This window comes from Miscanthus floridulus, chromosome 1 (assembly GCF_019320115.1).
Source record: "Miscanthus floridulus cultivar M001 chromosome 1, ASM1932011v1, whole genome shotgun sequence".
Taxonomy (NCBI): Eukaryota; Viridiplantae; Streptophyta; class Magnoliopsida; order Poales; family Poaceae; genus Miscanthus; species Miscanthus floridulus.
In genome coordinates this window covers 77,841,393-77,913,481 of record NC_089580.1, presented here as the reverse complement: position 1 = coordinate 77,913,481, position 72,089 = coordinate 77,841,393, and the positions used below count along the sequence as shown (strand labels likewise).

General features: G+C 48.1%; 2 protein-coding genes and 2 pseudogenes across 2 annotated transcripts; all 4 read right to left on the bottom strand.

Moving 5' to 3' along the window:
* Positions 1 to 22,201: 22,201 nt before the first annotated feature.
* Positions 22,202 to 24,995, bottom strand: LOC136536552 (hypersensitive-induced response protein 1-like; annotated as a pseudogene).
* A 644-nt stretch (positions 24,996 to 25,639) lies between these two features.
* Positions 25,640 to 27,501, bottom strand: LOC136536543 (uncharacterized). The gene has a single exon (XM_066528801.1). The coding sequence runs from the start codon at positions 27,379 to 27,381 to the stop codon at positions 25,879 to 25,881; it is 1,503 nt and encodes a 500-aa protein (XP_066384898.1). The 5' UTR covers positions 27,382 to 27,501; the 3' UTR covers positions 25,640 to 25,878.
* Positions 27,502 to 28,169: 668 nt separating this feature from the next.
* On the bottom strand, positions 28,170 to 33,028 carry LOC136487657 (uncharacterized). The gene is made up of 8 exons (XM_066484758.1): positions 32,423 to 33,028; positions 30,779 to 30,991; positions 30,491 to 30,691; positions 30,189 to 30,296; positions 29,950 to 30,087; positions 29,247 to 29,498; positions 28,839 to 29,159; positions 28,170 to 28,689 (listed from the first exon to the last, which is right to left on the bottom strand). Exons 1-8 carry the CDS (start codon positions 32,897 to 32,899, stop codon positions 28,522 to 28,524), a joined length of 1,878 nt encoding a protein of 625 aa, XP_066340855.1. The 5' UTR covers positions 32,900 to 33,028; the 3' UTR covers positions 28,170 to 28,521.
* Positions 33,029 to 37,508: 4,480 nt separating this feature from the next.
* LOC136536534 (bifunctional riboflavin kinase/FMN phosphatase-like) lies at positions 37,509 to 60,725 on the bottom strand (annotated as a pseudogene).
* Positions 60,726 to 72,089: the final 11,364 nt, after the last annotated feature.

Here is a 72,089-nt window from a genome sequence, read left to right as displayed (position 1 = left end):
CCTCTCAAGTTAGGAGCAACATACTTAGGCATAGCCTTAGTATGAGTAGCGGGATGTTTTACAATGGCAATCATAGAGGTACCATTTTCATCCTTTCTAAGCATATCATGATCATCAATTGAAATAGGCTTAGAAATTTTACCTAGGGGACATGAATGTGCCATGTGTCCCCTTTCCCGGCATGAGTAGCACTTTCTCTTTGATTGAGCCTTCTCTTCCTTGCTCATGTGGTGCTTCTCATTGCCTTGCCTCTCATGGATTGCTTGAGCCTTCTTCTCAAGCTTGTTAGAACACTTAGAGGCAAAGTGTCCCATACTTCCACACTTGAGGCACTTGATGTGAGCAAAATCTTTCTTCTCATTGTCATTCTTGCTCATCATATTGGCATCTTGAATTCTCATTGGATGCCTTGCCTTTCCACCCCTTCTTGTTTTCTTCTTCTTGATCATCAAATCACCACCATCTTCATGGTTGATCTTGATTTGAACTTGGGGTGTCTTCTCTTGCTCAACTTGTGGCTTTGGTTGAGGCTTCACCAATTGCTTGGTTGGGCACATTGAGGTGAGATGACCCCAAGTGCGGCACTTGAAGCATTTGACATGCCTTAGCCTCTCTTCTTCTTTCTTCAACTTGAGCTTTTCTTCATTGGGGCAACCATTTGCAAGATGTCCCACTTCATGGCATTTGAAGCACATGAAATGAGAGAGCTTCTCTTGTTCTTGCTTCTTCATCTCTCTTTCATATCTTCTCTTGCCCCATCTTTTGCCCTTGATCTTGCTCTTGTTGAAGCCAAGGCCACACTTGTCACCATAGATTCTTTGAGTCTTCAATATGTGCTCAAAGGTGACTTTTGAGTTGTAGCACCTCTCTAACTTGTTGCTCAATTTCTTCACTTCATTTTTGGGCTCATTGTTCTCCTTCAAAATGTTAGTCTCACAAGACATAGAGGTAGAACAAGCATCTATATGTGAAGAGCATGGCATATCTAATAAATCATCACAAGAGGTGGATACATGCTTCTTGCCTACATCACAAGGGTTAGCAACAACATGTGATTGATCATTTGACCCATGTGATGAGCTCTCATTATTTTTAAGTTTCTTTGTAAATATTTTAATGAGAGAAGCTTGTTTTTCTAATAATTCATCATGAGATGCAAGTAGTGTCTCATGATTCAATTTAAGCTCATCAAGTGAAGATTTATAAGCATTATTTAATTTCTTATGTTCTTCACAAGAGTTCTTTAGAAATGAGTTTTCATTTTCTAATTTCAATGTTTTAGCTTTCTCATTTTCTAAAGACATGGTCATGCTAGCAAGTCTACTAACAAGCTCATCATATGAATCAACATGATCAACCACATTATCATTTGATACCTTAGTGTCACCTTGTGACATGAAGCAATGTGGTGTAGTGGATGGGCTTGTAGTAGCATCATCATGGTTTGAGCATGAACCATCATCACCATCAAGTGTGCATGGGGTAGCATCATCACTTGCAACACTTGTGGCATCATTATCAACCTTGTCAAGTGAACTTGTAGTAGATTGATCATCATCATCCTCACTTGACAATGAGGTGGAGCAATCTTCCACAATCACCAAATTGTGGTTATGCTCAACACACTCATGTGTCTCCTTCTTGGGCTCATCCTCCTTCTTGAATTTTCCATCATCCCATGTGGAGGAATCACCGAAGGTGTCCTTAATGGAGTCCCATATCTCACGAGCGGTCCCCTTGTAGTTTACTTGCTTCATCAAATCAAAATGTAAAGCATCCAATAGAAAACAACAAGCATTTGCATCAAGTTCATAGAGGACTCTTTGAGCTTTGGTTAGAGTTCTATGATCCAAGACATGGGAGAGACCACTAGTGACAACCCACCAAAATTTAGGTCCCTTTGCACGAAAATGATCAAGCATATGATTTTTCCAAAGTGCAAAGTTTGTGCCATTAAAAATGTGATTCTCACAACCATCTAGCCCATTAGACGCCATCCTCTCGGGTCGGTGAAGACCACAAATGAGAGACCGGGCTCTGATACCACTTGAAGGGTCGAGATGGCGACTAGAGGGGGGGTGAATAGTCTTTTCTATGACTTAATCTCGTCGGCTAACCGATACAAATGCGGAATTAAAACTATCGGTCTAGCCAAGACTACACCCCACTATATATGTTCACTAGCACCTTGCAAAGATAACAAATATGCAACAAAGGTGCCGGGCTAGCTAGAGCTCTCCTAAACAATTCTAGGAGCAAGGTCACACAAACCTATGCCACTAGTACTTTAAACAACAAGGGAGCTCCTACACATGCTAGTAAGCAAAAGCACAAAGCTAACTAAGCTCACTAACAATGCTCAATAACAAGGCAACCAATGCCTAATTAGAGAGCGTAAATACTTAGTTACACAAACTAAGCAATGTGACTAACAAGGTTACTAAAACCAAATTAGCCACGCAAGGGAGCTACTTCTATGCTACACAAGCAAGAAGGTAATTAGCAAGCTACACAAGCTATCTAATTACTAGAGCAACTACACAAGCTTAATATGTATAAAAGTAATTGCAAGCTTGTGTAATGGGGATGCAAACCAACGGGAAGAATAAGGTTGACACGATGATTTTTCTCCCGAGGTTCACGTGTTTGCCAACACGCTAGTCCCCGTTGTGTCGACCGCTCACTTGGTGGTTCGGCGGCTAATTAGCATCACCCGCTAAGCCCGCACGTCGGGCGCCGCAAGAACCTACCCCTTGAGTGAGGGTAGCTCAATGACACACTTTACTAGAGTTGCTCTTCGCGGCTCCCGCGGGGCGAGCACAAGTACCCCTCACAAGCTCTTCTCCAGAGCTCCGCACAATCTTCTTGCGGGCTTCGACGGAGACCACCACCAAGCCGTCTAGGAGGTGGCAACCTCCAAGAGTAACAAGCACCACCGGCTTGCAACACGATCACCTAGTGCCACTCGATGCAACCTCACGATGCAATCGCACTAGAATCGCTCTCTCACACTATCGGATGAACACTATCATGTATGTGTGAGATGGAGGGCTCCCAAGCACTACTACACAAGCCACCAAGGCTCTAGTGTGCTCAGCTACCGGCCCAAGGCCGGCCATGGCCTCTATTTATAACCCCATGGGCAAATAGAGCCGTTACCCCTTCACTGGGCAAAACTCGGGCCGACCGGACGCTCCGGTCCGATCGACCGGACGCTGGACCTCAGCGTCCGGTCACGCGATACACGCCACGTGTCCCCTGCGTTCAACGGTCATCTTCCGATCCCAACGGTCATCTGCCGACCGGACGCAGCACTTCAACTGACCGGACGCTGGACCCTCAGCGTCCGGTCGTTTCCAGTAAGCTCCCGAGCATGACCGGACGCGTCCGGTCAACACGACCGGACACAGCCCAGCGTCCGGTGCTTAACCCTAAGCACTGTGCCGACCGACAGCCTGACCGGACACACCACCTCAGCGTCCGGTCGTTTTGGACTCAGCGTCCGGTCACTGTTAAACAGTGAGACCGAATTCCTTTCTCCTCTATCTTCTTCACCCTTGGTCCAATGTGCTAACCACCAAGAGTTTGCATCCGGCATAATAGAAAATAGGCATTCCATTTTCTCGAAAGCGTCGAATCCCGCCTCGCAAGCTCGGCGGGAGGGAGAGAGGGACCCAAAACCTATCTCACCCCTGCAAACACCACCTCCTTTGTAAATGTGCCAACACCATCAAGTGTACACCATCATGTGTATGTGTGTTAGCATTTTCACAATCATTTCCCAAAGGATGTTAGCCACTCAACTTGCCACGCCACTCGATCCTAGCGACAATGCAAAGTTAGATCACTCGAGTGGCACTAGATGACCGATATGCAAACAAGTTTGCCCCTCTTGATAGTACGGCCATCTATCCTAAACCCGGTCATAAACTTCTCTACACACCTATGACCGGTGAAATGAAATGCCCTAGGTTATACCTTTGCCTTGCGCATTCTATTCCATCTCCTCCAATGTCGATGCAACACATGCACCAACACGATCAACAATGATATGATCCACTTCATATCATCACGTGATCATATTGGTTCATCGATCTTGACTTTACTTGCTCTTCACCATTGCCATCGTCCATCGGCGCCAAGTCTTGCTCAAGCTTCACCGCCACGTGGTCCATCACTCCAAAGCCTTCGACTTGCCCTTCACGCTTGCAACCGGTCCATCAAGCCAAGTCTTGTCTTGATCTTCTCCACCTTGATCACATGACTCAATGTCATGTCTCATGTGCATTTAAGCTCCTTCATCATCACATGTGTGAGCTTTGCAATATCTCCAAGCCATTTTCACCTTCATGGCATATGTTGCTCACACATATGTACCTGTGGACTAATCACCTGTGTATCTCACATAAACACAATTAGTCCACCTAGGTTGTCACTCAATTACCAAAACCAACAAGGACCTTTCACCGATATAGCTCTGTAATTAGCAATTTTAGAGATATATCACTAAACAACTTAGCCTGCTATTTAAAATATTAGATTGTCTGCAGCTCTTTGTGATGACACATGCGTTTGCTTTGCATAAAATTGGTGTTTGCCTCGGGAAGGCGTCAGGCTATGATCCTCAAAGATGTGGTTCCCGCAAGGCCGAGGATAAGTAGATTTCTAGTGTTTGTTTAGAGCCATACACGTAAGATGCTAGCAATTACCGAGATAATATTATTGTTAGTGTAAGATTAACAAATATTAATTGATATATTGCTATATTTCAATAATATTGAGATAAATTAAGAGCTAATCCCTATGTTTCAATTTATAGATCGTCTTGACTTTTCACATAACTTTATATCTCGATATATCATATATCTAGGTACTATATGCCTAGAAAAGTCAAAATGACTTATAATTTGAACAGAAGGTGGTATAAAACATATCTGCATGTAATTAATAAATAGAAATATCGCTATGGTGGTAAGAGCATAAGAGTTTCCAAAATCCACTCTCAATCTAGATTTTTGACAAGATTGGAAAAGCTGCTTTCAATAACTTTCTATCTCAACTCCCAATCTTTCCACACTTGGGAAAAAACAATCCAATCGCGTGGAAATATCCGCGTGCCTATGGATCCGCCAATCTAGAGGTGGAAGAACGTTGAAAGAATAAAGAGCAAGATAGGGTTGCTAATGCAAATGAACAAGACAAAGAAAATATAGAAATGGATGAGGCGATTTATAAATAGTCTAGGAGTCCTGATGCGAAATTATCTTCTACATTTTAGAATGAGATTTTGAAAACAGTTGTAGGAACCCAACAAATAAGCTCCCAACATTTTAGCCACCTAAAAACTCATTGATTTACTGGCCCTGTTCGTTTTGTTGAAATTTAGCTTATGTTGTTCGTCCACTGAAAAGTACTGCTGAAATAGTGCTAAAGAATAGGACGACTAATTATATATATATATATATATATATATATATATATATATATATATATATATATATATATATATATTTACCAAATTACCATCTCAGCTTAGCTAGGCTTCTAGACCAGTGGACGGGGGATATTTAACTTTTTGCCATTTGTCAGTGTTTTGTAAACCAAACTAGTAAATTTATATGATTGTTGTGCTGCTCTAGGAAGATGATGATAGCATCCAATAGACACGAGGATTTCAACTGGTTCAGGCTGGAGCCCTATGTCCAGTCTTAAAGATGATCGAGTGTGTGTTCCTCGCTTGAACGCTCTGAAGTTCTTACAATGAGGGGTGCAAGAATGGTGAAAGAGGTGGTAGAACCTATGCTAGACTAGGGGTAGCTCGAAGAGAAGCTCCAGGAGCCCTACTGCTATGGTGGATGGATGAAATGGTAGAGGATGAAGAATGAGACTGTGTCCCGAGATGGGTGCCCTGGCTGCCCTTACGAGTTTGGGGCCAGGGCTTCATACAAAGAGGAGGTTCCCACGACTGAAGGGTCATGAGCCTGAGGAAGGTCCTAACTAACTTGGCTTGCAAGCTACGCTGTCTTCTGGTGTTCGTCTAGGCATGGCCATCGTCATGGTCTTGTGGCCACGTTGCGACAGAGCATGACGTGGTGCTACTGTGCCAGTCATGGCAGGCACTGTAGGCACATTGGTGGTTCATCAGCCGTCCTATGCAATACGGTGTCCATCATGGTCTTCGTCGTTGTCTCCAGGTTCCCTGGGGCGTCGTACCCATAGTAGGTAACTGCCTCGGGTCATCGTTCGTCTGGTTGCTTCATAGGGCTGAGGGCCATGACCCCGAATGCTGGGGTCGAGGCACTCCGCTAGCCAGGGAGGTCTCTAGGTCGAGACCCTTGTCATGGATCACATCCCATAGTGGGTGGGATCGTACGCGTGTTTTGTCAGTCCGTATTCGGACGGTGGGTTTCGTACCCGTTGCCATCGTCGTGCGGTGTTGTCTCATTGGTGCAGCATGGCACAGAGATGGTGTCTGACCGGTCCGAGGTGACCGCTGTCACATTAGTCTTTGCGAGGTCAGCATGGCATACTTGCCTTCATCAGAACGGGCATGTCGTGCGAGGCTCGATCTCTCCCTATCTCTCCCAGAGGTCATGATGGGGAAGAGGTCGTGTATTCAAGCATTACATGGCCAATGTTGGAGGAAGGGATCATGATAGCCCCTGGCCTGCTCTGCTCTATTTTTGTTGGGCCTCGGTTGTTTGGGCCTTTGCTAGCTATTATGTTGCGGTCTATGTGGTTCACTAACTAATCAGCACTGTTCGCCTAAACGGCCGTTTAGCCCGTTTACACACCATTTAAACGCTACATGGCGGTACACTGTTTTCATTTAATCGGTTGTTTTTACCGTTTAAATGGTCATTTTTCCCGTTTAAACACCTGTTTTGCCCAAATAATGGGCTAAACGGTAGGTGATCGACTGTTTACCGTTTAGCGTTTAGGATAACACTGCTAATTGGTGCCCTGAGACACCCGGAGTTATGACCCCGACACCATTATAACGGATGGCACCTCTTCATATACCATTCTTTGAATTGCTCATACATATTTGCCACTGGAGAGAGCAGATTTCATAGCTTTGAGCCATTTTTGCATACGTGGCAGGACACATAGGCATGCCGACATGTCTTTGTGACGCTGTCGGTGCAAAAATGCATCGATGCGCTTGGCACACAACAAGTCGAAAGGATCTGCTTGATGGAGCAAGGCTGGAGATCCGCTTGGCTTCAACATAGGACCAGTCGACCCTGCAAATTCCCAAAGGCGTGCTAGTCGATTTGACCTGCAATTGACAAGGAGAGAAAGTTTATTAGTAATTTAGGGTGGAACATGCTGGTTTTGCCCAAACAGTTCCAAGTGTGCCACTTCGGGAGCAGCCAGATGGAAAAATCGACTAAATAGCCGAGACACGAAGAAATTGGCTGTTAAGGACTGTAAAGCTCATGGGTTGCAATTAATTTTATGATGACAAGTATAATGCACGCGGATATAAGTAAAAATCATTATTACCAGTGTAAAGTATTGAGCCGATGAATCTAACGAAAAAGGGTATAACATGGACATATCTATGAATCTAACGAGAAAGGGTATAACATGGGTATAACGAGAAAGCATCAAGTGAATCGGCTAAAATAGCCAATTCAGGTAGAAAAGAACTACAGCATGTGAACAATCGACTATTTAACATGGACAGATCTATGAACTCATCAGACCTAACCTGTTATCTTTAATAGTGGGGTTCGACCGGATCGATGGTAGCTATGATAAAGACAACAAATCAAAGCTTTAAAATAAACAGATCTATTCACATTTAATAGAATCATGAAAACACATTGTAGGTGTTAAAAGCACAGACGATCGGTTATTTAGCCGATGCATGCATAGCAAACAGTCAGGGTCATGCCTGGTCGAAAGCAAATCTATCAACTAGCATCCACCGATCTAAAGTACTAACAGTGGGGATCGACCGGATCGTTACATCTATAATAGCGAGCTATAGACCAAATTCAACTAGCTAGTAAATCTTCTCAAGATCAGACGTGCCCTAATCGCGTACTATGCACAATCAAGATCGAAGTAGAATAGCCGGTGAAACATAATCCGTCGTTTAAAGCAAGAACCATTACAATGTAACAAAATAAAACGATGGACTAAAAAGGATGTGAGGCCAATCTAGATCGATCTCGATCGGGCATGTTGATATTGCTGAAACTAATGACAATAAAAACATCAGCAAGATCAGTAACTTAATGAATCTACCCGAAGGACACCACACTTGGGTAGAGTTGATTACTTGACCTTAATCTAATTCGAGCAGTGGAGGTCGAACTTAACCGATGCAGCCGTACTTGAACTAGATAACGATCAATAACTAGCTTATACTAGAGCTCGCAAGAGGTCGGTTGAACCGATGCAGCCTCACCAACAGAAGTATAAGCCATGACGGTACTTACAGATAAGCCGGAGGTCGGCTGGACTGATGTAGCTCTGCTTGTTGAATAACTCGTCGAGATCTACACTACTCCTACTCCTAAGGGTTGGCGTAAAGCCGAAAAAAATAATTGGTATTGATTGATTGGATGTCCTTCACAATAGCCGGGGTCCAGTATTTATACCTAGAATCTAAACATGAATTCTACTCAAGTATAACTTATTACAAACTTCGGTATAAGAGAAAACATCCCTAACTTAAGATAATTTGGACCCTAATATTTTTCTTTTTGTAGAGTCCGACATTTTTCTCGATGCCAACCGTAGGTCATTGACGTTATCTGTTGATGTTATCCGAAGAGAACCGATCCCAATATCGTATCTGAATTAGCTGATATCAATCCTTATGCAATTGATTCCTTGATGTCTCAATCTTTGAAGTTTCGAGTTCCCACGTATTCCTTTCCAAATTTTGGTGTAAGCAGACGTGAAATTACCTTCTGTCCTCGAGTCATCTTCTTCCTCGCGTCGCTCTCGTGGGCGGTCTGTTGCTCGACACCTCTGCACGCGCGGCCGCATCCCGTGCTTCCGGCGCCAGGCGTCCCTACCCGCTACGGCCGGCCTGAGCTTCTCCTAGCGCTGCTGTGGCCAGGAGCCCGGCACCCTGCACGCCTAAGTGCCATAGCCGGCGCCTGGCGTCCCATGGGCGAACGCCGCAGCTTGTTGTCCGGCGGCCCTGCGTGCCCCCGCAGCCAAAGCTCCCGGTGTCTCCACGGCCGAAGCCACCGAGGCCAGGTCCCGAAAAGTCCGTATTCGCTCTCGCCCCTACTCCGCATTTCTCGCTGCCCTTGCACGCGCCTCCGCCATTGACCGCGCGCACCGACGAGCCCGCCCACGGCCGCCGTCCACACGCCTCCGCGGTTACCGCCCACGCGCATCGACGAGCCCGCCCACGCCTCCGGAGGCAGCTCGAGCGCAACGTCCGCACCACGTTCGACCATGGGACGGTGATGGCAACGGCGACAACCGAGGTCGACGTCCTGGAGGACAAGCGCAACTCCCTCGACTACACCATCGACGGCGTGCTTGGCTCCCTACGCATCGGGTGCATTGGGCTCGACATCGGCTGTGGGTCCGGGACGTTCGCAGCGCGGATCCGGGAGCGCGGCGTCACGGTGGTGACCACGTCCAAGAACTTGGACGGGTGCACTCCATGGCTCCATGCACGTGCTCCATTGACGGCGTGCTCAGCAGCTAGATCCCCGACGCCATGCTGGAGCGTCTACCAGGTGCTGTGCCGCGGTGGTGTGTTCCGGCCGACGCCATCGCGGACTACAACTGCCCGCCCTCTGTGACGACAAGCTTCCGGGGTCGTATGGGCAAGCTTCCGGAGGCAAGCTTCCGGTGACAAGCAGGGCAGCTTGCGGTACCGCGAGATCGCCGGCGCGCACCGCAAACTGACGGCCTGCATTCAGGGGCTCCGCAACTGCATCGCCGCCGACGAGGCATGCAACATCGACTACTACCTGCTGCTGGATGTGCGACGCAGGAGCACGCGTTCTGAACTGGAACGCTGGCCGTCGGCTCTGCCGCGGGAGCGTGCAGGGGCACTGGCCCGGTCACAGGCCACGGTGGCGCTGGGCGGAGTTCAGGCTGGCCTTAGTGGCTTTGCTTGCGGGGGCGCTGGGCGCTGGGCGCTAGGAGCTCCGGCTACGGGTGCACGCAGGGGCGTCGTGCAACATGCCGCGGCCCGGAACTTCACCCACGGAAACAACACGAGGAAGAAGATGACCCGAGGGCAAGAAAAGTCATTTCACATCACACGGGCCAGGCTGGCATGCCTATGTGTCCCGCCACGTATACAAAAATGGCTCAAAATTATGAAATCTGCTCAATCTAGTGGCAAATATATAAGAGTAATTCTAAGAGTGATGTATGAAGAGGTGCTATTCGTTATAATGACAAAAAAAAATTAAATATCCCATCTAGCCTAATCTCCCTCTTCTCATGCCCGCCGCAGTTCGCACCTGCACGCTTGCACGAGTTCACCAGGCCCCCGAGCTGCCCACCCACGGGATCCCTACCTCTGCCCGCCATCCCCCTCTCTCTGCCCCTCAGTTGGATCGTTTGCGGAATTGGCGGAGGGGCAGCCGGATATGTCGTCGTCGGTTGGGGGCGGCTGCACGGGCGGCGGAGGAGCGAACATCGCCAGCCTACTGGAGAAGGCCAAGAGCTGGACCAGCTGAAGAAGGACCAGGACGACATCATTGTCGAGATCAACAAGATTCACAAGAAGGTCCTCGCATGTAAGAGCATCTCCAAGAGACTCTCCATATTCTTTCTAATTGCTAGGAATAGATATTTTAGTGAAAAATTAACCTCCAATAGCTTTTCTAAATGGTCATCCAAATATAGCCATCTTATATTTCGGATTTTTCGCTAGCTAAAAATAAAATACGAGAATGGCTCTCTAGAGTGCACATGAGATATAGAAAAACTGTTGGAGACTGAAAAGATATAGAAAGCAATTTTTTATAAATGGCTCTCCAAGCGATGATTTAGAGAGTGATATTTAGAAAGGCTCTTGGAGATACTCTAAGCTACTCTCGAGCTGCTGTTAACCGCCACCCCGGGTTCTTGTTCCGCCTCTCAAGGCTGACTTATTCGTTCGTTGTTTGATCTGCTGCCTGGATTCGTAGGCTAATTACCCAATGAGTTTGGTAGCTTCATTGTCAGGTTAGGGCGGTCGAGAAGGAACTCTAGCTCTTGCTGTGTTTAATTACATTACTTTTGCCGGAATGTCCACTGGAAAAGCTTGTTAGGGAATGTTGTTGGAGAGTATGCACCTATGTGTGTAGCTCCTGGATTGCGTGTTGATTGAAGAACTCATAGGTTTGTGCATTGGCGTAAGGGTGGTTTTCCTCACTCCAGGACGCTGTAAAGAGGTCTTTTGTCTTTCAGTATTAGACATCCATTTTATTTTTTTGTACTTTTGTTGATTGGAAAGCCATTCGGCTTGCTTGTGAGCCATGTGGCAAAACATAAATGCAAATAGAACCAAATTAATGTGAGTCTTTTAACCGTGTACCATTATAAAAGTTTATAATTATCTACGAGCCATTAAAAAATTTGAACAGTCACAAATGCCACTGATCCAAACTTATTTGTCCTTCATGTCGTTCCATCGATATTCCGTTAGCATTTAACGGTTTGGCAGCCCTGACATATGGACCCAGTGTATCTAAATGTCCAGAATACCCCCTCACTCCAAATCCTATCCTTCACAAGTCCTCACCGCCCAGCGCCTCACGCTGCTCCGGGGCCGAGCTCGCCTCGCGTGCCTGCTGGCCACCGGGGACCGGCTGCGGCAGCTCCGCGCGCGCCGCCGCGAGGACGCCTGTGCCGCTTGGATGGAGGCGGGAGGTCAGTTAGTCAGGGGCGCGTCACCGACTGCGCGAGCTGCTCGACCTTGACGGCGTTCTCCGGCGGTGCCTGCACCGGCGGAGGTCCAGCCCGAGCGCGTCCGACACGTCCTCGGAGCTCCATCCAGCCCGCCGGAGCAGCATGAGGCCTAGTTGCGTCTAAGTTCACTGTGGGGGCCACCGCCTCCTCGCCGTCGAACACTCCGGAGGCATGCTACTACGACGGTGCCACTGAGGACGGCGGCGCCAGTGGGTCCAGAGGCTGGAAGCAGGGGTCGCGGGGTGAAGTGCTAGGATCGATGTGTGTACCTCTGTGACCGTAGGATCGGGTAAGCTCCTCTCCTTTTGGGCTTCTCTACTCGCCCTGGCTCAGTAGCACCGCAGCAACGTAGGACGCCGGTACCACGGCGTTGTAGGCGTCGTGGTGGCGATGCCGCGAAGTCCAGTGGCTCTGTGGAGACCTTGCAGAGGCGACGGTGTCGTCGGTGGGCTCATCCTGTCGCTGGCAGCACTCTTTAGGATCGGATTAGGGTTTCTCTGTAGGTGGGTGGTGGCTCCGTTCAACCTCGTGATCCGAGCCCTCACCCCCACCTTCCTTTTATGTGTGTTGTGCGACAGGGGCCCACCAACCGGATTAGGGTTGGGCTCCCCCGATCAGGGAGCAGAGATAAGGGCCCAATAGGCCGTTGGGCCTATTGGTGGAGATCAACTAACATTCTCCCCCTTGATCTCATTCCATCTTTCACTTTCATATCATTTACTTTTGTTCATTCCATTACAGATTAGCTCATAGAGCATGTCTCATCGTCATGGTCTATTGCCGATAGACTTAACAGCTACAACTCACTACTCTGTTCTGAAATAGATACTTATCTTTGGGCCTTCTTTTGTCCAGGAATTTTATAGGCTTTCCCTTAAACCCATGCTAGCTACATGTTCTCTGAACACCATGTCCTCTGAACAAGTTGGATGGTAAGCCTTTTGTAAGCGGATCCGCGAGCATCATTTCTGTTCTTATATGCTCAAGACTTATGACTTGATCCCGGACTTTATCTTTCACAACATAATACTCTATGTCAATGTGTTTGGCAGCACCACGTGACTTATGTTGTGAGCATACTGTACTGCCAGATTATAATCGCAGTATAACTTTAAGTGGTCTATAGATGTCGTCAACCACCTTCAAACCGGGTATGAACTTCTTTAGTCAGTTCACCTGCCCGTTGCCTCATAACACGCTACAAACTGTCATACATTGTGGACGATGTAGTGACAGTTTGCTTTGAGCTTTTCCATGAAATAGCTCCCCTTTGCGAGATGATAGAAAATCCACGTCTGGATATGCATTCACTCTCGCATAATCAGAATCTGAATATCCCACCATGTGGAGTGAATCAGATCTTCTATATGTCATCATGAGGCCTTTCGTTCCTTGTAAATAATGCAAGACTTTCTTTACTAATTTCAGTGTTCTATTCCAGAATTGCTCTGGAATCTGCCAAGTAAAACCCGGTAACAAATGCCAAGTCAGGACGCGTACATACTTGAGCATGTTGCAAGCTTCTGACAGCTGAAGCATATGGAACCACTTTTACTTTATCGATTGAGCTCATATTGGTTCCTGGGGCATTTAAAATCCCCATATCTATCGCCCTTGACTATAGGAGCAGGTGAGGGACTATATTTGTGCATACTGAATTTCTTTAAGATCTTTTCCATGTATGCCTTTTGTGACAGTCATTATACCCTTTTCTTCTATCTCGGTGAATCTCGATCCTTAGAACGAACGATGCTTCGCAAAGATCTTTCATATCAAGTTTTGAGGACAAAACTTCTCTGTCTCATGTAGTAGACTGACATCACTACTAGCAAGTAAGATATCATTCACATACAGGACAAGAAAGATAAACTTCCCATTCTTAAACTTTGCATAGACACAATTGTCCTCTACATTCTCTTTTAAAACCCAAAATTCTTTATTGACTGATCAAACTTCAAGTACCACTGTCTTGAAGCTTGCTTTAATCCATAAATGGATTTCTTTAGGTGGCATCCCATTTGTTCTTTTCCTTCCATGACAAAACCTTTCGGTTGTGCCATGTAAACATTTTCCTCCAAGTCTCCGTTGAGAAATGTTGTCTTTACATCCATCTGATGTAATTCTCAATCGTAATGTGCCACTAATGCCATTATGATTCTGAAGGAAACTATACATGAGACTAGAGAAAAGGTCTCATTGTAATCAATTCTTTCTCTTTGCATAAAGCCTTTTGCCACAAGTCACACTTTATATGTCTCTATATTCCCTTGAGAGTCATGTTTAGTCTTGTAGACCTATTTATAGCCTACTGTTTTGACTCCTTTAGTAATTGTTTCCAAATCCCAAACTTTATTGACATTCATTGATTTCATTTCATCTTCCATGGCCTCAAGCCACTTTGATGAATGATCACTTCTCATGGCTTCTTCAAATGAGGTGGGATCAACCTCCATTTGAAATTCCTTAGTGTTGTACACTTCATAATCAGCAGGAATAGTTGATTTTCTAACTTTTTGAGACCTTCTAGGGGCCTTCACTTTTGGCACATCTTCTGTTTGAGGCTGTTGTTGCTCCCCCTCATGTGTGGCAATAGGTTCTATATGATCCTAAAGAATAGGTTCCTCATCGTCATTCATTGTTGCCATAGGTGGGATAACAATAGGTGCTGGCACCACAGTATCTAGCACTGTCGGTACAGCTACAGTAGGTAGTGAGAAAAATGGCTTATGAATCATTGGAGTGGGCACTTATGCCCGCTTCACTTCAAGGTCAATTTCTCGAGCTACCATGCTCCCCCTCATCTTTTCATCCTCTAGAAAAACAACATGTCTTGTTTTCACAAACTTTGTGTGTCTCTCTAGACAGTAGAAACGAAAACCTTTTGACTTTTCTATGTAGCCAAACAAATAGCAACTTACTATTTTGGGATATAACTTCCTAATGTTTGGGTTAAATAATTTAGCCTCAGCAGGGCTCCCCCCACACACGCAAGTGGTTTAGTGAGGGTACACTTTCTGTCTACAACTCATACGGTGTTTTGGGCACTGATTTACTTGGTACTCTTTTGAGAATATGAATAGGGTTTTTAACGCCTCCATCCACAACCTCAACTGTAAGGTGGAGTAACTTATCATACTACCCACCATATCCATCAGGATGCGATTGGTTCTTTTAGCTACTCTATTCTGCTGAGGTTCACCCGGTATAGAATACTGGGCTACTATGCTATTCTTTTAGGGTATGTCGACCATAGTACTCCCCCATGGTCAGACCTGACTATCTTAATCTTTAATATCTTAAATTTATCCAATGCTTCTGTTCTTTCTTAGATTGGATAAATATAGCCATAATGGGAGTAATCATCTATGAATGTTATGAACGAATCATTACCATCCACACTCTTTACAGGAAACTGACCACAGATGTCTGTGTGAATAATCTATAGAATTCCTGCGCTTCGTTTGTCATCTTTTCTTAATTCTTTTTACATACTTTCCTTTTATGCATTCTCTGCATTGTTCTAAAACTGAGAGCTCTAATGGAGGAAGAATATCATTCTTAACTTGTCTTTCCATTCTTCCCCTCGAAATATGGCCTGAACGATAGTGCCATAATTTCAACAACGCATCGTGAGCTCTCTTATGCCACCATTTCTAGAGTAACACTCTGTCACTAGCTGCTTTATCAGCTGAGTAGCATATGTCTTTGAAGTGTTAGTGAACTGACTCTTTATTCTATCGAGGTACTCGGTGACCGTGTCATATTCTAGGATTAAGCCCACAATTGCAGGTTCAATCATGTTCTTTATCATAGCCAAACATTTCTTGTTGGCAGTGACCCACACTCTATGCTCAAAAGCCATAGGATATCTTTTGGGATTTAAAATCCCTTTCTTTAGTTGCCCAAGTGGCATTATTCTCTTTTGTCTCTCTCACCGGTGCCACAATCTCAGTAGAACACGGTGAGGTGACTACCCAGTCCACCTTAGACAAGATGAAAACCAGGTCAAAACTTTTCTTAACATAAAAATAACACCATTTGTATGCCTTGATTCCAACGTTGGTCAAAATTAAAACATACAACTATTCTTATACACTAATTCTACATCACCGTTGGGCAGAAATAGAATTAATGCATAAATCATTAACTTTTACAATTGTTCTTACACACTAATTCTACATCACCGTTGGGCAGAAATAGAATTAATGCATAAATCATTAACTTTTATAACTATTCTCATACACTAATTCTACATCACCGTTGGGCAGAAGTAGAATTAATGCATAAATCATTAAAATTATCAACTTTTCTTATACACTAATTCTACATCACCGTTGGGCAGAAGTAGAATTAATGCATAAATCATTAAAATTATGATATTATTATTAACAACGTTGGTCAGAAAATAACAACATCATAATCATGTCAAATCTCTTTTTCTCCAATTAAATACCACATTGGTTCAAAAATAACTGGAGAATCAACATTATCTTTAGCAGCGGAAAAAATCTCTTTTTCTCCAATTAAATACCACATTGGTTCAAAATAACTAGAGAATTAACAACTTTACTTTGGCTGTGGAAAAATTCTCTTTTTCTTGAATTTTACCCACAGGGAAAATTGCTTTTTTCCTATTTTCTTTAATCCATTAATCAATTTCCAGGAAATAAACATTTACTGGAAGAACTTTCTTTTTCTCTAGTTAAATAACACGTCGGTTCAAAATCACTGGAGAATACACTTTTCTTTAGCAGCGGAAAATATATACTCAATTTCTTGAATTTTACCCACAGGGAAAAAATATCTTTTCTATATTTTCTTTTGAGCCAATTTGCATTTTTAATTTTCTAGGAAATAAAACCTTTACTGGAAAATAAAAAACGAAAGAAAAATGACTCAAATTGATCACTGTACTTTTGGCCCGGCCAGCAAAACCAGCCCGACCCAGCTATTCTCCGCGCGCGCTGTTGCACCCAGGCCGCAACCTGGGCCTGGGCCGGCAAAGCCGCGCCGGTGCGCTCGCCCGCCTAGGCCACGGTCGGCCCGATCATTTGTAGCCGTTCGATCTGATCGACGGCTCGCCCGCACGTTTCAGGAGGTCAAAAGTCGCCGTGGCCGGGTTCCTCAGAAACCCTAGTTCATTTTCCTCGCCGCCCTCTCTCTCTTCGTTCGCTCTCTATCGCCGTTCGTTTCTCAGCGCAGCGCAAGACCGAGAGGACAGCGAGCGAGAGCGAGCAAGGCGAGCCAAGCGGTGGAGCGTCCATGGCATCGTCGCCGGCCCCCTCGCTGGCGCGCGTGCTCCCCAACGGGTGAGCACGCCGCCGTCGAGCGGCCTAGCCGCGGCGCCCCCTTGGCCGAGCCCGGAGAGCCAGCTCCCCGGCTCGGCTTCTTCTACCGCGCCGGCGAAGGGACATCCGACGCGCGGCGAGGTAGACTTTCTTCCTTTTCTTTTCGAGTTCATCCGAATGGGAAACTAGGGTTAGGGTTCAGGTTATGACCCTTCTTTTTCTCTTCTTCCCCAATCGGATCTAGGGTTCCTTTCTTTTTCCCCTTCGGATTTGAGCGGGTCTAGACCGAACCCCTCTTTCTTTGTTTTTCTTTTGGTGCTCGGATTGAACCGATTTGGATTTCTTTTCTTTTCGGGTTTGATTCCGATTGGGATGAGGGGGTTAGGGTTTCATTTTCTTTTGATTTCTTTTCCTTTTCGGAGTTCATTCGAATCTCTTCCCTTCTTCCCCTTTTTCTTTCTCTGATTTGGACTGATCTCTGTTTTCCGAACCGAAGGTGGGGATTAGGGTTAGGGTTAGGGTTCGTGTGCCGACCCTTGTTCTTTTCTTTCTTCTTTTACCCGGTTAGGGTTAGGGTTAGGGTTTGGGATGGCCACTGTTTTTCTTTTTCCCTGATTTGATTTCTTCACGGGTATGATGTTCGGTTTCCGGATGAAACCATGTAATCATCTCTGTCCCAAAACCCGATCTAGGGTTTGGTTGTATCTGTTCTTCACTTTTCCCAAACCCGAGCTAGGGTTAGGGTTAGAGTTTCATTCATCCAAATCAAAAACTTTTCTCAGATCCGAAAGGATCGAAGTTAGGGTTCAACCGAACCCTTTGTCGGCCGAAGCCCCTTTCTACTTTCTAAAACCGCACTGGATTTCTAATCATCTTTTCCCCCCGCGCGGTGGCGGTGGTTTTTCTTTCTTCTTTTACCCGGTTAGGGTTAGGATTACACAGAGGCAACCGGCTCTGATATCATTGTTAGGATCGATGTGTGTACCTCTGTGACCGTAGGATCGGGTAAGCTCCTCTCCTTTTGGGCTTCTCTACTCGCCCTGGCTCAGTAGCACCGCAGCAACGTAGAACGCCGGTACTGCGGCGTTGTAGGCGTCGTGGTGGCGATGCCGTGAAGTCCAATGGCTCTATGGAGACCTTGCAGAGGCGACGGTGTCGTCGGTGGGCTCATCCCGTCGCTGGCAGCACTCTTTAGGATCGGATTAGGGTTTCTCTGTAGGTGGGTGGCGGCTCCGTTCAACCTCGTGATCCGAGCCCTCACCCCCACCTTCCTTTTATGTGTGCTGTACGACAGGGGCCCACCAACCGGATTAGGGTTGGGCTCCCCCAATCAGGGAGCAGAGATAAGGGCCCAATAGGCCGTTGGGCCTATTGGTAGAGATCAACTAACATGAAGAAGTGGAGGACGTCAAAGCCGCAGCAGAGGACGCGGACGTCGAGGCCGCGCAAGCCATCTCCCTCTCGCTCCCCACGCTGCCCACCCATCACCATGCCAAACCTCCACCCTCGCCGATCCACGACGCCCACGCCCCGCCGCCTCACCTCCTCCTTAGAGCCAGCTCGCTCCCCGAGGCACCGTGGGGCGTGGCTCCTTCTGCGATGGGTGGCTCCTGGTCTCTCCCACGGCAGTGCGCGGATCTGCTCGACGGGGATGATGGCACCTAGCGCGTCTCCGCTGCGTGCTGCATTGCGCCTTGGCCATTGCGGGGCATGCGCGGGACCAGCGCGTCACGGGCACGCTCGCCGAACTCCGCGTGCCTAGGGTGCCTCCCGCAGCGAGAACGCGGACGTGGGCGCGGCCAGGCAGGTGCTCGAGACGGAGGACGCGTCGGCCGTCGCGTGGAACGCCGTCGTCGCCTGCTGTGCGTGGCTCAGCCTCGTTGACGACGCACTGGACCACGCGGAGCGCATGGCGATGTCGGGCCGGCTCGAACCCAGCCTCGCGACATGGAACGCTGTGCTGTCCGGCTGCGCGCGACCGGGAAGCATTCGGCTTTGTTCGGAGCATGCTAGAGCGAGGGATGTGGCCGGACTCCAGCTCCATGTCGAGCCTACTCAAGTGTGTGGCCAGCTTGGGGCTGCTTGCCCATGACATGGAAGCCAATTGCTTGTTCCTCAGGCATCAAGCTCGAGCCGGACGTGTACACTGGGACAGCGTTCGCTGACATGTACGCCAAGTGCGGCCGCCTCGAATGCGCCCAAAAGGTGTTCGACACTCTGGAACGAATCTTGATTTTTTAAATATTAGTTTGGTTTAGTATTATTTTTGTTTTGATTTTAGTCTTGGGTACCGGCTAGAACGAAAATATTGCCTTCGGAATAGATTGTTGTTTAATATAAGAGTAACAAGATTTTCAAATCTGTGATGTTCACAAATAAAAACTATTGCAAATAATTTTAATACCAATTAAATTAATATGGTGAGAAAGATCAACGCCAATCAGTTTGGTGTCAAAACACTTAAGCCCCGTTCGCTGGTCTGAGTCTTGGCTGAAACTGGCTGGAAAACACTGTTCTGGCTGAATTATTGTGAGAGAAAAATACTGTTCCGGCTAAAAAAACAAGCCGAACAAGCCGAATATGGGGTAAGCCGAATAGCGCCTTAGCTAGGGAGTGGCACAAGAAAAAACAGAACCTCATCGCCCTTCTCTAGTCTAAGGGCATTTAAGTCTTTTTACAGCTCCATTTGTCACCGTTGGCACCTAATGTTAACGGAATAGCGTGGACGACAAAAAGAATTTCGGTCGATGGCATCTGGATGCGCTCGAATTTTTTAGTGACCTCTAGGTAACGGCTATCTTTTATAATGGCACAGATAAAACCCTCAATTAATGTGCCATGTAGGCAAAAATAAAGACGACGTTAGTTTTTTTTTTGGACATGTGTGATAGAACCAAATTAAAGTGCTTTATGGACACGCTACAACAAGTGCGTTTTTTATGGCACAACCCTAAATATTGCAGGCGCACTAGCTGTAGTTGAAGATGAGGGGAAGGCATGGTCGTTGGCAGGGACTCGAGGTTTATCCCTCCTAACTGCCATTGCTCCGAGTGGTTAGCGCCCTGTCTTATGGTCAATTGGTCGTCGGTAGTTTCTTTCACAGCCACAAGTATTCCTAAGGCAGCAGCAGAGTGTTTTTTGTTTTTGTTTTTGCTTTGTATGGGCACTTGTCCTTTTTTTGTTTTCTTAATATAATGATGTACAACTCTCATGTGTTTTTAAGAATTTTTTTTTCTGGACGGTGGTGGATTAGGAATCTTTAGAATATTTTCATTTTATGTTAGGGTGTGTTTAGTTCGTGAAATGAAAATTTTTAGATGTTACATCGATGTGTTGGAAGGATGTCGGGAGGGGTTTTTTATACTAATAAAAAAATAAATTACAGAACCCATCAGGAAACTGCGAGACGAATCTAATGATACTAATTAATCGGTCATTAGCACATGAGGTTACTGTAGCACTTAAGGCTTTTCATGGACTAATTAGGCTTAAAAGATTCATCTCGTGATTTTGTCGAGAACTGTGCAATTAGTTTTTTTCGTCTATATTTAGTACTCTATGCATGTGCCGTAAGATTCGATGTGACACTTTAGGATGAAAATTTTTTAAAACTAATCAGGGCCTTGAATTAGGCAAGTACATTACTGCTGCACCCCGCGAGCCTGGTTTGGCACCGTGCGGGCAACCAAACGCCTCCTCTGGCCCTCTATCTCCTTGCCCGAAAAAAAAAAAAAAAAAAAAAAAAAAATCTCCTTCCCTGCGAAGCCATGGCGGATGCCCCGGCGATGCCCTCATCACCACCGGCGTCCGCTGGCAACGGCGATCCATCCTCGCCTTCCGTACGCGTCCCTCGTGTGCTCCCCTCCACAATGCTCCTGGACACCCCGCCTCCTTCCAGCGGTAGGGCGCGGGGCCCGCGTGGCGGGAGGGCGGCTGCGGCGTCGGGGAGCGGCGGGCGAGGCGGCGGCAGGGGGAGCAAGTCCGCTTTGCCGGCTGCGACTTCATACGGTACAGATGGGAGGAGGACGGACCGGCTCGTCGAGGCGGTTAGGAAGGTGCCGACGCCGACAGACGTGGACGCGAGACTGGATTCCGCCGACATTCTGCAGCTGGCGTTGGCGAAGGGGCCTATGTTCGAGTGGCTGAGCTACTGGCCGGAGAAGGGGTTCCACAAGGAAGATCACCCCTACTGACGCACGGTGCGTTTCCTCTGCTAGGTACGACAAAATCGTTGATGGCTTCGTGGGGGATTGCGAAGGCAGCAACTTTTACTCTGCGTTGCTAGTTCAGTAGTAGCTATCATATTTACCTAATAATTGCTTCAGTCCAGGCCTCCAGGGAGGAGAATGTGTCACTAAATTATAGTCCTGATTAGTAGTGTTTGCACCTATGTAATGGGAGGGAAAATGCGCAGCTACAACTACTCTCCAAGCCCAGCATTCGCAATTTGACTTGTTTGACGAACGGATCCTAAGTATTGTATGAACTGTGTAATGAGATGGGCGGAACTTGAGTCCTAATCTTTGCCATCTTCACATCTACAGAACTGCAGGATGCTAAACTGGCTAAATGAACAGTGCTCCTGTACTACCTTTTGATTGATGTGGTTGAGCTAACCTTAAGAGCTTACTGAATTCATATTTCGATTGACTATTTAACCTTTTAGATGCTAATCCTGTTACTCCATTTGGTGTGATTATGTTGTTGACAATAGATGCTTCCATGCTTCTGGTTAAAATTCATAGTTGTTACCCTTGATTTTGGTTTCCTGTTTTTCTTGATACTACAAGTTTTGCCTGCGGGTACTATCTGACTAAATATGACAAGACTATTACAATCTATAGACGTTGGATTAGATTTCAACGGTAGATATTCAATGGCCTAACTAACCAGCGGGACCCATTTCCGGAAAATACCAGCACTGTCTCAAGCTTACAATGGAACACAGAAGTTTATGAAATCAAATCTGTATATCAAAGCTGTAAAAGGTACTCCCTCCATTCCAAATTATAAGACGTTTTGGCTCTATGAATCTAAAAAAGTCAAAACGTCTTATAATTTGGAATGGAGGGAGTATAACATTATTTTGAGAGCTCTCCCAGGCCAAGTATACTCACACCAGAATACTTAACTAGATTCTTGTTACGTGCTTATGCTCCATTTTGTATCTGAGGCACCTGTACACAGCCTACCTAATCTTTATTAAATACAAATCATTTACAAGTTCGATACCATTTAACAAGATCACACTATACTCTCAAGCATTTAATTGACCACTCAGTTATGACAAACCAGCAGGCAGTAGGGATGTTCTTGCCATCCAAACTCATGTTTGATTGAATTTGGGTTTCTCTGCAATCTATCACTTTGTCTGCTGTGTAGATGCCTGAAGAAATCCATCACGGATCTGACTTGCAATATCTGCAACAGCACCAGGACCATGTGGGAGGAAAACTGCAGAAGATTTCTTTGCTGCACCAATTTCTTTCATGGTGTCAAAATACTCAGTGATCAGAACTAAATCCATGACATCCTTAGCTGAAGTCCCATTCACGTTGCCACTAAAGCCAAGTACACTATCTCTTAGCTGGTTAGCCCATCAACTATGGCTTGTCGCTGCCGTGCAATGCCTAGACCAGACAGATACTTGGCTTCAGCCTCACCCTCAGTCCTTTTAATCTGAATGATTTTCTCTGCCTCTGCCTTCTCATTTGCCGCAACGCGCAGTCTTGCAGCTGAACAAAAGGTAAAATAAATAAATGGTTAGTGGTAAACATCAAACTGCAGTATATTATCGGGATATCTATGTGTGATTAATTCATCGCTCATTACAAACCAATCTGAAGATTTTAGATGGATGATCAATTGCTGTAAGTCCTCAAGTTCTAGCAGCTCTTCATGTTAAATTATACTTCCTTTGTTTGAAAATATAAGTGCGTGTTGATTTGGCACAATCTCCAAATTTTCTCATCGACCACTGATTTCTCTTTGAGTATAATAATGTCTATTGCAACAAAATTATGATCATTTGAATGTACTTTCAAATGCCAATCCAATGATGCCATTGTTTATTTATCATAGTGTTTAAATATTGTTAGAGCAATAGTTGGTCGAATATGACAAGGTTTGAATGTTGGAACGGATGCATGCCTTATAAAAAGAGACTGAGAGAATACTACGTGTGAATGCAAATTTTCTAGAGTTATATGCAAATTGTATATGAGTTCATACATCATAGCCCAAAAGCAAGATTCACCAATGTAGATGGACATTTACCAGCATTGATTTCATTCATAGCTCTTTTAACCTTTTCATCTGGTTCGATATCAACAATGAGTGTTTGCACAATCTCATAACCATAAGTAAACGTTGCCTTTTCAAGTTCCTCCTCCACAGCCTTTGCTATTTCATTCTTTTGCTTGCAAGTATCATCCAGTTCTAGTTTGGGAACAGTTGCCCTTATAACTGTGAAAAAAGAGAGCATGTAAAAATCAATAGGATATGCCATGTTATTATATTATGAAACATCTGTGGATATTTAGGTACATATTTTGTATACGTCCTTATCAAAAACCTCCTCTATAGCAGTATCAAAACTAATTATTATCTGGACTCTTAGAACCTCCAGAAATTGACTACTACTCCCCTGTTCCCTGTTCCAGAATAGGTGCCCTGTGTTAAGGAATCTGGTTCAAAAAAAATCATTGGTGGAATAAAAAAAGTTTGTTTATTAGACCTTTTCCATCCTACAAATACTTTGAAAAATGTGAAGTGTGGTTGAAATGGGTCACTTTGTTGTGGACATCGACATAATTTTCAAAACATAATTTAGACTAGTATTTTTTGCTGTGTGTATTTTATAAATCATAGTAAAGATGTACCTTTTTGAAAGTATTTTCAAGAGGAATCTAATAGTACCATTTTAGTTTCCAAACTCAACTCTAAGTTACTTGTAATCAAAGTTTCGATGGTTTACTGCATGCAACCCTAAACATATCACTTCTTTCTGACCAATGGAAGTATTTCATGTGGGTAAATGGTCCAATTCTGTTGATTTACTACTTTTATTTGTACCTCCACGCATAGAGCAGTTTGGACAACCATTCGAAACGTCAAGAATTTAGTATAAGTAGGTTTTACCATCAAATACGTATGATTGAATTTGAGCTTTTGGGTTGCTCAGCTTGTAATATACTAATATGCATCACTTGCTTTGTCTTCCATTGCCCGGTATTGAATGGATGCAACAACAGTAACGAAAAACATTATCCTGCGACAGGATGCATAAATAAATATAAGAGTCCAAAGACATTATTAGATAAGTTGAGCAAATCATCTTTAGAATCCTTCCTGCAAACAGGCGGTAAAAACTAATCTTTATCTTAACAAATACTCCTTCCCTTCCAAATTATAAGATGTTTTGACTTTTCTAGATACATTGCTTTTACCGTGTATTTAAACATAATATGTATCTAAGTGCATAGCAAAAATTATGAATCTAGAAAAGCTAAAATGTCTTATAATTTAGAACGAATGGAGTACTATCTACGATGAACATGAAGCTCAATCTTGCATGTGACAAGTCAGAAGTGAGATGTGAAAACCTTTGTCTTTGTCTCACAACGGACATCAAGCTGCCTAAAGCCTCAGCGTGAGCTGACCTTTGACGTGTTTTCCAATGATCCATGGCACAAAATGGCATCCAGGATCAAGTACATCCTCAAACTTCCCAAATCTCTCTTTGATTCATACTTTTGACTGGTCCACCTGTACAAAGCATAAGAACCTGCCGATTGCTGCGACTAGTTTCCCCATTCCAGTCTCTGCCTTGAAGCAGTGAGGATATGAATCAATCTCATCAATAGCACTATTATTATAGAACTTAATACTGCCAATCACTATTTTTTTCAGTTATTAATTTTGTGTGAACTGTACAACCAAACTGAGTGTACCACAAGAGTTAAACCTAGGGCCAAGGTGTTTAGCAAACATTTTTTTCTGAATGTTGAAATCTGTTGGTATGTCTATAAACTTTTCACTAAATGAAGAGAATTTTGCAAAGTGCAGGATCCTGCTTTATAAAAACATCAGAATAGTTGAGGAGAATGAGAATAACTGACCTACATTACCCTCTCCTGTCTTTGGGCACCAGGCTGCTGAATGAGTTACTGTTAAGATGGTTGAATGGTCGACAAAGATATGCAATGATTGAATTCTGTCTATGAGCTATCATGGACAATGGGGGCATTGAGATTCTATACTTGAGTTCTCTGCATTGCAAATGAATAAATGTTATATTCAGGTCAACATCTGCCTTTGCTCTATCATTCCCAGGTCTGACCCGTTTGTCCACAGCCCAAGGAGAAACTTCTTAGAGGAAGTACTTTGATTATGGTTGGACATGTTTAAGAAACTGCCGTCCATACAATGGCAGTACAGTCAGCTTCCTGATCAAACATCCATTTCGTTTTCCTTTACACATACACTCGTTTTATAAAGAACTTTTATTTGGACTCATAATCACAGGATAACAAACAATGGGATGAATCCCCGTGTTGTTTATATACATGTACAAAACAATAGCCAATACGTATTTAAAAAAGGAGGAGCAAACTTGTTGAACCAACAAATCAACAGACCTAGTCTACAAACCCAACACAAGTTATGTACGACACCGACCATGCATTGGTGGCGTAATCTAGCTCCTCTTGGAGATTTTAGGAGCAGCACAGTACACTTGTCTCCCTGCTTCGGCAGCATCCTTGATTCCCTGAAGCTGATTAGCTATGTCCTCTAAGAGTTGCAACTGTAATGACTGCCTCCTTTCATTTGCTGCGTGCCTTATCTTGTCCTGTGCACCTTTAATGGCATTCAGACTTTTCCCAAGGAGATCATCTGCAGCAGCTCGAGTCTGTAATCTCTCTGCTTGCATTGTTGCCTCTGAGAAGCTTCGGCCAATCAGGCCCTTGACTTCTGTTGAGAAGCGTATGTCATCGACCACGTGCACATCATAGACATTGGCATCATTCTTACTTTCTGTCTGGTCATTGACAATCTTGTCTATACCCGGACACTCGACTTCCTGAAATGCATGAGCTGCCTGTTCCTTGGTACAAGTATCCTTGGTCCAGGTAGATTCCATACCTGGTGCAGCATCAACATGGAAATCGCCACCTTGATCCAAATCTTGGCTCCGGGCGGACAGGGGGAGGATTTCCACTGTCTCTGCTCCATCATCCTCATCCTCATCCTCAAAGCTATCTAGCTTCAGCCTTGATTGAGGCGTGGGAACTTTGGCCGGCGTCTGAACAGAAACACTATCATCGCTTCCCACATTGATTCGACCCGCAGCAAGAGGCGGCACCATTGGTTGCTCACGCAGTGATGGCGTCTTGAAGCTGAACCCAGAAGAATCATTCCCAAAATGTTGCATCCGATTCGCATCGACCGATTTGGACGAGCTGGGCTCTCCTTCGGACATGAGGAAACTATGCGGCGTGACCATCTCCTGCTCGTCATCCTCCTCCTCGTCATCCTCGGCAGCGCCAAGCCCGAGCAGGCGTCGGTAGGCGTCCACCTCCTTGCGCAGCGCGCGCGCCTCGCGCTCCCGCACGAGCACGATGTCCCGGAGCTCCTCGACCTCGTCCTCGTAGAAGGCACAGCGCTCGTCAGCGGTGCGGCGCTGCTGTCGCGCCTCGATCTCGAGCGCCGACTTCTCCTTCTGCAGGCGCAGGATCATGGACATGGCCTCCTCGGTCGCCGACGCCGAGGCGCTGCGCTCTTTCTCGAGCTCCCGCTGCAGCTCGGCGCGCGCCTCCTCGCGGCGACAAAGATCCGTTTCCTCCTTCCACGCGTCGACAGCCGCCTGCTCCTCCCCCTCTTCCTCCGCCCCCTCCTGACGGTGGTCCTCGCCATCGGTGGGGCCGGCGAAGGGGAAGCGGGCGCGTAGGGCGGCGTGGAGGGACCCGACGGCGCGGGATGGGTAGCACGCCAGGAAGGCGAGGAGACAGGGCAGGTGCGGGCGCGCGCAGGTGCAGGGGAGCGGGAGGCCGAGCAACGAGAGGAGGCGCGCGGCGACGGCGGCGAGCGCGGCGAGGCAGAGGCAGGCCCAGGCGAGCGTGAGGTCGAGAAACGCCCCCGCCAGGGAGCGCGCCGTCCAGTGGGCGCGCACGGCCGCGGCGCCCGGGCACGGCGTCGTCATCGCATACTTGCAATCACAAGCTGAATCTGGCTGGATTATTCCTATTCGGGTGGCCGGTGGTGCGAGGGGAGGAGACGTGCGGTGCGGGGGATCTGAAGGAAAGCGGTGGGATTGTCTTCTTCTTTTGTTTTTTTTTCTCTTTTTCTCGTGAATTGGGAGAGGACAGAGGCGGCACGTCTGCGTGCCTCGGTGGCTCGGAATACAGTGTTTTGTAGATTTTCTCCATCAATTTTTTTCTCTCTACTAGCACAGTATGTCCGTACGACACACACATGGCGATACAACTATTTCAAATACAATAAAAATATTAATTAAATTCTTAATACATCAATTCATATATATCATCAATAATTTCTTTAAATACAAAAATACGATAATGAATTATTCATTGGATCTATAGAACGTTAAAGATATGTTTTTTAAAAAAAGAGTTGCTTTAGATATTGAGACATATTGTACGTTCATGCAGACGAGTTTAACAATAATATTCTGATCCAGACACATAAGTCAGGATTGTATTATCCAGATCTTGAACTGGTTGCTATATCCAGGGCCACTGGCTTATTGGACCATAGTAATAATAATAATAACAAGGCTGATACGCCACTATTTCAGAATTTGTTTGAACCGTACAGCTCAAGCAACAAAAAAGAAATATAGTATCTTTCAAAATCCTCAGAATATCTTCCAACTAGCCCAATAGGAACATCAAAGAGACTATGATACCAGAACAACAAAACCATATTCTCCCAGGCAAACAAAGGCTGACAACATTCAGTGCACTGAAGTCATGTTTAAGGCATATATAATATAAAATTGCCACTCTTTTACACCTAAAAGTACATACAGTGGGTACAACATCAAACAAATCATAGAGGCTTTAGTGCAAGTGTTGTAATTACTAATCCAATCCATCTGTACTGAAGGGGCAGAGCTCCTATCATCCATTCCAAAAAATTAGACGTTACTGAAAAGACTTGTGGTACCTATTGTCTTCAAGACACTTAAATATGCTCTTTTGTTTCTCCACTGTTAAAAAGTAGGTTACTGGGCTTGTGCAATAAGCTCAGCAAGAGGCAGCTGTCAGAAAATAGAATGCAGGTGCATGCTAGTTGCTAGCTTAGGTAGCCAGACACATGGTTACTTCTCTTCATTGTCTGAATCAGACTCTGCAAAAAGAGGTTTCGGCTGGGTTTGAGAATAAGCTGGCGCAATAAACTTTGGGTCTTTCTCTGCAGCATCAGCATACTTCAAAATCGCTTCTCTTGGATCTTCATTCATCCAGGTCTCCTTAATTAAACCACCTTCCTGTAACATGCAGAAAGGGGGCAAATATATGGGGTAAGTAATCAGTTGACCCCAAATGGTATCAGTGGGACATGCAGAAAACCTAAAACAACCCCAATTACAACATATATACATACAAAACACATGGAGATATTAAGTATGTGCACTACCTTCAAGAGGTACTGTGTCAGCAAACTGCCTTTTGTAGTACCCACTCTTCCACCATAACCTGGACCATTAACAGGTGCTTCTGGCTTGTGTGATTTGAGCGGGTCTTTCAGTATCTTCTCTCTTTGACGTTTACGACTTGGTTGATCTCTGAAAAGTGGCAATGCATGTGGATTGTGTATGACAGGTTGCACCTCAAAATCATCAACAGACTTTTTCCTTGGTGCTCGTCCAACACATACAAGAGCTCCCCTTTGACTAATAGAAGGATCATACAGGATATGAGTCCCGCCTTCTTTCTTGTCTCCAACTGTTGCAAACACCTAAAGGTAAAACAAAGAAGTTCAATAATATCCTTTAAAATGGCAGTGCTCATTTCTTGAAATTCATTAGTAAGAGAAAAAAAAAACCTGGTTGATTCTTGGATGCCAGAGGCACCTTATCACACTGTACTGTGGTGAAATTCCCACCCTTGATACAAGCTCAAGTTTCTTTCTATCAAAGAAACAAAGTAATCCCCCATTGTCACCATCTTTTTCAATAGAAGTTCCTGTAAAAATAAGCTGCTCATCTGGGCTAAAGGCTGCATTTGTCTCAGCATAGTGATTTGGCAGATCTTCAAATACTTTCAAAGGAGTTTTCATTCTTCTCAAATCCCATATCTGCATTCACCAATGCAACATCCCAATTAGATACCTTGGAATAATAAGAAAAAAAAGGAAATGCATACAACCTGACACTGACAATACAGGGACTAGCACAACCAGTGTTATTGGCTTATTGCGTAGATCTAGTGTGAGTCTAATATCTTACTTTGAAGTTTGAACTAGCATACAGTCGATTTGTACAGTCTGGTTGTATGTATAGCAGGGTTCTAAAGGAAGAACACATCAATGCCACATTACTATAAATCACATATTTGCATAGCTACAGTACATCAGGTACATCAGAACAGCCCAAAAATATCTAACACGACCAGTCAATCCACAAAGTTGCAAGTTCAATAATAGCCATAAATATGTGACCTCCCCTCACATCCATAAGGACATAATCAAGTTGAAAAGTTAATCTAAAGTTTTGAAATTTGTAATCCTCAAAGCTCAGGTAAATTACCTTAAGAGTACTATCCATACTTCTTGACAGAATAATCTGTCCATCTGTTGAAAACTTAACCCCAGTAATATCCTCTGTGTGTGTTTTCTCAACATGGATATCTGGTCTGCTACCCCATCCAGCTTTTATGGTCCAGACCTATGAGGGATACAGTATGCAGGTCAGTGAGCATTACAAGAAACAATTTGACTGAGTATAAAGTGATAAAGGAACACAAGAATTCTACATAAAATATATACCTGTATAGAACCATCTCCTATGCCACCCACAATTCGTTTTCCTTCATGGTCCCATGCACATGATGTAACAGGAATCCGCATTGGTCTTACCAGCTTAGGTTTGATGACCTATTCATAAAGTAATTAACAGATTCAGACAGCCACAGTTCAAATGATGAAAATTTTGATTATTTGAAATAGCAAATGAAGAATTTCGAGGTACTAAAATGAACCAATAACAGTGCCTTCCAAGGGTCTCCTGATATTATTTTAGAAAAACAATTCGTTAATGTCTGGCAAATAGAAATAATAGATCAAAATACCTGCTTCTGACTTTTAAAGTCAGACACATCCCAGAGACGTATGGAGCCATCTTCAGATGATGTCAGAATGGTCTCTTTTGACTTTGGATTCCACTCACCACCTGTAAGCCCAGAGATGTGACCTTTTGTATTCTTCAGATCACGAATATACATATCACCCTTAACAAACTCGCCTAGTGTAAGCCCATCCCTGTCATAAATCTGATTTAAAGCATACTTGTCAATAACAAGTTTTCAGCTCTACTGGTGAAGTATTGGGAAATACGAAAGGTTACAAGAGAAGAATACCTTGGCCTGAGCTGAACCAGTAACACATAAGAATCGATCAGACGTTGGACTCCAACTTAGGCTACGAACTTGATGGCCCTCAAAGGGTTCCAATTGTCTGAATGACTGAAGCTTTGAATTCATACCCTGGAAGTCGTACATACGCACTGTATAATCATAGCTACCAGAGAGCACTCTGGATCCTGTATGGTCAACAGCAAGGGCAGAGACAACCTGGCAGAAATAGTATTATTATTAACCAGTAAAATGCATGTATTAGAAACTGTAGCATTACGATTTGAATGACTAGCAAGTTAGCAATCTCATGAAATCTGTTTCTTGAACTATACCATTGACTAGCCTGTGAGATATCAATTTCAATTAGAACACCACAATTGACATCTTGCTGAACTTTTCATAAGCATTGAATGTTCAAAAACCAGCTTTACCATCAATCACACTAATTCTAAAATCTAATTCAAGATAAAACAAAAGCTGATATTCATTTGCAATTTCATTATATGTTTCAAACAGGTTTTAACAATCGAACCTACCAGTAATCCATCTACCTTCTCTGGGGAGTATCCTAATACTAAAAATAAAACCGTAATCAGCTAACAGCATGGGAACTTTGGTCCTTTTTTTTTCTTCTAAAACCAACTAATTCAGCTAAATTGTCTCAGAAAAAGAACAATTCGTCCAAATGGCGCCTAAAGCAATCAAGCCAAGCTAGATAGAAGCAGTGGCGGATGTAGTATAGGTGCATGGGGGTACAGCTGTACCCCCAAAAATTCTGTAGAAACACTAAGTATATGTACCTATAATATTTAATTATGTAAAACATTATCAAATAACAAATTCTTGAGCTCAAGTACTCATCTAAGATGATGGACTATAGCTCTTTCTTCTAAAGCCTGGGAATCCAAAGTTAACCTTGTGCACAAACACAAGTATAAGATAAATACAAACGAGTTTTGCTAAAAAAAGATAAATATGAAAACGAATTAATTGGACAGTTTATTTTTTTTTGGAAAAGTTGACTCTTTTTCCTTCCAAACCATCATTATAGTTTTAATTCGTGAAGTTTGAGTCTTGATTTTGTTTGATAATCAGACAATTTTTGGAAAGAAAAGTCATCTGTAGATTACTCGACAAATAAATAATTTTACTTTTGTAGAACATTGTGGTATTAACAGAAACAATGATCTAGCATTTTTAATATATTACTCTATATACAAAGCACAAAAGATTTCTTGGTCTACCCTGAGTCAGCAAGAAACTAATATGCTTATGAAGACCTTGGCAATGACTATATCTGTATACTCCTAGATGAATGTTGGTTAATTGTATCCTTAGAGCATCGATCTCCAATAGTCTTTGTAAAATTTACACTCTAAATCATCATTTGGAGAGTTATTTTATGAAAAACGCTTTCTATATCTCTGTACACTCCGCCAGCTTTTCTATAAATCATATGAAAGATATACAGTCTTTTGGAGTTGCTCTTAGTGAACTGCATCACTTAGATCGTTTATATCTTTAGTGAATTGTGTCACTTAGGTCCATACCCCCATGACTGAAATCCTGGATCCGCCACTGGATAGAAGGCCACATCAGTACAACAAAACCAAATGAAGGAGGAGAGCTGGAGCTCGTCGCTCGTACCTTAGTGTGCCCCCGCAGAACAATTTCGTTGCTGAGAGGGATCCGATTGAATCCACCCTCGCCATCATCCTCCATCTCCTCCTCGTCGTCCTCACCATCATCATCATCGACGTCTTCATCATCCGCTGGCGGCGGCCTAGGCGGCCCAATCATGCCGTCGCCATCGTCGTCGTCCCCCTCGCCGCGAGCTGAGGGCGGCGGTGGCCGAGGCGGCCCGATCATAACACCGCCGCCGTCCTCGTCGTCGTCCTCCCCCGCGGACGCCGGCGGCGGCCGAGGGGGACCAATCATAGCGGCTGAATCGTCGTCCGCGGCGGTAGAGGCGGAGGGCTTGGGGTTACTAGGGTTTTGAGGCTTGCGAAGGGTGGAGGAGTGGGCGGAGGAGGCCGCAGAACCGGGCCGAGCGGGCGCCTTGCCGAAAGAGAGCGGGAAGAAGGTCCGCATAGCCTCCTCGTCCATCTCGGCCCCGTCAGCCATGGGCACACGCTCGCCGCCGGCGAGGTCAGGTCGTGAATGCGTGTGCGCTGCGCGAGGTTGCCAGCTCAGGAGAGATACGGGTTCTTGTCTTGCAAAGCCGGTTGAGCGAGTCGGTACCTGCACAAAGGTTTCAACATGCTCTTCCTCGTTAAGACCTGTTTGCTGTGGGGACTGTTTTCTATTTTTAATTCTATAAAGAAAATGTTCATGTCCGAGAAATAAATCAATTATTATTTTAGACTTTATAGGCCATGTTCGTTTCGCTAATAAGCCATGACTGAAAATACTGTTGACTGATTTGTTGTGAGAAAAAAATATTATTCTTTAGCTGAAAAAGTACGGCTTATAAGCCAAGCGAACATATTTTCATCCATGTTTTAATGCCACCGCTGAAAGGTCCTTGTTTGGTTTTGGTAATTGAGTGACAACTTAGGTGGACTAATTGTGTTTATGTGAGATACACAGGTGATTAGTCCACAGGTACATGTGTATGAGCAACATATGCCATGAAGGTGAAAATAGCTTGGAGATGTTGCAAAGCTCACACATGTGATGATGAAGGAGCTTAAATACACATGAGACATGACATTGAGTCATGTGATCAAGGTGGAGAAGATCAAGACATGACTTGGCTTGATGGACCGGTTGCAAGCGTGAAGGGCAAGTCGAAGGCTTTGGAGTGATGGACCGCGTGGCGGTGAAGCTTGAGCAAGATTTAGCGCCGATGGACGATAGCAACGGTGAAGAGCAAGTAGAGTCAAGATCGATGAACCAATATGATCATGTGATGATATGAAGTGGATCATATTATTGTTGATCGTGTTGGTGCATGTGTTGCATCGACATTGAAGGAGATGGAATGGAATGCGCAAGGCAAAGGTATAACCTAGGGCATTTCATTTCACCGGTCATAGGTGTGTAGAGAAGTTTATGACCGGGTTTAGGATAGATGGCCGTACTATCAAGAGGGGCAAACTTGTTTGCATATCGGTCATCTAGTGCCACTCGAGTGATCTAACTTTGCATTGTCGCTAGGATCGAGTGGCGTGGCAAGTTGAGTGGCTAACATCCTTTGGGAAATGATTGTGAAAATGCTAACACACATACACATGGTAGTGTACACTTGGTGGTGTTGGCACATTTACAAAGGAGGTGGTGTTTGCAGGGGTGAGATGGGTTTTGGGTCCCTCTCTCCCTCCCGCCGAGCTTGCGAGGCGGGATTCGGCACTTTCGGGAAAATAGAATGTCTATTTTCTATTGCGCCGGATGCAAATTCTTGTGGTTAGCACACTTGAGCAAGGGTAAAGAAAATGGAGGAGATGCCAGCGTTGGTCAAGTGACCGGACGTTGGATCCAAATGCACAGGACACTGACTGCCTGCGTCCGGTCGCGTTGACGTGGAGTGACGCTGGCGTCGGTCAACTGACCGGACGCTGAGTCTGAAAGCACCGGACGCTGGCTGGCTGCGTCCGGTCAGGCTAACGTACGATGAAGCAGTAGCTGGAGAGTGACCGGACGCGTCCGGTCATGCTCGGGAGCTTACTGGAAACGACCGGACACTGAGGGTCCAGCGTCCGGTCAGTTGAAGCTGCTGCGTCCGGTCAGGTCAAGTGACCGTTGGAATCGGGACACGTGGTCGTCTGTGAGCGACCGGACGCTGAGATCCAGCGTCCGGTCAACACGACCGGAGCGTCCGGTCGGCCCGACCGTTGCCCAGTGAAAGGGTAACGGCTAGTTTAGCCCTTGGGGCTATAAATAGAAGTGGTCTTCGGCCATGACTGGTGTTGAGCACCTCAAGGGACTTAGTGTCCATGCTTGTGAGTGCTTGGGAGCCCTCCATCACACATATACTTGATAGTGATCATTCGATTGTATGAGTGAGCGATTCTAGTACGATTGTATCGTGAGGTTGCATCGAGTGGCACTAGGTGATCGAGTTGCAAGCCGGTGGTGCTTGTTACTTTTGGAGGTTGCCACCTCCTAGACGGCTTGGTGGTGGTCTCCGTCGAAGCGCGCAAGAAGCTTGTGCGGCGCTCCGGAGAAGTGCTTGTGAGGGGCACTTGTGCTCGCCCCGCGGGAGTCGCGAAGAGCAACATTAGTAAATCGTGTCATTGAGCTACCCTCACTCAAGGGGTAGGTTCTTGCGGCGTCCGACGTGCGGGCTTGACGGGTGATACCAATTAGCCGCCGAACCACCAAGTGAGCGGTCGACACAACGGGGACTAGCGTGTTGGCAAACACGTGAACCTCGGGAGAAAAATCATCGTGTCAACCTTGTTCTTCCCGTTGGTTTGCATCTCCGTTACACAAGCTTGTGTTTACTTTCATATACATTACGCTTGTGTTGTTGCTTTTGTAATTAGATAGCTTGTGTAGCTTGCTAATTACCTTTTTGCTTGTGTAGCATAGAAGTAGCTCCCTTGCGTGGCTAATTTGGTTTTAGTAACCTTGTTAGTCACATTGCTTAGTTTGTGTAGCTAAGTATTTGCGCTCTCTAATTAGGCATTGGTTGCCTTATTATTGAGCATTGCTAGTAAGCTTAGTTAGCTTTGTGCTTTTGCTTACTAGCATATGTAGGAGCTCCCTTGTTGCTTAAAGTACTAGTGACATAGGTTTGTGTAACCTTGCTCCTAGAATTATTTAGGAGAGCTCTAACTAGCCCGGCACCTTTATTGCATAATTGTTATCTTTGCAAGGTGCTAGTGAATATATATAGAGGGGTGTAGTCTCGGCTAGACCGATAGTTTTAATTCCGCACTTGTTTCGGTTAGCCAACGTGATTAAGTTTTAAAAAAAGGCTATTCACCCCCCCTCTAGTCGCCATCTCGACCCTTCAACCGCTTCCCACTATCACACTAATATGTCTTCGTCCATGTTTTAACGATAATTCTTGGTATATATATAGGGCGTCCGTCTGCGCCAGACGCTCTTAATTATGGGCCATCCGCGTCAGCCCAACTGCTGCCTCTAAAAAAAGGCTGAAGCAGTGGCCGATGTGGCCTTATCCATTCGAGCGAGCTAGCCTCATCTATCATTTACCGAGTTAGGAGATGAGCGAGATTCTGCTAAAAAAAGGAGGTGGGTGAGATGCTGACCCAGCTCATCGGAGCAGCTGTTGTGGCGAATCGAGGATTCGGTGGCGGTGGCGTGGGGTCAGCAATGCAGTCGCAGAGGCAACGACATCCATCTTGCGCACGGCAGCGCATCTCCGTTCCCCAGCGCCGCAGGGCGTCAGCGAACCACTACGCTTCCCGCGTCTGGCTGACGGCTGTCGGCGCGCAAGCAAGGTGACGGCAACTTCGAGCCCACGCGTGTGGGAGGACACGGTGGCTCCGGAGGCCCGCGTGCGAGCGGCATGGGAGACAAGCATGACGACAGAGACCCGCGCCGCCGTGCGGGAGGGAGGCGAGGGTGGCTATGACGTGGAGGTTGTAATCTACCGCAGCCTTCTTGAGTGCGTGGACCTGCCGTAGCCTTCTCCACCGAACCTGTCGCGGCATTCTCACCGGAGCGGCGAGCTCCATGCCACCAGCGAGTTCTACACCGGTGAACTCCACGTGCCGACAAGCCTCCGTTCCGAAACAGAAAGGAAATATTACGCTGAAAGCGCATGTTGTAAGCGTATGTTTCAAGTGTTTCAGAGGTATGCTGCGAGTGTTTCAAGCGGATATTGCAAAAGTAGATCGGGATGTTGCACATGTTGCAATAGTTATACGCGTATGTTGCAAGCTTTTTCCAATGTTTCATCTGTGTTTTTTCCAAACGTATGTTACAAGTGTTTATTTGGATGTTGCATATGTTTCACACATGTTGCAAGTATTTTATCTGGATGTTGCGTATGTTTTACAATGGTTTTCAAGTGCTTTTCATGTGTGTTTTGCAAGTGTTTTAAGATGCATGTTTCAAATGTCTTATCTACCTTCATACGTATGTTACAATTATTACATCTGGATGTTTCAAAAGTAGATCGGGTGTTGCATCTCCTTTCTCACTTTCTGCTGCCTTCCTCGGTGCCTCCTCCTCATCTCGGCGTTGGCTAGGCATCCACCACCCCCTCTTTCCTCTTTCTCAATGATGGTGGCGTTCGGGGTGGTGTGGGCCCTATGTGGGTGCGCGAAATCGCACGGGAAACGGCTGCAGGCGTGGGGCGTCTAGCAAGCCCATGTTTTAAAATTGCGAGCTATTTAAAACCTTAATTTTTTATGCCACCGCGCCCCACTATCACACTAAGTCATTTGAACAGGTACCTCCTAGTCAACAGACCTCTTTGTCATCTTGTCATCACATGCACCAATTGTCTCCGTTGTTAGGCCAATCTTCCCAAGGGAGCTCAAAATCTCTGGACCCTAATATTACCCAAACCCCTCCTTATTGTTAGAATTTATCTTCGAGTTCATCTTTGTAATTTTGGAGACAATTTGTGATATGCTGTTTAGATGCCTCAGTTGCGGGTTATGAATGATTGTTTTTTCTTCTCGGACTACGCAGTAGAGCTGCACGTCATTTCATCAAGAAGGAATTGTCAAGTATCTCTTTACTGTTTCTTAACTTAAACTAGTAAAAGTGATATCTTTCCAAACTCGAATGCATCAGTTCAGTAATCAACGAATGAAGTGCAGACCATCTCCCTGTATTCAACTTTCAACATCCCACCATGTTCTTTAGAAAGGGTATCAACACCCCTCTTTGAGGAACAACCATATAGTGCAACCAACACTGGTTCTAAAAGTGGAAAGAACTGCGTATAAGCCTATAAAGTCAACAAGAGTCCAATCGTTTCTGCATCAATACCAGTGTATTTCACTCTATCACGAACACAATAATAACCGGCAACTTATTTAGTGCCCAACTGCAGGGGCTTGTCACTTGGAATTCAGCTCAGCCTGGCTGTCATCAGTAGTACTTCCCAGCTGCAAAGTATTTCTCAGATATGGCGAGTCTTTGTACTTGACTACTTGGCATACATCGGTAAGTCTAGTGCCTTCTCTGCTATTCTCCCATCCTCTTGAATCCTCTCTATCAAGCTCTCGAGCGAAGGAAAGTTGGCCTAAGAATTACAAAGGGATGTCACAGGTCAGGTATGCATTCCAACTCATGGATCAGTTGTCGCTGCTAAAATATTTGTTTTGCTCTCAATTACCTCAGGTCTTATGTAGCCAATAATGGCAAGGCGCAGCTCCTCACCATAGAAGTCCTCACCAAAATTATGAAGCAACCAAGGTTCCTGCAATCGAAGTCTTTTAAAACAAAGTAATATAATGAGCATGGAAATGGCTGTAAAGAATACTCACTACTGTCTTCTCAGTATTGTCAAAATATGGGTTCCAGCCAACACTCATAACCATCTTATATATACCACGTGTTGAAAGTCCAGCCCAGCCAAAGTATACCCCAGATGTATACTCAGACACTACATAAAAGTTCTCTGCAGGTAAATTAGCTACAGTACAAAATAAAAACAATCAATGTTCCAGTTGAAAAATTAAGTGCAGTAGTGTCGGGTACCATAAAACGGGGTTCCCTAAGCATATACCGAAAAAGTCGCTTAGACCCCATCAAAATCAAAGCCAAGAGACAAACCATTGGCTAACCCCCGGCCTTGTCCGAGGCCACCGGCTCTCCGCCTCGCTCGAGGCCTCGCACGAAAGGCCTCGGACGGCCTGCCCAATCTCTGCCTCGCTCGAGGCCTCGCACGAAAAGTCTCGAACGGGGAACCGATTCTCCGTCTCGCCCGAGGCCCCGCGCGTAAAGGCTCAGACGAGATGCTGATTTTCCGTCTCGCTCGAGGCCGGCTCGACAATAATCCGTCGCCTCTGCCTCGACCGATCTCCCCGACAGAGCGTCGCGTCCAATTAATGCGACCAACCACTCCCGCGATGTCAGCTGGACGACGGCTCGACACAGCGGAGCGGCCGACGAGACGGGAAGTCGCATCAACACCATACCGTCCAGGACAGGACGGAGCAGGGGTTACCGGCCACTGTGCTCTGGTGCTGTGCTCACGACCGGCGCCCGCACTACACTGTGCTACCTAACCCCTGCCCCAGGAACAACGCGGCGTGGGGAGTCAAGTCCGGGTCACAATAGTCTCGGAATCAGTGTACGGGACCAACTGCTCCCTCCAAGCCTCGGCAATCCACTTCAGGGTCTCGGCAACCTCGGGATTCACGCCCGCCGAGCCCCCACGACGGCTCGGCCTCGGCACCAACTGAGCCTCGACTCTTCACGCGGTCAACACACAGTGACCGGCACGTCGACCGCCACGCCCTGCTTCAAGCTATCACTGGAGCTCCCACGTCGCACAGGATCGGATGTGACTGGCGCGTCGCCCCAGTGCATCAAGGACAGAACCACTTCGTCGACCATGCCGCCACAGCAACAAGCTACAGGGCTCGGGCATGCCGCCTCTGTTCGCACGACGCTGCGTAGCAACCCCATGTATCACCCCTGTCCCCCCTTCAACTATAAAAGGGAGAGACCAGGACCGTTTCCGGGGGGACGGAGAGAATCGGACGCTTACGATTAGGCCTACGCGCACACGACGAACTCACGCATAGACGCTCAGACGAACACTCGTGCTTCCCCGCTGCTTGAGATCAACATCTCAAGCAAACCACACCACCTCACGTAGAGACCTGGGACTAGCTCTCTCTCTCGCCCTGCTTATAACCCCCTACTACAAGCACCTCGGTGCAAGGAATACAAGATCGATCTCTCAGACTGGACGTAGGGCACCTATTGCCTGAACCAGTATAAACCTTATGTCTCTTTGCATCACCATCCGGGATTGGAAACATGCAGTACAAATTTACTAGTTGGTTGAGGGCTCGCCGGTCCAAAACACCGACAGTTGGCGCGCCAAGTAGGGGTGCTACTGCATGTCATCTTCGTCATCCCGACAGGTTCCGGATGGCAGACCCCGTGCGACCATTGTGTCTCGGCACGATAATCTGGTTTAGGAGCCTAGAGTTCATGTCTCTAGGACATGAGTACGATATGGTACTCCTCTCACCCAGAGTCCCGCTGACCGTCGACGACATCACGCCCCAGCAGCCTAGGCGTAGGCGGCGCCCAGGCCGCCGCTCTCATCACGCTCGCCAGGCACGGCATGGGCGGGACCACCTCAGCACCGCGCAAGCTCAGGGCGACGCGCCGCGCTCCACCGGTATCCCACGCCCAGCTGTTGGCACAAGGTCCCTGGTTGGGACCTGTCTAACCTGAGCCTGGACAAGAGAAAGACGCCGGTGGCGTGCGGCGACGCCCCGTCATCAAGCTTTGCCCCGCCACCTCCTGAGGAGTCGACTTCGGCGGAGCAAAACCTGGCAATGGCACCATCCCCGTACCCCTTCGGGTTGAGAAATGCCGCCGCCACCTATGCTACCGCCTACGCTTCTGCTCACGCAGAGCCCTCAGGACGCTGCCAGCGCTTCACCCTCGACTTCGACACCACGACTTCGACCCACACCCACGCTGACTCCTCGGAGGAGGACGAGGCGTGGGCCGGAGCGGATTTCTCCGGACTCCACGACCCTGAAGCCACGCGCCGCTTCTTGGCCGCAAGCGACTACTGCTTCGGCTACTCCGACTCCGACGACGAAGGCACTTACGACCCCACTCGCGAGTGTTTCCACATCGGACTCGGGATGCCGAGAGCGGGCGATGAGGACGAGGGGGCAGGCAACCGTTCCCCGCTTCGCCAGGGAGCAGGCGACAGGGATGGCAACGGGTACCCGCGACCCGTTTACCCGCGGGTAAAAACCCTATTAGGGTACGGGTTTGGGGGATTTTGCCCCCCACGGGTACCTTACTGGGTGATTACCTCACCCATCGGGTGAAGCGGGTATGGGTGCGTTCTTGTATACCCAAACCCGTTACCCGATGGGTCCCCCGTTTGAGTATGACACATAGGTCCATCCAGCCATTAAATAGTATATAGAGAAGAAAACCCTAGCGTTCCAATTAATCCTCCTCATTCAGCAGCGCCGCAACCTAGATGTCTCTGTGTCTGTTCGCATCCGCTTCCTGCGCCGTATACTTGCATGATCATTCTAAATTTTTTATGATGTTAGCTTTGTGAATTGTGATCTTGTGTTATTGTTAAATGGGGATGGGTCACCCGATGGGTACCCGTTACCCACGCGAGTGATGGGTCTAGGTAAATTTGAGACCCGTCACAGGTGACGGGGTACGGGTGATGGGGTGTTTGAACCCTGGTGGGGGCGGGTGTGTTCTTCTGCCCCCCACCGGGTTTCTCACCCGTTGCCATCCCTGGCAGGCGACGCCACACCTCCACGCGTTGTCCCACCGGCAGCGTGGAACGGGAACCTTGCCCCCGCACAACCTCAACGCCCGGACCTGGAGCAGCTCCGTGAGCTTCAGGCCAAGGTCGAACAAGACCGACTCCTTCTGCAGCAGCTTCAAGACACTCTCGAGCAGGAGCAGCGAGGTCGCGGTGATGGCGGAGGAGCTCGACGGAGGGCCCGCGATATCCACCACCGCATCAACGACGACGAAGGGAGTGAGCAACCCCCAATCTTCAATCGCGCTAGCCAGAACGTCGCGGCCGCGGCGATGCTAGTCCGAACGATGCCCGAGCCCTCCACCACGGAGGGACGACGGGTCCGCGGCGAGCTCCAGGATCTTCTCGAGACCGCCGCGGTGCAGCAGGCCGAGAGTTTCGCCTCCCGACGGCGTGGAGGCGCCTAGGAGCTTCCCACGGCACCGCCTCGGCAGGATAGGGAGGCCTCGGTTCGTCCCAAGCCCGCTCGGACGCCGACAGCCAACAGGGTCCCCTTGCTGCACGACCACCTTGGCAACCGACGCGAGGCGTAGGGCGACCACGAAGTGGTCAGCAGGCGACAGCGCCACGACAATGAGGGGCCCGCCCGGGGCTACCGTCCGCACCGAGGTGGCCGCTACGACAGTGGGGAAGACCGTAGTCCTTGTCCTGAGCCGCCTGGCCCTCGGGTTTTTAGCAGAGCCATCCGCGGTGCTCATTTCCCGGTCCGGTTTCGACAACCTGCCAACCTCACGAAGTATAGCGGCGAAACTAATCCCGAGCTTTGACTGGCCGATTACCGCCTGGCTTGTCAGCTAGGCGGCGCGGACGATGACCTGCTCATCATCCGCAACCTCCCGTTGTTCTTGTCAGACTCGGCGCGAGCCTGGCTCGAACACCTTCCTCCCTCACAGATCCACGACTGGCGCGACTTGGTCAGGGTCTTCGTTTGGAATTTCCAGGGCACATACGTGCGCCCCGGGAACTCCTAGGACCTTAAAAGTTGTCACCAAAAGCCGGACGAGTCTCTCCAAGACTTCATCCGGCGCTTTTCCATGCAGTGCACCGAGTTGCCCAGCGTCGGCGACTCGGAAATCGTCCAGGCTTTCCTCTCTGGCACCACCTGCCGAGACTTGGTTCGAGAGTTAGGCCGAAACGTGCCAACCTCGGCCGCCGCGCTCCTCGACATCGCCACCAACTTCGCCTCGGGCGAAGAGGCCGTCGACGCCATCTTCCCCGACAGCGACGCCAAGGGGAAGCGGAGGGACGAGGCCCCCAAGGCCTCGGCTCCCCACCTCCCCAAGAAAAATAAAAAGGGTCGCCAGGGGAAATAGGAGGTCCTCAAGGCCGGTCTAGTCGTGGCCGCAGAGCGCAAAAATCTCCGAGGCCCCAGAGGCCCCGGGCTCTTCGACGACATGCTGAAGAAGCCCTGCCCTTACCACCAGGGCCCGGTGAAGCATGCCCTCGAGGAGTGCACCATGCTCCGGCGTTACTACGCCAAGCTCGGGCTCCCCGACGACGATGCCAAGAAGAGAGGCACTGGTGAAAGTGCATCTAGCCCTTGAGTGGGTTTTGGATGATTGAATGACAACGTGATTAAAGAACTAACCCGTTTACTAAGTGTAGACAGGTAATAAGTTATCTCACAGATACTTAATGAAAGCCAAAATGATGTGTTGTTGTATAAACAATCTAGTTCAAGCACAAGACAACAATGCAAATGGAATTCATGAGAAGGCTTATTCATTGTGGGATTTCCATTTGCTATGTGAAAGCAAGCTCGTGATTATTAGTTAATGAGACATGATGGATTACATATGGAATGGTCTCATATTTGAAGCTTGCTAAATTAAAATGAAAAAGATAACAATACATATGAATGGATGATTCAACACAAGATGTGACTTGATGGCTTGAGATGGTGAAGATAGCAAGGAAAGGCTTCGAGGTACTAAGCAAGGGTGAAGGGCAAGCGACGGCTTGGCGGTCGAAGAACCTAGCTAGGGTGAAGAAGAAAGTACTTGCATTTAGTTGAGGTACTAATCAAGCTAAGATGGTCATATTGATGTGAATGATCAAATCTATAATGAAGTATTTGATGGAAGTGACTTGATACATTTGGGATTATTCAAATTTGATGAATGGAATCAAGTCACATGCTCAAGATGGCTATGCTCAAGTGAAAAGATCAACATCAACATATTAGCACCCTTACTTGATGAAGATTGGAAGAGACGTCATCAATTCAAAAGAAATCAACTCAAGTGGTATAAATTCTTTTTTCCTTTGATCTTGAGTTTAATAGGTATGCCGTACTATTAAGAGGGATTCATCATGTTGATAGATAATGTTTCATAAGTGCACAAGCCAACCCATGTGAGTTTTGAGTACTTGAGCGACAAAAGAGCTAACTGATTTTTTGCTGGTCTAGCAATACCGGACGTGTCCGGTATTCATACCGGACGTGTCCGGTATTTGTTCAGCAGCCGTAAAATTGTTGTTCTCGGGTTGGTTCGTCGGGAGTTCCGACGTAGGTCGGGAGTTCCGACGGTCGAGAGTCCCGGCATGGGTCGGGAGTTCCGATGTCTCGCACTTCAACTGACTTGGAGGGTTCACTGTCTTGGTCATACCGGACGTGTCCGGTATTCATACCGGACGTGTCCGGTATTCATACCGGACATGTCCGGCATGGATGACCAGAGGCCAACGGCTAGTTTTCAAAAGTCTTGAGGGTCGGGAGTTCCGACGGTCGGGAGTTCCGGCATGCGTCGGGAGTTCCGACACCTCACTAACTTTAACTCAGTTACATGTTTTTCAAAATTGCTGAGGGTCGGGAGTTCCGACGTGAGTCGGGAGTTTCGACGGTCGGGAGTCCCGGCATTCATCGGGAGTTCCGACGCCTCACAACTTCACTGTAACTTAGTTACCGTTGGCGCAGTTAAGTCATACCGGACGTATCCGATATTGCAACGGCTATAAAACGGCTAGTTTTCCAAGGGGGCTATAAATACCCCCAAGCCTTCACCTTTGGAGGCTGCTGATTCTGCTGAGATAGACACACATTTTTGAGCCTTGCCAAACTCTCCTAAACCCTCTCTTAGTGAGTGTGTGATCCAAATTGCAAAATCAATTTGTGGGTTAAGAGAGAATTTAAAAAAGAGAGCAAGCCACCACTTGAGCACTTGTGCATATTGTCAATCTAGTGATTCACATTTGTTACTCTTGGACTCTTCGGTCCTAGACGGCTAGGCGTTGCCGAAGAGCAACCGAGAGATTGTGGTTGCTTCGGAAAGTTTGTAACGGTCGATTCCGCCGCCTCGGAATCATAGTGGAAGGAGGAAAAGGAGTTGAAAAAGACTCCGGCTAGAGTAACCTTCGTGGTACCCTCTAGGGCTGACCTTTGCTGGGTCGCCCGCAGCCCCCTCAACGGAGAGTAGGACTCGAACGAGTTCGAACTTCGGTAAAACAAATATCGTGTCTCAATTTGCATTTCATTCGATATTTGTGTTGCTCTAGCTCTTGTGCAGGTTCTCTGCGTTTACTGATATCTCTAGTAGGTACCTACAGTTTGGTTTGAAGATAGAAATCGAAAGGAGCAAGTTCGGGGCTGTTCTGCAGAAACCGTACATACCGGACACGTCCGGTATTAGAGCTCTGTGCTGAAAATATTAACTTTCAGTTCTAACTTTGTGTTGCAGGGTTATAGCTTCTAGATACATTATTTATACCTTGTATACTCTGTGGCTAACTTGTGAGGGGTGGTATTACTCTTATTTGGAGTTTTCAATTTGGAAACTCCCTTTACTAATTATTTCCGCATTTAAAGGTGTTAATACACAGAAACGCCTATTCACCCCCCCTCTAGGCGGCATCCTAGGTCCTTTCAGCCGGCGACAGGGACGACGACAAGGACGACGGGTTCCCCGAGGTGCACAACGCCTTCATGATCTTCGGCGGGCCCTCAGCGTGCCTCACGGCGCGCCAACGAAAGAGGGAACGCCGGGAGGTTTTCTCGGTTAAGGTGGCCACTCCCCGATACCTCGACTGGTCTTGGGAGGCGATCACCTTTGATCGGGATGACCACCCCAATCACGTCCCAAATCCCGGGCAATACCCACTCGTTGTCGACCCGATCATCGGCAACACCCGACTTACCAAGGTGTTGATGGACGGAGGCAGCGGCCTCAACATCCTCTACGCCAACACCCTGGAGCTCTTGGAGCTCGACCAGTCGCAGCTCCGGGGTGATGCCGCGCCTTTTCACGGCATCGTGCCGGGGAAACGCACGCGGCCCCTCGGGCGCATCGACTTGCCCGTTTGCTTCGGCACTCCCTCTAACTACCGCAAGGAGGTCCTCACCTTCGAGGTGGTTGGATTCAAGGGAACCTACCACGCCATCCTGGGGCGGCCGTGCTACGCTAAGTTCATGGCGGTCCCCAACTACACCTACCTCAAGCTCAAAATGCCTGGTCCCAACGACGTCATCACGATCGAGTCCACGTACGAGCATGCATATGACTGCGACGTCGAATGCATCGAGTACGCCGAGGCTCTCGTGGAGGCCGAGACCCTCATCGCCAACCTTGACCGACTTGGCAGCGAGCTGCCCGAGCCCAAGCGTCGTACCGGGACTTTCGAGCCCGCGGAGGCCATCAAGCTCGTCCCGATCAACCCCACCTGCCCCGACGACCGGGCGCTGAGGATCAGCGCCACCCTCGACATCAAATAGGAAGCCGTGCTCGTCGACTTTCTTCGCGCGAATGCCGACGTATTCGCGTGGAGTCCCTCGGACATGCCGGGCATACCGAGGGAGGTCGCCGAGCACGCCTTGGACATCCGAACCAGCTCCAGACCGATGAAGCAACGCCTGCGCTAATTCGACGAGGAAAAGCGCAGGACCATCGGCGAGGAGGTACAAAAGCTTTTGGCGGCCGAATTCATCAAGGAAGTATCCCATCCGGAGTGGTTAGCTAACCCTGTGTTAGTCAAAAAGAAAAATAGGAAGTGGAGGATGTGTGTAGATTACACCGGTTTGAATAAAGCATGTCCGAAAGTCCCTTTCCCATTACCTCGTCATCGAACTTGGAGTGCGGCGTCTCGACATACGGGGCGATTCGCAGCTCGTCGTCGATCAAGTAATGAAGGAGTCGAACTGCCTCGACCCAAAAATGGAGGCGTACTGCAAGTTAGTACGTCGCCTAGAAGACAAGTTCGACGGTCTCGATCTCAACCACATCGCGCGAAAATTCAACAAGGCCGCGGACGAACTGGCAAAGATGGCGTCGGCGCGGGCCCCGGTCCCCCCGAACGTCTTCGCCAGAGACCTCCACAAGCCTTCCATTAACTACGCCTCAGCAGCGGGAGAGGGCCCACCGGCCGAACCCACCGCAGGGCTTGAGGCCCCCTCTGCCGCCGAGACTCCTTTGGCCGAGCCCGAGGTCATGGAAGTCGACACGGAGCCTCCCGAGGCCAACCAGGGCACGGACTGGCGAGTCCCGTTTCTTGATTGGCTCGCTCAGGGAGAGCTTCCTGCAGATAGGACCAAAGCTCGACGGCTTGCGCGACGAGCCAAAACTTACGTCTTCTGCAACGGCGAGTTGTACAGACGAAGCCCGTCTGGCGTTCCCCAACGATGCATCACCACCGAGGCAGGCCAAGCCCTACTTTGGGACTTGCACGCAGGCGCCTGCGGGCACCATGCAGCGCCTCGAATGCTCGTGGGAAACACCTTCCGCCAAGGGTTCTACTGGCCAACGGCGGTTGCTAACACCATCAAGCTCGTACGCTCCTGCGAGGGATGCCAGTACTATGCGCGGCAGACGCACCTCCCAGCCCAAGCCCTCCAAACCATCCCCATTACATGGCTGTTTGCCGTGTGGGGGCTCGACATGGTCGGGCCTCTGCAGAAGGCCCCCAGGGGCTACACCCATCTGCTGGTAGCGATCGATAAGTTCTCTAAATGGATCAAGGCTCGTCCGATCAATCAAATCAAATCCGAGCAAGCGGTGCTATTCTGCACGGACATCATCCACAGGTTCGGGGTTCCGAACACCATCATCACCGACAATGGGACACAATTCACCGGCCAAAAATTCCTGACGTTCTGCGACGACCACCATATCCGCGTGGCCTGGTCGGCCATAGGACACCCTAGGACAAACGGCCAAGTAAAACGTGCCAACGGCATGATCCTACAAAGCCTCAAGCCAAAAATATACAACCGGTTCAAGAAATTTGACAAGAAATGGCTTACTGAACTCCCTTCGGTCATCTGGAGTCTGAGGAACACCCCGAGCCGAGCCACGGGGTTCACACCGTTCTTCCTGGTCTATGGGGCCGAGGCCATCCTCCCCACTGACTTGGAGTACGGTTCCCCGAGGCTTCAAGCCTACAACGAGTAAAGCAACCGCACTGCCCGCGAGGATGCCCTCGACCAACTGGAGGAAGCCCGAGACGTTGCGTTGCTACATTCGGCCAAATACCAGCAAGCCCTACGACGCTATCAAGCCCGACGTGTTCAAAGCCGAGACCTGAAGGTGGGCGACCTGGTGCTGAGGCTGAGGCAGAGCAACAAGGGCCGCCACAAGTTGACCCCGCCATTGGAAGGACCATACATCGTCGCCCAAGTGTTGAAGCCCGGGACCTACAAGCTAGCCAACGAGAAGGGCGAAATCCTCACCAACGCTTGGAACATAGAACAGCTACGTCTCTTTTACCCTTAAAAAATTACAAGCATTGTATATATTGTTTCTCGAAATACAATTAAGAAGGGTTCTTTAGTTGTTCTAATTTTTCGAGAAACTCCGCGAGCCCATCGCGGGCCTCGGCATTACGATAACACCATAAGGGAGACTCAGCCCTGCCTCTGCAGAGGTGCCCACTGCGGGGCTCGAACAGGACACGGCTCTGTCTCTGCAGAACCGAGCCTCCCTCGGGGGCTAGATGGGGGGACTCCCCCCTAAGTCCCGCGTACCATTTTTAGTCGTTTTTCAAAAAAATTCCTACGCCAAACTCTATAGCGCGCTCTGACAAATCGGTTGTAAAAAACCGAAGGACCGAAAGTCTGTCTCAAGGCCAGAAGGCCGGTCGAGTCGCGAGACGGCCTACGCCTCCGGGCTACGGCACTCCCTCACCACCTTTCGCCCAAGGGGCAGCTTAGGCTCCGAGGAAGTTTTTTTGCAAGAGATCTGTTCAGAGACGAGACAGAGGGTAGAGGCTCGGAAATACAATAAAAACGATTAAGAAGCACGAGTACTTTAAAAAGGCCTCGACGGCCACAAGCGTTACGATACAAAAATAATCCCTATTCTATTTACATGGCCTCTTGGGCCCAGGTCAAGGCTCAGGGCCTCCAGCATCGGTGGATGGCGTGGGAGGAACCACCTCCTCTTCGAAAAGCTGGGCCAGCGCCGTGCCGGGGCCCTCTGCCGTCTTCATCAGCTTCGCGACCTCCTCATCGGCCTCCTCGTCATCATCGGGCAGGACGTAGCCATCGCTGATGGCCTCGAGGTCGACGCCGATGTAGTGCGAGGCGACGACGGCCAAGGCGCGCTTGACGCCCGTGTGCAACGCCCCTCGGAGGCGCTCGCGCACTTGGCCGCTCAACGCGATCAAGCGGCCGACTGGACCCCCTCGACCTCCAGGGCCTCGTAGGCGGTACGGGCGGCACTCTGCAGCGCGTTGTGCTCCCCGATCTCAGCATCGAGCACCGCCTGCACTGCGACGGAAGCCTCGGCGACTCGGAAGACCTCCTTCTCCAACCCTACGCCAAGACAAGCAGGATGGGGTCAAGCGCAAAAGAAAATAAGCCAAACAGGGGCGGAGGCCTACGGGACACCCTCGGCTTTCTCTTCCCAGCGCTGGGCCTCGACCCGAGAGGCCTCGGCTTTCTCCTTCCAGCCCTGGATCGCGACCCGAGAAGCCTCGGCCGCCCTGGAAGCCTCTTTCTCCAGCTCTGCATCACACCAGGGAGTGAGGGGTCGAACACAGGAAAAACAAGTAAAACAAGGGGAACAGGACTCACCCTCGACCTTTCCCTTCCAGACCACAGCCTCGGTCCGGGAGGCCTCGGTCACCTTGAGGGCCTCTGCCAGGGCGCCTTTTGTCAGCAGGTGCGCACCCTGCTCCGCTCCCAGCTGTCCAGCGAGGGCCTTCACAGAGGCCGTCGCTTCTTCAGCCCGGGACCTGAAGGTGTCTCGATCGCCGGCCACCCGGGTCAGCTCCTCCTCCAGCTCCTTGACCCGTGCCGCCAAAGGGGCGGCCTGCTCCCGAACCGTGGCCGCCTCGGCCTTCGCGTCAGCACAACGAAGGCGGAGGTCCTCCACCTCCGCGCTCCGCGCCGACAGAAGCTCGTTGGCGCCGGCAAGCAGGTCCTTCTACCGCTGGAGCTGGTCCCAGACGTCCCTCTCCCGCCGGAGAAAGACCGACTTCCCGAGGGACCGGGTCTCGAGCTCCTGGATAAACAGAACAGGGGTCATCCACTGCAAGAAAACTCGGAAAAAGACGACACCACACGAGAAAGGAACGCGCGTACCTGGGCGACGCCGGGCAGATTGTCAGCCACGACGGACAGCGCTGTCCGCAGCGACCGCTCCGCCCACTGGCGGTATTGATCGAAGGTGTCCCAACGCGCCCCCTCGGCCGCGTCCTCAAGGACGAACAGAGGCTCCCCCTCAGGGTCGTCCCGGCTTCGCCACAGGACACGCGGGTGATCCCACCCGCGGGGCTCGGGTCGTACCCGCACGAGGGCCGAGCCGCCCTCGCCAGAGGTCGGAGCTGGCAGCTCCACGGTGCTGGCCGCCTCGGCATCCACCCCCTCCTTCCCCCGGGAAGCATCGTCGGAGGAGATCGAATGGACCTCCACTTCCCGGGCGCTCTCCCGCAACGGCGGCGGGCCTTGGACCGGGGGCGGTACTGAGGCTTCCGCCGCCTTCATCTCCACTTCCTGGGCCGCCGGCTTCGCCGCGCTCATGCCGGCCTCCGCCACCCCGGCCTCGGTGGTCCCGGGGGCTCCGGCCTCCGCCACCTCAGCCTCGGTGGTCCCGGGGCCGCCTCGGCATCCACCCCCTCCTTCCCCCGGGAAGCATCGTCGGAGGAGATCGAATGGACCTCCACTTCCCGGGCGCTCTCCCGCAACGGCAGCGGGCCTTGGACCGGGGGCGGTACTGAGGCTTCCGCCGCCTTCATCTCCACTTCCTGGGCCGCCGGCTTCGCCGCGCTCATGCCGGCCTCCGCCACCCCGGCCTCGGTGGTCCCGGGCAACCCGGCCTCCGTCGCCTCGGCCTCGGAGGTCTGGGGGGCCTCGGACTCGGCGGCCTCAGCGACCAAGGGCGCCTCGGCCCCATCTGACCCACGGGCCTCGGCCTCGCGGGGCGTAGGCGCTCCCTCCCCTGCCTGTGTCGGGGCCGCCTCGGCAGCCTCTCCTTGGGCGACCGGCTCCTTCGGGTTAGCCCTCGCCGACGCCGCGCCACGTTGTATGGCGGCTTGCGCCTCCACCACCCAGTGGGCGGTGGAGTTGGGGCTCACCTTGAGCGCCGTAACGGGCGCCAAGGCGGGCACCTCCGCAGGTCGCTTCCGGCTGAAGACAAAATACTTACGGGGTCAGCATACGACCGAAGAACGAACGGGAAATGCTGCAACTCAGCTGAAAAAACGCTTACCTCGAGCGGGGCTGCAACCGCTTCGGCACTGCGACCCTCCTCTGCAACGGCGGCGGCGGCGGCGGTGGCATGACCTCTGTATCCGCCGGTGCCGGCCGGTCCTCGCCGGACTCCGGCGCCCCCTCGAACCACCGCGGGGGCAGTTGCGTCGCCCCCGCCGCCACCTGCTCCACCTCTGCCGTCGAGCCCACCGGGCTGACGGCGCGCTTCCCCAATGCCCGTGCCTCGGGCGTGTCGGCCTCGGCCCCGGGGCGGGCGATCGCCGGCCCCAAGGCGTCCTCTCCTCCTCCTGGAAGCGCCGGGCTACTCGCCGACGCCCCAGGCGCTGTCTCCCCGACGTCAGGGAGATGGTCCAGGGGACCCCGCCCGAAGAATCCTCCGACAGTGAAGGCGACGGAGACACCTCCACCGGGAGACCGTCCTGCCTCTGCTGCCGACGGCGCTTCTCCAGCCTCTCGCGCTCAAGGATCTTCCTCGTGCGCTTTGCCTCCTCGGCATCCTTCTTCTTCCGCGCCTCGGCGTGCGCCCGGTTGACCGCCCGCCGACTTGCGTCCTCAGGAACGGGCGGCGGGGAGTCTCGCACGTCCCTCATCCCCTGCGGGGACGGCGAACACAAATAATGAACCAGAAACGATGAGGAACAAGGAGGCCTCGGGGGCCACAGCGACGTGTAACTTACCAGAGAAAGGTACCCCCACGACGGGCGCATCGCGATAGGGGTCAGACCACCGCTCCTCAGCTTCCCATCCACCGTCTCCCTCACCCGACGTAGAATCTCCTCGTCGGAGAGGGCGTCGGTGGACATCCGGATGCCCTCGATCGGCTCATCCGGTCTCATGTCGAACAGCCGCCGCCGTCGAGCCATCAACGGCAGCACCCTCCGGCGGTGGAAGGCCGCCACGACCGCAGCTGCCTTAAGGCAGCGGCTCCGCAGCCTCTCCAGCCCCTCCAGGAGCGGCTCCAGCTTGGGCTGATCCTCCTTTGGGACGTCATACCTCCACTTCTCCGGCTGGCTCTCCACGACCCGCCCGGTATAGGGGGGAAGTCCGCCGTCGTCGTTGCGAAGGTAAAACCAGCTGTTATACCAGCGGCGGTTGGACGACGCGAGCTGCGCCGGGATGTAGAGGTGCTGCCGGTCTTGGCGCACTTGGAGAGTGCAGCCTCCGGCCCTCACCGCCTTCCTCGTGCCCATCGTGCCTGTCGGCTTGGTGGTGTGCCCCGCCCGGAAGAGGTGGAGCCACAGCTCCCAGTGGGGAGCAATCCCCAGATACCCCTCGCAGACAGCAACGAAGATGGCCGCCTGCGCGATGAAGTTGGGGTTGAAGTTGTGGAGGTCCACGCCGTAGTAGTGCGAGAGCGCCCGCATGAACCGGCCCGCCGGCAGGCCGAGGCCGCGCTCGTGAAAGGATACGAAGCTCACAACGTAGCCATCGCGTGGCCTCGGCTCCGGCTCGCCCGACGGAGCAATCCACTCCGGCCTATTGGGATCGGTAACCGGACGGAGAAGGCCGTCATCAACGAACGACTGGAGCGTCTCCACGGATACGTCGGACTGACCCCAAGGATCCGCCTCAATGACAACAACGTTGCCGGCCATAAGTGCGGTGGAGAACTCGACTACGGCAGTAAGCCTCGCTCTCTTCCTCTCTTCCTCTCCCTTCTCCCTTCTTCTCCCCGGCGCTCTCTGTTCCTAGCAGTGGCTCGAGGGCAGTAAAAGCAAAGGCAGACAAGGAGGAGAGGAGCGAGCCTCGTCACGTATTTATGCAGGAAGGGGGCGAAACGGACGGGCGACAAAATCAGGGAAGTTGCCCTCAGATCCGGCACAGTTAATCCAGATCCGATTTAACCGCCCACGCGCCCACCTTTTTCTTATTAATCGCGTGAACAGTTATGTCCCATCCGCTGACACAGCGTCGCGTCCAACCGCCGCGGCGGCAGGCGCCATTCCGCCTCCCCGAGAAAACCGCCTCAAAAGGCGTGCCTGCCATTGTCAAACCGATGGGGGGGGAATATCCCCCGCCCGATTCCTTTCAAACGAAGGAACTGGGCACCGAGCCCGTTACGGTCCAGGGGTTCAAAGGCTGGGCCCCAGAGGCTTCGACAGCCGCCCCAGGGCAACAGAGTCAGGGACGACTACGGGCGAGCCCGTACAGGGCCGAGGCCCAAGCAAGCGAAACGCTTGGGACGCCCTAAGTCGTGTCCGAGACCGGCAGGGAGGTCTCCGAATGGGATCCCACCGTAGGGAGGCATCGAGCCCCCGGGGCCTATCGAACGGCCCTAGGACCCACTAGAGAAGTCCTCTGGTACCTTTGGAGCGCGTCTCTGGACCGCTAGCCGACCCCTATCGAAAAGGGCACGGGCCTCCACTCGGACTCACCCGATAACAGCTCACCGAAAGTGTCACCGCTCGCGCCCACCGAGGGTAGCCTGGCATATTCCACCCCTCCTTCCGAGCGAAAAGGAAGCGCGAGGGTCGCACAAAAAGCCAGGGGAACTCCTGATCGCCCTCTCGCTCCGTGCAGAGGCTCGGGAGCTCTTCCTGCAACCTTGCCGAGACCCAGCGACCCAGGCTCGCACTCGAGGGGGCTCGGCAAACAACCCCTCCTTTCGAGCGAAAAGGATGCACGAGGGTCGTATAAAAAGCCAGGGAAACTCCTGACTACCCTCTCGCTTCGTGCAGAGGCTAGGGGGCTCTTCCTGCAAACATACCGAGACCCCACGACCCAGGCTCGCACCCGAGGGGGGCTCGGCAAACAAACCCTCATGCGCGAGGGGCGCACAAAAAGCCAGGGGAACTCCTGATCGCCCTCTCGCTCCGTTCAGAGGCTCGAGGGCTCTTCCTGCAACCTTGCCAAGACCCAGCGACTCAGGCTCGCACTCGAGGGGGCTCGGCAAAAAACCCCTCCGTCCGAACGAAAAGGATGCGCGAGGGTCACACAAAAAGCCAGGGGAACCCCTGACCGCCCTCTCGTTTCGTGCGGAGGCTCGGGGGCTCTTCCTGCACCCAGGACGAAGACAAGCAACCCAAGCTCGCACTTGAAGACTCGGAAAAACGCGATAAAGGGCATCGAGTCCGTTACGGTCCAGGGGTTAGAAGGCCGGGCCCCGAGGGTTTCAACAACCGCCCCAGGGCAGCAGAGTCAGGGACAACTATGGGCGAGCCCACGCATGGCCAAGGCCCGAGCAAACGATCGCTCGGGACGCCCTAAGTCGTGTCCGAGACCGGCAGGGACGTCTCCGAATGGGATCCCACCGTAGGGAGGCATCGAGCCACCAGGGCCCATCGAACGGCCCCGACACCCACTAGAGAAGCCCTCTGGTACTTTTGGAGTGTGTCTCTGGACCGCTAGCCGACCCCTATCGAACGGGGCACGGGCCTCCACTCGGACTTACCCGATAGCAGCTTACCGGAGATGTCACTGCTCGCGCCCACCGAGGGTAGCATGGCACCCTCCACCCCTTCTTTCGAACGAAAAGGATGCGTGAGGGCCGCACAAAAAGCCAGGGAAACCTCTGACGGTCCTCTCGCCCCGCGCAGAGGCTAGGGGGCTCTTCTTGCAACCTTGCCGAGGCTCAGCGACCCGAACTCGCACTCATGGGCTCAGCGAACGCAATAAAACCCCTCTCACGACATAAGAAAAGCCCCTGGAGGAATAAATCCACTCCTCTAGGGCCTCGGGGGCTACACCCGGCGGGTGCGCTCGCGCGCACCCACCGAGGCCTCGAGTACGAAACACCATCACGCCAGGAGCTACTGCGAGCCGAGTCTCGTCAAAACCTCAAGGAGAGCGCTCACGCTCTCCCTGAGGCTCGGGGGCTACTGTCGGGTACCATAAAACGGGGTCCCCTAAGCGTATACCGAAAAAGTCGCTTAGACCCCATCAAAATCAAAGCCAAGAGACGAACCATTGGCTAACCCCCGGCCTTGTCCGAGGCCACCGGCTCTCCGCCTCGCTCGAGGCCTCGCACGAAAGGCCTCGGACGGCCTACCGAATCTCTGCCTCGCTCGAGGCCTCGCACGAAAGGTCTCGAACGGGGAACCGATTCTTCGTCTCGCCCGAGGCCCCGCGCGTAAAGCCTCGGACGAGATGCCGATTTTCCGTCTCGCTCGAGGCCAGCTCGGCAATAATCCGTCGCCTCTGCCTCGACCGATCTCCCCGACAGAGCGTCGCGTCCAATTAATGCGACCAACCACTCCCGCGATGTCAGCTGGACGACGGCTCGACACAGCGGAGCGGCCGACGAGACGGGAAGTCGCATCAACACCATACCGTCTAGGACAGGACGGGGCAGGGGTTACCGGCCACTGTGCTCTGGTGTTGTGCCCATGACCGACGCCCGTACTACACTGTGCTACCTAACCCCTGCCCCAGAAACAACGCGGCGTGGGGAGTCAAGTCCGGGTCACAATAGTCTCGGAATCAGTGTACGGGACCAACTGCTCCCTCCAAGCCTCGACAATCCACTTCAGGGTCTCGGCAACCTTGGGATTCACGCCCGCCAAGCCCCCACGATGGCTCGGCCTCGGCACCAACTGAGCCTCGACTCTTCACGCGGTCAACACACAGTGACCGGCACGTCGACCGCCACGCCCTGCTTCAAGCTATCACTGGAGCTCCCACGTCGCACAGGATCGGATGTGACTGGCGCATCGCCCCAGTGCATCAAGGATATAACCACTTCGTCGACCATGCCGCCACAACAACAAGCTACAGGGCTCGGGCATGCCGCCTCTGTTCGCACGACGCTGCGTAGCAACCCCATGTATCACCCCTATCCCCCCGTCAACTATAAAAGGGAGAGACCAGGACTGTTTTCGGGGGGACGGAGAGAATCGGACGCTTACGATTAGGCCTACGCGCACACGACGAACTCACGCATAGACGCTCAGACGAACACTCGTGCTTCCCCGCTGCTTGAGATCAACATCTCAAGGAAACCACACCACCCCACGTAGAGACCTGGGACTAGCTTCCTCTCTCGCCCTGCTTGTAACCCCCTACTACAAGCACCTCAGTGCAAGGAATACAAGATCGATCTCTCAGACTGGACGTAGAGCACCTATTGTCTGAACCAGTATAAACCTTGTCTCTTTGCATCACCATCCGGAATTGGGAACACGCAGTACAAATTTACTAGTTGGTTGAGGGCTCGCCGGTCCAAAACACCGACAAGTAGTATCAACAACAACAACAACAACAACAACAACAACAACAAAGCATTTAAGTCCCAAACAAGTTGGGGTAGGCTAGAGTTGAAACCCAGCAGAAGCAATCAATGTTCAGGCACATGAATAGCTGTCTTCCAAGCACTCCTATCTAAGGTTAAGTCTTTGTGTATATTCCATCCTTTCAAGTCTCCTTTTATTGTCTCTACCCAAGTCAACTTCGGTCTTCCTCTGCCTCTCTTCGCGTTACTATCCTGGCCTAGGATTCCACTACGCACCGGTGCCTCTGGAGGTCTCCATTGGACATGTCCAAACCATCTCAACCGGTGTTGAACAAGCTTCTCTTCAATTGGTGCTACCCCTAATCTATCACGTATATCATCGTTCCGAACTCAATCCCTTCTTGTATGACCGTAAATCCAACGCAACATACGCATTTCCGCGACACTTATCTGTTGAACATGTCGTCTTTTCGTAGGCCAACATTCTGCACCATACAACATAGCAGGTCTAATCGCCGTCCTATAAAACTTGTCTTTTAGCTTCTGTGGTACCCTTTTGTCACATAGGACACCAGATGCTTGCCGCCACTTCATCCACCCTGCTTTGATTCTATGGCTAACATCTTTATCAATATCCCCGTCTCTCTGTAGCATTGATCCTAAATATCGAAAGGTATCCTTCCTAGGCACTACTTAACCTTCCAAACTAATATCTTTCTCCTCCCGACAAGTAGTATCAAAGAAACAAATATGAACTCCTATAGAATAGTAGTATACTATTCTATATGATCCAGGAAAAAGAACAGCATAACATAAACGGGCAGAATTATTGAAGAAAAAACATCAAAATAATAACCATACAGGAAACAAAAAACTTGGCCTAACTCTGGTCTGGTGAGGGGCCCTTTTAGTGAGACCCAGGATTCTAGCCCTGGCTGGCCAGCAGCACACCTGGCTGCCACACCACCATACTACATTACTACACGTGTGTTCTCGCCACATAGGAAACAGAACTGAAAGCTACTCCCTCCATTCCAAATTGCAAGACGTTTTGGCTTTTCTAGATATATAGCTTTGATATACACTATGTCTGGATACATAATAAAAGCAATGTATCTAGAAAAGTCAAAACGTCTTACAGTTTGGAATAGAGCGAATAATAGAATGAGCAAAATAATTGCTCCATTGCTATATGACTATACTTATTATACAGAAATGAGTGTACTGTAAGAAAAAGAACTAAAATGCTATAATGTTCTTTCTAGTTTAATCAATACAGGCTCATGCAGATATGCGGCCTGTTCGCTGGTTGGTTTCTGGGCTGATAAGCCCGGCTGGTGCTGGTTTGTTGTGAGAGGAAAACACTGTTGGCTGGCTAATAAGCCCTGGCTGAAACCAACAAGCGAACAGGCTGATGATATCATGATGTGCTATTAGATCCAATAATGGCCAAGATATGAGGACTAGTAATGGTTAGGATATTACCATTCTAACAAAAAAAAGATGGCACATCACCCAACCTTGTACACAAGAAATTGTATTGGTGAATAGTATAACACAAAGGGGCTGTTATGTATATATTCCAGAAGTATGACCAAATAATGTCCATTTCAGATGGGAGCTTGCAAACCAGCATGAAACCATTGGTCTATCATATAGTTTTGTTTAGCAACTTTCTTAGTGAGGCAAAATGCTGAACTGATTCAAAAGTAAACCAGCTAGTTGGGGAAACATCTGAAACGGTCCATTCAATGAAAAAAAAATTGAGATTCAAAACAGTTGTAATATTCAACCTTTATGTTTCTAGCCCACCATACCTGTTGGTATTCCTAGTACTATAGAACCACGGCCAAATCCTTTGATCACTGGTCCACTGATAAACCACGGTTCTATTGGTAAGGTATCTTCAATCCCTGTGCAGAAAATTTATTGACAGATAAGCTAAAAGACTAGATATATTCTCCTCTGAATGAATAAAACTAATATGCAAGCTCAAGAATTCAAACGTACAATCATTAAATGGTGGTAAACCCCATTTCTCAGGCTTCACATCAAGGAGGGAATTGATCACCACATCAGCAGAACTGAACTCAGCAGTCTTTTTTGGTATTGAAGGTACAGCTATGACATGCATCCCTGCAGCCTTTCCAGCTGTAACACCTGGCCTAGCACAACCATTACTTACAATGTTAAAGGTAATGTCTTCACTAAAGTACTTCATCCTATATCATAGAGTTTGAACCAGTAAAAGGAACGGTTATCAGAAAAAAATACAGATTATACATGTGATGTCATGTCAGCCCAGAAGAATTATACATGTATATGGAAGAGAAAATAAACATTTACTTCAGTAGAAATTCCAGGTGCCATGCTGCGTATTACTAAACCAAGACAACGGGATTGTACCACAGTATCTTATTATTATGACGCTTCATATGTAAAATGATATGTCAAAATATGGTGTATAACAATATTCTCTTCTTAAAATACAGCAAGGAAAACATTACTTGTTACTAGTTAAAATCTCATGAATTTCCACAAGCATATCCACAACATGATTTTAACTAGCCTTCCTATGTTTTCAGGACGTGGGAGGAGGGAACATAATGTCTTTGTGAAGAGTATTACCACATATAGCATAAAGTTTTTGAAGAAAAAACTTACAAGGAATCCTCGATTACTAGGCAATTTGAAGGAGTGGCGTTCATTCTTTTAGCAGCTTCCAAAAATCTTGAATACCATCACAACAGACAACCGGAAATAAAAAAACTGAGACAAGTTAAGCAAATCTGGAGTATCAGAGATGATGGCATCATGCAACATGATGTCTTACATATCTGGGGATGGCTTCCCCTTCTCTACTTCGTCTCCACCAACAATTGTAGAGAAACACTCTTTCCATCCTATACAAGGTAGGAACAAATTCACTAGTAAGTAACTCTACCACATAAACAGAAAAAAGGATTCCTCGTAACCATATTTTCCAGAGATACCTTGATGGCATGAAATTTTGGCTTCTATGTTAGATCTTGGTGAGTTCGAAGCCAAAGCAGTAGGGACCCCATTACTCCTTAAATGTTTTATCAGCCGAGTAGCTCCTGGAAGAGCTTTTATGTTGCACCACCTGCAATATGAGGTGTAGTCAATCAAGAATATTTAACTCAAGAAGAGAACTTACTGGCACAGGTCATCACATAAAAAAAAAGAATTCAGTGTGATTTTCCCCCCAAATATAAGAAAATATACAAGCACATAGAAGTTCCAATGGCATTACTGTTCACTGAACACTGGAGTAATAATTGAGAGGAACTCTTCTGTAGAGTAAGGGAGCCCATAGTCTTCTAAAACAACAGCTGCAGCGTCATAATGTGTCTTCCCATCTAGCTTGTGAGCTTTCTTGCTGTCCCATGTTTTCCCATTTTTGACAAGAAATGGTTTTACCACCTTACTTACAACGGAATCTGCTAATTAGTACAACCAAGAGAATCAAAGTTAGCTTAGACAAGTGAATTTAGTACACACTCTAAACCTAGAAAACCATGAACTATTAGTGTTTTCAATTTTCAGTCACCTGTGTTTAAGAGGGTGCCATCCAAATCAAGGATGACATGGGAAACAAGCCGAGAAATGGGCTTCGGTGCTGACATTCCAGGCGCAAAAGAGTTCAATGCAGCAAGAGACAGGTTTTGGGACACACAACCTGTCAAATGATCAATGATTTTGGCATACATCAAACTGGTGCAAAGCTAGAGGACAAATGAGCTTAATAACTCATATGACAGTCAATAACAGCAGCCACTTCAAACTAACAATTGAACTGAATCCAGTAACATGTACAAAAATCGATTGCATTGTGAACATCAGCTACAAAAATTATACTGCCTCCATTTCAAATTATAGGGCACTTTAGTTTTATCCTAATTTTAAAAGCAAACCCATAGCATAGCTATCTGTTTCGTGCAGGTTAGCCACGTCAGCACTCACTAGCATGTAGTTATAATAGCTATCTCTTCATGCAAGCTATCTATGTCTGCGAGCCACATCGCCCACTAATATACATTAGCTTGTCTGTTTCTTCATACAAGCTATCCATATAATGAGCCCCATGAATCAATACTTATAGGCCAACCGATTTCCATTCCAAATCGTCCATGACCAAGGCATATTACATAGAGAATTTTATTTCATGTAAATGAATTTAATGAAACTAATTAAATGTTCCAAATATTGTTACATTTTATATAAAGTTGATTAGAGTTAGACAAGTTTGATTTAGGAGAGAATGAACTGCAACTTGGAACGGAAGGAGCATAGCCGATTCATGATGAGTCCTTAATTCCTTACCTTCGATGGCTGCCTGCTAGTTGCCACCGTGCTGCGCTGCTTCTTTGCCTCTGGCTGCGTGATGCGGTGCTGCCGCTCCGCCTAGCGTCAGGACCTTTTGCCTGCTCTCTGCTGCGTCGTTGCGTTCCTCTCTGCTCGCTGGCTGCGGCCGTGCGGCGCGACCTCAGCCCCTCAGTGCTCAGCGGCTCACAGGCCACAGCGGCCGCGGCGACTCCTGCCGTATGCCACCCAGCACCCTTGCGCCCACTGCCCTTCTCCTGCCAAGTCGAGCCGCCGGCCGCCGCTAGCGACAGGGAATGCCGGATTGGGTCGGCAACTTCGGATTGGCCGCCGATTGGGGAAGAAGAAGCCACGGGTCACCGGGTTAGGTGAGGCCGTGAGGGAGATTGAGTGGGCTTTCCTGTATTGGGCTATGTACTACTTGGGCCGCATCGGCATAGGAGTAGGGACGAAAACGGTCAAGCAGGAAAAAAAAAATCGTAAGCCTAGCGCGCGCCTAGGCCTGCATCTGGACGTGGCTCCCGTTCGCCCGCGCCTGCATCCCGCTCACAAACGCGACGTATGCTTGAACCAAAAAAAGAAAACCACGACTTACGCAGACCCCTCCGTCCAGCGCCCAATCCTGCTCCGGAGGCAGCGTCCGTCCGTATGGAGCTCCTTCGCTTGCGTTCAACATACACAGCTCCCTCGTCCCACGCCCATCGCCCATCGCCCATCCCTCATCCGTACGGAGATCAGGTCGAGCTTGAACTGCCATGGCGAGATGGAAGGAATGGAAAGGGAGGGGAGGGAGAGGAGAGGAGAAGAGACGGCGAGGTGCCCTGCGCGAGGAAGGCGTGAGGTAGGAGCCAAAGCTTTGCGGTAGGCCGCTCCCCGCCAGCCACCGGTACGGTGCAACACCCGATTTACTTTTGAAACATATGCAACATACGTCTGAAGATAGATAAAACACTTGAAACATGCGTGTATAGCCATTGCAACATGTACAACACCCCGATCTACTTTTGAAACATCGAGATAAAACATTTTCAACATAAGTTTAAAATAGATGAAACACTTGAAACATGCGTTTATAGCCTTGCAACATGTTTAACACCAAGATCTACTTTTGAAATGTCTAGATAAAACATTTGAAACAACGTCTGAAACAACCGAAACACCTGAAACACTTGAAACACATCGTCGCCGGCGGCCACGACCTACCTGGTGGAGAACTGCTGTGGCTCCACGTACGGCGAAGGGAAGCTCGGGGACGAGACTCGACGTGGCGGCTCTAGCGGCGGCGTAGATCTGCACCGAGGCATGAGCTCAGCGGGGTCTGGGAGCTCGGGGGCGTTCGTGCGGTCGGCTGCGAGGCGACTGGTGGCAAAGACAGTGTCGGCGAGGTGGAGATGGCACCGCAGGCAGCGGCGTACGACGGGCGGATGCAGCGCCGCGGCACTTGAGGGCGCCGGAGAAGGCCTCGGCGAGCAGCCTTGTGCTTCCTGGGTGAGCAGCCTTGCGCTGGATAAGGAAGCGGCGCGGTCTTGCGGACAGCGTGGGATGGGCGCAGATGCGGCGCTGCGGCGCTCGAGGGCGCCGGAGAAGGCGCGGTGAGCGGCCTCGCGCTGCCTACGACGAGCAGTCTAGCGCCGGAGATGAGAGCAGCGCTGTTTTTTTTTTGTGAAGCGAACTGACAAGCGGCGCTTGGAGGATAAGGCGGAGTGCGGGAGACGACGTGCGACACAGGTGGGTCATGTCGAGCGGGTCGAGTCCATCCATCCGTCCAGACGCCCGCTGTGGAGCATTATCGCAAAAAAAGCAAAGATTGCAGGCTGCAGGCACACTGCATCAGTTTCCCACGCTACCAACGGAAACGGGCAAAAGCATGGCTTTGGCGCAAGAACACAGTACAGCCGCCTCGGCCCCACGCCATGGCAAGGCGCTGGTAGCTGAGCGCAGCCTCAAGTGGTCAGCAGGAAATAGGCGACTGAGACAAAAAGGCAGCACGAAAGATGCATAAACTAGAAAGGGTTCTCTTAATCCCGAATATAAATATTTGTATCATGTTAATTAATCTGATGGGAATTGGCTCCAATTTCGCTTCAGCAGTTAATTCTTTTGCTAATTTGAACATTTCCACAGTCTGAAAATTTTAATAATCCCTTGCCCTCGATGTATCAAGCAGTTTTGTAGGTTTATGGGTTACTCTGACAACTGTAAATCACAACCACGTGTTTTCTGGGAGGTGCTCTTCTCGGTAATCTAGGGATTACTGTGATCAGGCATGGTTGTAATGAAAATTTTTCTTCTGTTTAATGAAAAACGTGCCACGGCGTGGTCACGAAAAAACTCTGACAACTTTGTTCTTTGCTTCTCCTTTATTTATAAAAAAACATTGGAGTCTGGGAAGAGCCTTCGTCTGTCAACTTTGCAGGGCAGTAAATATGCAAGATGCCTGTTTTAATGATTAGTTACTAGCAGCCATTTATGTCTAAATGTTTCTGCAAATGGTTTCACTAGATGTGTAGTTAGAGAATAGCTGCTGCTGCAAACGGTCTGAATATACAGAGCCAGGTTTGCTGGCCCAATTTTGCAGTCTTTATGTCTTTAATGTACTATTACTATTCTTTTTCTTAGATAATGGAAAATTCTAGGTTTAGTCCTCTTTAAAAAAGAGGCATCAGTTCAAAGTTAACTAAATACACCCACTTTAAACGCAATATTATTGTAGACGGAAAATGAAAGACCACCCATTGGATACGAAGAACTCCATGGCCCAGGATTTTAAAACTCAACACGCCTCAATCATCTGATGTTTGCGATCATCCATGAGCTACAATAGAGCTTAGAACCGAAGTCGGTACATCCCTTTGATCAGAACCTGAAAAACGCTTTTAGGTGACATTTATTAAACATTGTATCATTCTTTGTTAGCCAAATTAGCCAGCAGTGAGTTGCAGCCCCACTCAATAAGGTTAAGGGGTGTCTGGTTCCACCTCCTAAACTTTAGCCGTTGTCCCATCGGATGTTTGATACATACATGGAGTATTAAATATAGATTATTTACGAAACTAAATGCACAGATTGAGACTGTTTTACAAGACGGATTTTTAAGCCTAATTAGTCTATAATTTGACAATGTGGTGCTACAGTAAACATGTAATAATGACGGATTAATTAGGCTTAATAAATTCATCTCACGGACTACTGACGAATTCTGTAATTTATTTTTTTATTAGTATCCGAACACTCCATGCGACACCCCAATGTGACACCTTCTAAACTTTAGTCCCTGAATCCAAACACTTTCTTACATTGTATTTTTTGTTTCCCAACTTTGATCAACTGCCAAACAGATGGTAAGAATGTCGAGGCGGCTTGATTCCAAACACAACGTGGACTGCACGCCAAAGAAAACGGCCATAATGACATTAAAAGAACAAATGTTGGACTGCTCCATTTATATCACAAAAGCAGCAAAACTTACTAACGTTCCAGTTCCTCCTTGCCAGATTGATCTCTATTCCTCTCCACTAATTATGCAGCAAGTTTGGTTTAAGACACATACACATACCCAATAGTATAACCCACCTTCATACTTTGTTCCTGTGACATTCATTTGTGCAATTATTTTATATAGTTTATTTACATCAGATCCTCTCAATACTTCTGACACTTCATTTTTTGGCTAGAATATTTAACGTTATGTCACTTGATGCTTAGACAGTAAACATTCTACTGAACAAATCAACATCTTAAGCTTGCTGAATACTAATGGCCTTGAAAATCCAAGAAGAATAACGTGCATTTGTGTCATTGTTTGGCGATGGTAATTCCATGCTTTGAACTGAAATGATGCATTGCTTGATCCAGGTATTTGGGAAGAAATGCACATTCTGTTACTTTGATGGCAAAAACATATGACTGGGTTGGACTTGTGCCGCGAGCGAAGCATCATGGCCTCATGGGTAGGGTATGTTCACTGACAGACATAAACGGACACATTTTTCTCCATTTTGTAGCCGGTTACTCTTGTCATAAGTTGGAATGCATCGGATTAAACTTCCAAAACTCATACCAGGTATCAGAAAAGTAGTTTCACATGTATTATTGCTATATAATAACCAATTTCCCCAGCATGTTTTAGACACTGCTGAAGTCTGAAACAAGTAAAAAAAAAAACAGCGGTAGCTTGATGTATTATAGATATAAGTGTCGGATCTTATCCGCTGCTCTTTCATCAGCATGGCCCAGTCCCAGAGCATATGTAATTGTAAGTCTCCCTCAAATCATACGCTCTCTCTGTCCTACAAAAAGTATTATTCTCATTTTTCAAGAAGTTAAATTTTTTAACTTTGATCAACTGCATATAAGAAAATATTAATATTTATGATACATAATTTTTTTTGAGAATTACACAGTACAACACAGACGTCCATAACACGCACGCACACCTCTATGAGCACCTCTAAAGTAACTATAAGTATTTTCTTAGAATTACACAGTACAATGCAAGCGTCCACAACAAGCACGTACACTCACCCTTATGAACACATTCGAATGACTGAGTCGGCAGATTTCGAGATTCACGAAGTCACCACAGGCGCCTCGCTGTCGACAGGGACGTCGCCTACCACTAAAAGCATAGCACCATTAAATCCTAGAAAAAATCTAGGAAAATACGAACACCCGTGCAAGTTGAGGACTTAAACCTGTGTGGGCAGATTCCACCACAAGGAACATAACCAACTGATCTATAATCAATTCGCATTTATGATACATAATTAGTATCATTAGATAGATTGTTCAATATATTTTCATAATAAACTTATTTAAAGATATAAATATTGTTAATATTTTCTACAAATATAATCAAACTTAAAAAGTTTTACTAGCACGAGTCTTATAGCAACTCTTTTTATGGAACGGAGTATTACGATCCTTTGTTTCTGAGACGCATGTTACTAGAACTGTAGCACTGCTCAAACAACAGTCCCATCCTCCGTCCCTCAAATACCACGATAGCTGTTGAAAAGTCCTAAATAATTAGAGGGGATGAACAGCCTATAAAAATCTATATAAATTCACTAGAGCACTTTTTGAGTAAACAAAATGGTGAATTGCAATTTTACTCTAGCTATATAAGGGTTGCAAGCCACCTATTCTAATAATTCTAGTTATCTATGATATGTATGTTAAGCAAAGGCTAAGTCACTACAAACTAAGTTAGGGAGCTCTCAAAGACTAGACTAAAGAGCCTCACTAACCAAACTACTCAACAAGACAAGCTAGCTCTCAAAACTAATTACACCAAACAACTTAGCTACACTAGAATGTAAATATAAGAGAGTGAGTGAGATGATTATACCGTCGTAGCAAGAGATATTGAACCAATCAATGAATACCAAGAGAATCACCGGGAGAATTCCAATCACAATTGACACAAGATTTTTCTTCCGAGGCTCACGTGCTTGCCAGCACGCTAGTCCCTGTTGTGTTGACCAACACTTGGTGGTTCGGGGGCTAATAGGTGTTTCACAAACCTAGACCAACACTTGGGCGCTGCAAGAACCTACCCACAAGTGAGGTAACTCAATGACATGAGCAATTTACTAGAGTTACTTTTCGGCAATCCACCGGGAAAGGTACAAGACCCCTCACAATCACCGGGAGATGGCCACGAACAATCAGCAACTCGTGCCAAAGCTCCTCCGTTGCTCCAAGATGTCTAGGTGGCGGCAACCATCAAGAGAAACAAGAAATCCACAGCCACAACGATCCCCAAGTGCCACTAGATGCAATCACTCAAGCAAAAGCATTAGGAATCACTTCTAATCTCACTATTATAATGAATCAATGATGGAGATAAGTGAGAGATGTTTGCTTAGGCTCACAAGGATATATCACTGATGAAAATGTGTAAGAGAGTGAGCCCAAGGCGCCCCAAATCTATTTATAGAGCCCCCAAAACTCCACTAGCCGTTACTCACTTGGGGTTGACGGGACCCTAGGACCGAACTCACGGTCCGGACTATCTACAGGGTGGGTCCGGTTCTCGGATTCACGCCACCTGTCCCTCCTTTGAATCTTACGCGTCGGATCTCAACAATCACTTAAACACAGCGTAGTCAACAACACCTCCGAACTAGACCCAAGCAACAGAACCGGACCCACGCGCTCCTAGGGTCCGGATGTTTCCAGTAAGCATCCAGAGCGCTAAAATGGCTTCGAACCCAGTTTGCTCGCGCCAATCGGACCACACACAGTGTGGGTCCAAAGCTCCTCCACGTGCCACATCACCTCCTTGCTTGCTCACGCACAGCCGAACCCAGTTGCTCTCGGTCTGGACCCTCTGCTCGCCGGTGTCCGAAGCATCCGCGCCCGCACGCTCCCTCTGCTGCGTCCAACCGAACCCGCGGGAGATGGTCCAGACCTACCCCAAGCAGGGTCTAGAGCAACCACCGCTGCCCTCTGGCCTAGGGTTTGGTTCCGGAGTGGCCCGCAGCCTGAGTCTAGACCTCCTACGCCAGCAGGGTCCGGTTGCAACCTTCTCCTCTTTTTCCTTTTCTATGACCTCAAACACTTCACCCTTGGTTCCAAGTTGCTAACCACAAAGTGTATAACCAATGTGCATGTGTGTTAGCATTTTTCAAAGTATTTTTCAAGGTTCAAATGTTAGCACACTAGGTTCCTAAATGCATATGCAAGAATCATATCACCTAGTGGCACTCGATAACCTCTTAGCCAAAGATTTCCCCTCTTTATAGTGTGGCTATCGATCCTAAACATGATCACACTCTCTATAGTGTCTTGATCACCAAAACAAAAACCTATTTGATACCTTTGCCTTGATCAACCCCTGGTTACTGGAGCTTGCTCTTAGTCCAGAGGCCTAGGTTCGAGCCCTGCATCCTCTTAATAAAAAAACCAGGGGTGCGGTCTGCTCCTTCCCGTCAAGATCAACCCCTGGTTTTTGTTTTTTTCTTTCTTCTTTTCCAAGTTGGAGCTTGATCACCATCATCTCATGTCCATCTTCCTCTCCATGGACTTATTTTTGCTCCACCACTTGGATTGGACCATTGAAAGGTCCTAATGGCTAGAGGGGGGATGAATAGCCTATTTAAAAATTTCTACAACAACACTTAACAAACCGGTTAGACAATTATGAGGCGAAGCGAGTGTTGCGCTAGCCTACTAAAAATGCAAGCCACCTACCACAATTCTAGTTTATATAGATTCTATCCGCACAATAGCTATGACACTACACTAAGTTAGTGTGCTCTCAAAAGCTAACTAAAGAGCCACACTAACCAAACCAACAAGCTCTCACAACTAGCTACACTAAAAAGCTTGATAATTAGTTTGCGGTAATGTAAAGAGAGAGAGCAAGATAGTTATACCACCGTGTCGAGGAGTGAACCAATCAATCACAAGAATCAATATCAATGAAGACCAATCACCTCGGAATCAAATGATGAACACAATGATTTTTTACCAAGGTTCACTTGCTTGCCGGCAAGCTACTCCTCGTTGTGGCGATTCACTCACTTGGAGGTTCATGTGCTAATTGGCATCACACGCCAAACCCTCGATAGGGTGCCGCACAACCAACATAAAATGAGGATCACACAAGCCACGAGCAATCCACTAGAGTATCTTTTGGCTCTCCGTCGGAGAAAGGTCAAGAACCCCTCACAATCACCACGATCGGAGCCAAAGACAATCACCACCCTCCGCTCGATGATCCTTACTGCTCCAAACCATCTAGGTGGCAGCAACCACCAAGAGTAACAAGCGAATCCCACAGCAAAACACGAACACCAAGTGCCTCTAGATGCAAACACTCAAGCAATGCACTTGGATTCTCTCCTAATCTCACAAAGATGATGAATCAATGATGGAGATGAGTGGGAGGGCTTTGGCTAAGCTCACAAGGTTGCTATGTCAATGCAAATGGCCAAGAGAGTGAGCTTGAGCCGGCCATGGGGCTTAAATAGAAGCCTCCACGAAATAGAGCCGTTGTACCCCTTCACTAGGCACAACACAGGGTGACCGAATGCTCTGGTCAGATTAACCGGACGCTGGACCCCGGCATCCGGTCGTGTGATGCACGCCATGTGTCCCCTCTCTTCAAATACTAAGCGCTCGATCTCAACGGTCAAGTGATGATCGAACACAGCAGCTCAAAGTGATCGGACGCTGAGCCCCAGCGTCCGGTCGTTTCCAATAAGCATCCAGGGATGACTTTTCACGACCGGACGTGTCTAGTCATGCTCAACCGGACTCACCCAGCGTCCGATCGAAGACCGAAGACAATGTCTTTGCAGTATCATTGATCGGACACACTGGTCCCACTGAGACCAGCGTCCGGTCACTGCGTGACCAGCTTGACTAACTCCTTTTCAACTCTATCTTCTTCACCCTTGCTCAAATGTGCCAACCACCAAGTGTATCACCTTGTGTACATGTGTTAGCATATTTTCACAAACATTTTCAAGGGTGTTAGCACTCCACTAGATCCTAAATGCATATGCAACGAGTTAGAGCATCTAGTGGCACTTTGACAACCACATTTCGATACGAGTTTCACCCCTCTTAATAGTACGACTATCGATCCTAAATGTGATCACACTCACTAAGTGTCTCGATCACCAAAACAAAATAGCTCCTACCATTTATACCTTTGCCTTGAGCCTTTTGTTTTTCTCTTTCTTCTTTTAATTCCAAGCACTTGATCATCACCATGGCATCGCCATCTTCATTTGCTTCACCACTTGGAATGTGCTACCTATCTCATGATCACTTGATAAACTAGGTTAGCACTTAGGGTTTCATCAATTCACCAAAACCAAACTAGAGCTTTCAATCTCCCCCTTTTTGGTAATTGATGGCAACCCTTTCACAAAGATATGAATTTGAAATTCAATTGAATCCATGTTGCTTGTCCAAGCATATTTACCATGTGTAAAGGATATGGACAAGTTTCATGAACCCCAATTGGTAGCAATTGCTTCCCCTATATATGTGCTAAGAGTTTGGATTGAAGCTTGCACATATGCTTAGATAGGAAATATAGGAGACAATGTCTACCAAATGATGATAAGGTATAAAAGATAGATCTTTGAAGCGTGATACCAATCGGAGTGCACCATTATACCATTCTTAGCACCATGGTTAGCTTGATACCACTTGGAAATACTTAGAAATAAAATCACTAGATAAACTTATGCATGCTAGATTTTCATTTCCTCATTCAAACCTACAACTAGCATACACCACACAAGCATGGATATTGAAATTTAAAACTTGTGCCATGCAAGCAAACATATGAAATCCACATTCAAATGCACCATACAAGTTCATGAGCTTGCTCCCCCTACTTGTGTGCTCAAAATTTTAATTGATCCTTTTCCTTTGTCATATCTCTCCCCCTATGTCAAATCCCCCTTTGTTGTCTTTTCACTATCTTTGTACACTATTTCTCCCCCTTTGTCATAAATGACCACAAAGGTTCAAAATGTAGATAGGTTGAGATTATCAATGTCAATCAATGGGGTGAGGATCATATTCCCAAATTTGGTTCAAACTAGAATATTTGCCAAAAATATTTAACTCAGTTTGATCCAAGGACAAGCTTCTTCACACCTCCAAATAAGGGTTATCTTGTACCATGTTGAGTTAAACACTTAGAGCTCATTTTCTAGATCAAACACTAGGTTTACAAGCCCACAAACATGTCATATGCTACCACTAGACCAAAACAAGTATAGAAGCAATAGTGGTACCATATAATCATCAAATTCATTTATTTTTCATGAATGAGCCTATTAAATATGAAAGATGTCTAGATGCACTAAATATGTTCTTAGCAAGGATGTATGTCATGCCAATCAACTTTTACCTTGGATTGCTCGAAGGAGAGGCATGTCATATAAATGGGGGGGGGGTGCATCAACACATATTTGAGAAATCCAATATGTTCAACTCATTCCTTAGCTTGCAAAATCTTTTCTCATCCAATAGCTTGGTGAATATATCGGCAAGTTGATCTTCGGTGCCTACACTCTCAATGCAAATGTCCTCTTTTTATTGGTGATCTCTTATGAAATGGTGGTGGACATCAATGTGCTTTGTTCTTACATGTTGAACTGGATTGTTGGTCAACTTGATTACACTCTCATTGTCACATAGCAATGACAACTTTCTTGAACTTGATTCCAAAGTCACTCAAAGTGGCCTTTATCCAAAGTATTTGTGCACAACAACTACCGGTGGATATGTATTCGGCTTCGGCGGTTGATAATGTAACACTATTTTGCTTCTTTGATGACCATGAAACAAGTAATCTTCCCAACAATTGACATGTGCCCGAGGTGCTCTTCCTTTCAACCTTGCATCCCGCATAATCCGAGTCAGAGTAACCAACTAGCTCAAACTTTGCTCCTTTAGGATACCACAAACCAACATTTTGTGTATGCTTTAAGTACCTCAATATTCTCTTTGTAGCCTTCAAATGACTTTCTCTTGGTGAGGCTTAAAATCTTGCACACATGCATACACTAAACATGACATCCGGCCTTGATGTGTTCACATAGAGTAGGCTTCCAATCATAGACCGATATAATTTTTGATCCACCATATTTCCACTTGCATCACTATCCAAGTTGACATTTGTTCCCATTGGTGTACTAATGGCTTTACTATCACTCATGCCAAACTTCTTGATCATGTCCTTAATATACTTGCCTTGACTCACAAAAGTACCATTCTTCAATTGCTTGATTTGAAGACCAAGGAAGTAACTTAACTCTCCAATCATAGACATCTCAAACTCATTAGCCATCATCTTTCCAAACTCTTCACAAAAGTCTTTATTGGTTGATCCAAATATGATGTCATCAACATAGATTTGCAACACAAATAATTCTTTTCCAATCTTCTTGATGAAAAGAGTGGTGTCAACCTTGCCCATCATGAACCCTTTAGAGAGTAGGAAGTCCCTCAATCTCTCATACCATGCTCTAGGTGCTTGCTTCAAGCCACCAATGCCTTCTTCAACTTGTACACATGGTCAGGCTTCTTGTCATCTTCAAAACCGGGAGGTTACTCAACATATACTTCTTCATTGATGTAACCATTGAGAAATACACTCTTGACATCCATTTGATAGAGCTTGATGTTGTGGGCACAAACATAGGCTAGCAAGATTCTAATTGCTTCCAATCTAGCAACCAGGGCATATGTTTCTCTAAAGTCAAGACCTTCAACTTGTGTATAGCCTTATGCTACCAATATTGCTTTATTCCTTACTACTATCCTATCTTGATCTTGCTTGTTTCTAAAGACCCATTTGGTTCCAATCACATTGTGTCCCTTTGGTCTCTCTACTAATTTCCATACTTGATTTCTTCTAAAGTTATTCAATTCTTCATGCATAGCATTCACCCAATCAATATCCTTCAATGCTTCATCTATCCTCTTTGGTTCAATAGATGACACAAATGAGAAATGCTCACAAAATGAAGACAATCTTGATCTTGTTTGTACACCTCTAGAAATATCACCAATTATAGTGTCCAATGGATGATCCCTTGCAATATTTGTTGGTTGGAGCATTGGAACTTGATTGCTTGTATTTACTTGATCATTGGGTTGAGATGATGTACTAGCCACTTGATCTTGTTCATTGTTATGAGAGCCACTTGTACTAGCTTGATTTGTATCATCTTGCACATTTGAGTTAGAGAGCACTTGCACT

Bases quoted from the DNA above. Each gene is read 5' to 3' on its own strand.
- LOC136536543 (XM_066528801.1), bottom strand. From the start codon at position 27,381: ATGACGACGCCGTGCCCGGGCGCCGCGGCCGTGCGCGCCCACTGGACG.
- LOC136487657 (XM_066484758.1), bottom strand. From the start codon at position 32,899: ATGGCTGACGGGGCCGAGATGGACGAGGAGGCTATGCGGACCTTCTTC. The intron at 30,992-32,422 runs GTACGAGCGACG...TATTTCTGCCAG, and splicing joins TTCTGCGGGGGCACACTAAG to GTTGTCTCTGCCCTTGCTGT. The intron at 30,297-30,490 runs GTATTTTGATCT...CTTTATGAATAG, and splicing joins ACTTTAAAAGTCAGAAGCAG to GTCATCAAACCTAAGCTGGT.